Source organism: Tasmannia lanceolata, unplaced genomic scaffold (assembly GCF_043159265.1).
Source record: "Tasmannia lanceolata isolate RefF3 unplaced genomic scaffold, GAP_Taslan_0.1 ptg000002l, whole genome shotgun sequence".
NCBI classification, from domain to species: domain Eukaryota; kingdom Viridiplantae; phylum Streptophyta; class Magnoliopsida; order Canellales; family Winteraceae; genus Tasmannia; species Tasmannia lanceolata.
The window spans coordinates 55,686,583-55,744,835 of record NW_027518679.1 but is presented as its reverse complement, the minus strand read 5'-3'; the positions used below and the strand labels follow the sequence as shown (position 1 = coordinate 55,744,835).

Below are 58,253 nucleotides of genomic sequence, written 5' to 3'. Positions count from 1 at the left end.
GAAAGGAACCACCATTAGAAAATTGAGGATTGTCATAAAATTTGTGGCACGGATCATCAATAGGGCCCACATGGAAAAAGCTCAGATCAACAGATATGATCCATGGGCCTCACAAAATAGTAAGGATATATAACTCTAGGATCATCCTATCAAGATAGGTTCAATGACAATGTGTCCTCAACTAATCAAATCAACGGTCCTGATCAAATCCACTTCTTAATTATGGGCCCAGAAAGTGATTGTTATAAAAGAGGATAATAGCCACCATCCCTTTAGCATTCTCCCAAACTGATAATAAAGAGGCGTAGACTAGACGAGGATAAAAAAAAACCGGTTTTCAGTTGGACTAATCTCAGCCATTCACTAAAAATCGAATGGCTGATTCCAGTCGACGCACTTCAGTCGCGACGGAGATAAAACATCCTGTAGGATTATTCGCACCACTGTCTGTCAACGTGATTCGACTTCAAAAAGCGTTAAAGTTCAAGTTACAAGGGGTGCGTATTATCCTACGGTGGGTGCGAATTTACCATTTGCCATTAAATAACTTGTCTTTGATATAAAAGTGATTTGGGAGAAGCAGTTGAAGAGGAAGGGTAGATGACGAGAGGAAAGCAGAAGATCGAAGCTCAGAGGCGAAATGCGGAGAAAAATCAGAAGGCAAAAGGATCTCAATTCGATGCTAGAGCTGTTGCTCTCAAAACTAGTTGCCCTATCTGCAAGGTTCCCTCTCTCTCTATTCTTCTTCTTTTTGTTGAACACACCAAACCCTAGAAAAAGCACCTCTCATCTTTACTCGTACAGATCTGATCTCTCTTCATTTATCCCTTACTGTTTTTTTGATTGAGAAGAATAGATCTGCAAAATTTCAGTTTAAAACACTAGTTATAGGGCTCTTACTCTTCCTTTTCTTGTTATTCTCTTTTGGCATGGGTTAAACAAATAAAAATTTAAGCTTAGAGAAGATCTTTCTTTTTATCCGGCACATGTATGTTTAAATAGGATTGAAGAATTACTGTGTAACATTTGGTTCGATTCTTGTTAATTACTGGAATTCTTTCTCACATGCATTAAAACTTACGTATCACTTATGAAAGAAATAAGAGTATGGAGCTCTTCTTTCGTTATTCGAAGGACTGATTTGTTTTTTCTCATGCTGTAGTGGATAAATACATTCTGTAGCCAAAATTACGAATTTATAGCCCAATTTGTTTATGTTATCTATGTCACACGCGGTGATGTCTTTCTTAGTTTCTTTATTCATGGTACTTAGGCAGATTCATGAAACCAAATTTCATTTGCAAAACATAGTGGATGATGGAAATGTTTAATGGCGTGGGTAATGATTAGCTTGATGCCACTTTCAAACTGAAAAGAAGAAAAAGCACTGAAACATGTTTACTCAAACTCGATCTCTAAAAGGCAGGGTTATACCTCCTTGTTTCAGCCCACTGGTCCCCAGGTCACACATATCTTCTTCTTCTTCTTCTTTTCCAGCATGGGGCTGCTAAGAATTCTAGACACTGGCTGTTTGAGAAGATGAATAGATGAAATTTGGTTACATGGAATTGCATGATACCAGAGTATATCGAGAATTTTTCTCTTGGATGCACAGATGATGTTCGATATCAGGTCTAGGACTAGGATGAATGTTTTATCATGGATGTTGTTGTTAACTGCATATGCAAGGAATGGAATGCTGGGGGAAGCTCAAGAGATGTTCAATAAGATGCCTTAAAAAAATGTTGTCTCTTGGAATTCGATGATCAATGGATGCATAAACAGTGGACGAATTGGTAAGGCACGAGAATTGTTTGACAAAATGCCCATGCGGAACTTAGTCTTGTGGGAAATGATGATTGGGGGTTATCTTCAACATGAGCTTGTGGTTGAAGCATGGGATTTTTATGATCGAGGACCAAACAATGCTTCTTATCTTCTCAATTTCTTTTTGTCTTGTTATGTTTATTTAGGAAATCTTGAAGATGCAAGCCAATTATTTAATAAAATGCCTCAATGAGATATAGTGTCATGGACTATCATGATAACTTGATATTCACGAGCTCAGCGAATTTTTGGAAAAATGATTTTTTCCCACAATTTTTCTAAATTTCCGAAATTTCGTATTCAAAACGTAATTATTTTTTTTCTCCTGAATTTGGCCGAAACTGAAATTTAAAACCTTGGTCACGCGTGCATTATCAGCATTAATCACCATGAACTCCAAATGTGGCTTGATGTTGGGACCATCTGAGTGCTCATATTTTAATTTTAAGTGTCCTTTAGGTGTCTTTTAAGCCCCTTTAGCTATAGGAGGGGTACCATGATCTATTCCTGCCAATATCACTTGGTTTTTTTAGGTTTCAGGTGCTTAAAATAGGGCCTGTATCTTTATTACGTAAATCTTCCATTACGGGCATTTAAGCCATTTATAATTAATCACTTAAGTGACCACAATGGCCTACATTGAACATAAGAGAGTCCTTATACTTGTGGGACTTGAAGTGAGTTAGTTTCCATGATGGGTTTGAAGAGTCCTAATTTATTTGTAGTAGGATCAAATAAAGTCTATCATGGGAGTCTTCAAGTCATTAGGAGTTGACTACGCTATTTGACACTTATCTTGTTACTATTGGTAGAAAATAGGAGTCCTTAGGTTTTTGAGTCTTAATTCTCATCTAATCATGAATTTCGTGGGGTTTGAAGTATTTTTAAATTGAAGGGCTGTGGTCTTAGCCACCATGATATGATTGAGTAAAATAAGTTTATAGTCTCTAGCTCGGTTGCCAACCATTGCTCTCTCTCTCTCTCTCTCTCTCTCTCTCTCTCTCTCTCTCTCTCTCTCTCTCTAATGGAGCACCTGTCCTCCCTCCCTTTCTTCACTCCTACTGTCTTTCTTTCTCTTCCCAGGTAAGTAATATGAGAACCTCGGTAGGGATGCCGAAGGAGTGGTGAGATTGTCTTTTGCAGGCCCTATTGGTATAGCGGATTCTAATGAGGCAGAGGCGCGCGCTGCTCACAAAGGGATTAAGCTCCTGGTGGGTGAGGATCTTATAATAAAGTAGTGGTAGAAGGGGATTCCTTGAACATTATTCGTTGGTTATCGGGTTCTCATCTCCTCCCGGGAGATTTGCAGCTTTTTTCAATGAGATTTTTGACATTGTTCGCTCCTTGAGTATCTCCTTCTGCCATAAAAGAAGAACGGCTAATGGGGTTGCTGACAGGATGGCTAGAGCCGGGGCTCAAAAAGAGGATTTTGAGATTTTTGACTTTATTCCCTCTTAATATTGTCTTTCCTTTTCTGTTTGTTTTCTTCTTTGTATATCCTTAATGTCTTTCTTGTACTGGACCACCTCGGTCTTTTTTTAATGAAGCAACTAACCATTTATCATTCCAAAATAAAAATAAAAATGTGAACCTTGGATTCACATCACTTGATCACTAATGTTAAGTGTTTGGGAGGATGTTGAAACAGGATACAATTGCGTTGAAAGCCATGATTGTAACCCAATCTTTCCATGGATCTACATTAGAAGCACTCGAACTCTTCCCTTCTATGATTCAAGATGGCCTTCCTTGTCTGTGTGACATTTCTTGGCCTGTTGTCTGCATTTTCATAAAGGTTTGGCAGAGAAAGGATGTGAATTTTTTTATTCTATGGAATTGTATGGGAAGCTGATTCCTAGACTCGAGCATTTTACATTCTGCATGTTCATAAAGGTATGGCAGACAAAAGACGTGAATTTTTTTATTCTATAGAATTGTATTAGAAGCTGATTCCTGAACTCGAGCATTTTACACGAGTGGTTGGTCTCCTTGCATGATCTAGACTACTGAGTGAAGCTTATAATTTTATATATAAAAAAAGACTACCAGACCTCCCTATGAATACGTGGGAAACCTTATAAGTTCATGGAATCTAGAATCGGCGACGTTATTGCAGACAAGGTCCTGGATTTTCAGCAAGCATCAGAACATTAATGAAAGAGCATGGGCCAAGGAAAAAATATGCATGTGGCTGGATTGGGAACAAGCGAAAGTTTCTAGTAGCTCTTTCGAAAATATGTCCTCTCTAGATTTAAAATCTCTTATGCATAAGTTTCTACTCTCTTAGCATTGCATGATCCATGTTAAGTTGAAGTTTTTTACGACAATGATGCATAGAAATTTAGGATGCACTTGGACATGGAGCCAATTGCAGTCTATGTCGAATATGAAGACCATCAAACTCACCCTTTAGGTGGAAAAATTAATCAAGTTAAGCCCAATTTGATTGGAAAAAATCAAAATGGGTTTAATAAGTGGAAGAGAAATCAATGATGAGGTACTTTTGGACAAGGGCCGAATGAACGCTGCCATACTGTGCTGACCCCTTTTTTTGAAAGTCACCATATTGTGCTGACCCTATTGCAGTGGAATCGTAAAAGCAGCCTCCCAAGGAGCATAAGAGTTATAAGTTGAAGAAACTCACCTACGGGGAGAGAAAGGCTAAGCTTGTTGAGCGATTAAATGCTCAATTCGGCTGCAGGCAATGATGGCGATGAAGATGATAAGTGATAGTAGAAAAGGCGTTGAGCAAAAGTTTTTTGGTTCTCGCAGTACATCTTTTATGGGGTTCCATGTTGTTGTTTTCAAGTTTACTTGTGTTGGGAGCAGCTTTCTTTCATAGTAGATAAGTTGTTTTAGGATCTTTACTAAATTGGACACGCTTTCTATTCTAACTTTGATCTTTAAAAAACTATGGTTTAGTAGGAATCTGATAGATTTTATCGACTTGGTTATTATTTCCATTTGTTATGAAATTATTCTTATGCATAAAAAAGGTAATTTTGGACAAGGAAACAATCGATTCAAAGCACCGATGTGTTCAATGGTGATCTTTTTATTGAAAAATAACTTGAAATGTGAACTATAGGATGGAATGGAACACAATTGTCTAGCAGAGTTGTAGAGATTATGCTTTATTCATTGAGTCACTATGTGAGATCGAGTATGAAATTCTTTTACTCGCTTTAAATTGAGTATTTGTCTCCTTCCTTTTCCTGCTACGAATGGAAATCCTGTATTTTACATGTCTATACGATCATGTCTTTGGCCTTTCATAATATTTCAATGTAAAAAGAAGTTTTTTGAATTGTTTCGCCTACAAGCAGCAAGCGAACTGACTAATGGGAGGGGCAACGTCAAGTGATGCCGTTGCACGCCCTATGAGTCAGGCGTGAGAGGGGCCCCTATTAGTAAGGGCCCTCTCACGTAAAGGTTTTGAAGCATACTAATATACTATACTCAGAAGGGCGTGAGAGGGGGCTTCAAAAGAAGCCGTAGCGCGCTAGCCCCTGTGCTGCCCTTATTAAGATAGTACTTTTGAAGCTAGGCTGAAAAGCCGACATATTCGGAAAATGCTGTGGTATTACAAATTGTTTTTTGATACAAAGGGAAAACCACTGAAATGATTTCAACGTTGGACCTAGGATATATAATAGCACCGCCAAACACATTTTCTATGTAGGCAACTACCCTGATACATAACCCTGTTGTAATGTAGGTGCATTACAACAGGGGTATGTATCAGGGAAGTTGCCTACATAGAAATGAAAACCACTGAAATGATTTCAACTTATTCAGAGGTATGCCTTACCTTGTTGCATGCTTCTACTACAAACATCTATGCTAACTCTATTAGAAACATACAACATCCACATGGGTAGGCATATTACATATACTGCAACCCCCTAAATGTCTCTCGTTAATACCCACATACATATTTTCGCATCCACATGCGGACTTATTTGCATGCCCTGTTGGACTTTACCTTGATACATACCCCTGTTGTAATGTAGGTGCATTGATGGACAGTATTACTTTGTTCCCATCATTTGCTGATGTTCGGTTTTCAATGTTACATTGAACTTATTTTCAGGAGAGGTTTGTAGCTGCCATTATTGTGCAATTCTTCTTAAATGTTAATTAACTTAGGTGTATGTGGGTTTTCAGGTGCAACTAGCAAACCAGAATCAGCTTGGCGACCACTATGCCTCGAAACATCCAAAGGAAAAAGCTCCAAGCGACTCGGGTTGATTGATATCTCTCTGTCTCTCTAATGTATTCAGAACTCAAATGTATTGCCGTCAATCTGTATCCAGCTACTGCATTTCTTCGATGCTTTTGCTGCATGACTTCTGCTTATCAGACAGTGGATTATGTTTCACCGAAAATGGGTTTGGTGGATATGTTCTTCTGGGCATGGATGACCAGTCCACATTACTCTCTTCTTGTGTGGAATCTGAGTTATACTGACTTCGATATTTAGGAAGGGAAAGAACAATTGGTTGTCCATCTCAAGGATGAGATATTTGGTCCGCATTTTGCCTTCTAGCAGTGGTGAGGTATATGGACCTCTGAACCAAATGATAGACACTGAATTCTGACAACTATATGCTGTTGAAGCTACATTCACCATTAGGATTTGGAGTCCAGAACACCTGATTTGCATAGGGTTGTTGAGAAGGTCGATTCTTTTCTCAACAATTTCTATTGTGTTCGGCCAATTCTATGTTTGAAGATTTTGGAGCTCACCATAGATTTGGTCCCCAAGAACAGATAGGGGTGCAACTTGGGCGGGCTCAACCCGAACCCGACGGGTTCAACCCGGGTTCGGGTTTTCTCAACCTGGGTTGAGGGCTTGGGCAACCCGACCCGAGTCAAGCAGACATTTTTAATAATTTTTTTTATTTTTTAAGCTTAAAATTTTGGGTTGAACTCGGGTTGGGTCGGGTTCGGGTTGGCAAAAAAGGTTCCTCGGGTCGGGTTCGGGTTGGCCTCAACCCGACCCGACCCAAGTTGCACCCCTAAGAACAGACGGTCAGTTTGAGATACACCATTGATATATTTTTGAAGGATCCGTTCCGTTTGTTAGAGTAGACCAGATCTTGGAGATTAGGTAGTTTGGACTTTGGATAAATTGGCAACTAAGCTCACACCCAATCCAACGTTCAAGATCTGATCTGCTCTAACACCAGTAAAGATGGTCTGCTAGTAGTTATATGCCAAACAGACATCAGAAAATAGCATATACATCTTTGAAACAACGAATCAAATTTTCCATTACAACCAAGTCTGTAAATAGACTGCCCGGAATCAAAATAATAACACCTAGCTAAATAATGTGATCCAAACAGTAGAATTAGAGGAAATTGAATAGAATATCAATTCTAACTCCGTGATCCAAACGCCTATTCCAATTCCTGATTTCTAGTAGGGAAGTGATAGATCCACCTTTTTTATCACCAGAAACACAAGTACGACAGCCCCTCTTTAGTCATTGATACACTGACAGGGGGTGTTCCTGGTGATCAAAAGGGGCCGATATATCATTTCCCTATGAGAATCCGCATGCCACCATATCTATCTATAATACATGCCAAGTTGCTAACCATGTTTCTTTCCATTGTCATTAGTTTTCTTTGCAAAAAAAATCTTCTACTAGAAAACCTTTTACCATGGAAAAATTTGCTGGAAGACCATTTTACACCTTATGTTTTGATCTAGCGTGGTCCACCATCTCTACCCAAACCCACGCATATGGTGGGGCCCACTATTTTGCACCCTTAAGTGGGCCGGCCATCTCTACCCAAATCCATGCATAAGATGAGGCTCGGTGTCTCACCATTTTATACCCTATTTTAATAGGGTATAAAATACCAACTCTGCTCTCAAACTCAGGAATGGGGGTAGGGCCATTATTTTAACTCATGTTTTGATGGGGTGGGTCCCACTATCAATGCATAGGGCTCTATCACCACCCTTAGAGCCTATGCGTAGGGTGGGGTCTTATGCATTAGGGTGGGGGAACCTATGCATTCGGGTGGGGCCCACCATTTTCACATCTCGTGCTTTGATGGAGTGGGGTCCATTATTTTACACCCATGGCATAGGCTGTAAGCTGGGATTGAAGCACCCAAGTCCCACCCCCGGACTGAAAAACAAAGCCTTAACAGTTGAGCGGGAGGCTCAACTCCCGCGAAGAAAGCTACTTCAATAATCATTTATAACTTTGGAAGGGTAGTTTCAGACTTTCAGTGGGGCCTGAAGGTCCCCATACTCAAATCATAAAGCTACAATAGTCAATGGTAAATTCGCACCCCCTGTAGGATAATTCGCACCCCTGTAACGTGAAAAGAGCGTAAATTTGCATTCTCCATTTAAAAGGAGCTGGTGCTAGGTTTAGCGGGCGGAGAGAAGGATGGAAACCGATATATTGGAGGAGCTCCAGAACGTGGAGACGGAGTTGCAAGAAGTTCAAGGTAAAAATGCCCTCGATTTCTCTACTCTCTGCCTTTTATTCGATTCCTCCATTCCAAATTTCACCTGCATCCCACTTTATATAAACCCTAACACACTCTTCATTTGCTCGATTCTCCTTTCAATTTGCTCGAATTTTTTTAGGTTTCTGGTTCTTGATTTTTCTATCTCTCCAATTTCGTTAAATGTAAATCTTATTCTCGAATTGATTTCGTACAAACTGCCCAACTGCTAATGAATTGAATACTGACGAATTTTCAGTAACTTTATGCTACAACTCGAACTATACTACTAAAAAAAGACCAAGATGGTCAAGGAACAATGGTAGGGTAGCAACAAAACAATAAAACTACAAAGATTTACAACAATTTTCACGGAAGAGAATCGAATAATGCCAATGCCTCTTTCGTCACTCCTTCTCTACCAAGACTATCAGCCGCCGACTGGCGAACATTCATAAACTGTAGAGATTGCGGCTTTATCCAATCAAACATTTCATCAAAAAACCTGTCAAATCTCCACGGGTGATTTTGTGATCCATTAGGCCACTTAATGACATTCAGAGAGTCCCCTTCTACAATCACATTGTCTACACTATTCACGGCCAAGAGTTTTAATCCCTGGTGAGCTGGGCGAAACTCGGCCTCCGAAGCATCCGCCTCCCCAATGGGCCCCCCGAAGGCCCATTGGGATTTTCATATTCCATTGGAATTTCCCTCTTTTGAATCGATATTCACATTATATTCCATATTCAAAATTATATATCTTCATAATGGAATTTTCATCCATGGAATTGTATATGTATGCTTACAAAGATGATATCAGTGATCTCAGTGGAATCTTGCATGACATTGGCTTTTTGTTTCATGCTTCAGAACAGATAAAGGTATTGCTTGACCGCCAAGAGGAGTTGTATGAGAAACAATCCGAACTCCAGGCCCTGTTGGAAGGATATAAAGCATCTGGAAGCCCTGCCAATGGCAGTGCTCCCGTTACTGCAGAGAACTGGTCAGGGACATTTGAGTGGGATTCTCGAGCTGATGACATCAGGTTCAATATTTTTGGTATCACAACATATCGTGCGAATCAGCGGGAGGTGAGAGTTCTGTCAGATCTCAACTAATTTAATCATGATTTGAATATATATGCCAAAATTTGATTTTCACTGATCTTTGTTAATTACAATTAATGATACCAAGTGCTTATAAAGCACTTAAAGATAAGAACAAGCTTTAAGGTAAGAATGAAGAGATTAAGAAATAAAGATAGGAACAATCCTAATCTAACCTTACTACTCAACTCCTTACCCCAACAATCCAACATGCCCCCTCAAACGTATGTTGATTGAAAATCATCCGAAGCAATATCGTTTCATGTGTTATAATATGTACAATTTGATATCTTTTACAAATTTACAATGCATCCAATGTGGCGAAAGCAGTCACAATAGTAAATGGAAGTTAACTTTGCATGGTGGTTGTACTTGTCCCACTTTTTCTCTACGTTCATTTGTTTGATTTTAGTACTGGAATTATCCTTGTAGGCAAATGTGGCAGCCCTTTTCACTTTATTTTTTTATTGCGTTGGAATATAAGGGTGCCACCATAATTTGTGCCTATGATATCCCTTGTCTTTACTTAAGGGATTGAATTTATCAACTTCTCTGAGGCTGTAGTGCAGCATCCATATATATCCTGCAACCCAATCAACTTGCAAACTTTACTTGATATATGAAGTCGGTGCCACCATAATTTGTAACAATGATATCCCTTGTATTTACTTTAAGGGATTGAATTTCTTGAATTCTCTGAGGTTGTAGAGCAGCATCCATATATCCAGCAACCCAATCAACTTGCAAACTTTACTCTGATGTATGAAGTCCTTTGTGAAAACCATATGGAGATTTTCTCTGCAGTAAGTATAGCCATATGGCATTAAGAACCCACCAGGTCATCTTGGACCAGCATCTTTTGCTTTTTCATTTTTCTCATTGGTAATTGAGCTGATTATTTGTATAGATATTATGTCTTTTTTTAAAAGTTATTTTCTAGAGCAACTCCTTTGGGCTGATGTTTCTTACACTTTTTCGTTTTTATGATTATGATTACACTACGCTATGATTGGACAGAATTTTAGATTCATAATCCATTCTGTGCCCCTTCTCCTCGCACAGATGTTTGTTTTTCTCCTTAATATCTTCCCATCATCCTTGCAAAACCTTCTATTTGACTGCTAAATTTGTTGTTCTAAATGGAGTTCTTCTGATGAACATAATGTTGAGGTCCTCTCCCCTTAACCAGCAGGGATCTATGTAATTTGACGCAAGAATGTGTTTGAAACCATACTGAATTCATAGTTTCTTAATAAATATTTTTATCTACAAAGAACATTCTATGTAATTTGAAGCAAGAATATGTCTGAAACCATACTGAATTAATAGTTTCTTTATAAACCCAGTTCATCAACTTGCCCGAGTCGACCCAGTTTTACCTTGACCGAGTTCTCATACAAGTCCATGTTTTTTCCTATCAAGTCAATCAAACTCCGTTTACTCGCCCGAGCTAATGAAAAATTGTCCGCATCAATCATTTACTTGCCTGACTCTTTCCCTTTTACCTTGGCCGAGTTCTTGTCTGAGTCCGAGTTTAATTTATACAGTTTTTTCTTTGAACATATTGTTTATTTTAAAATTTTGGCTCTCATGAACATGAGGTGCACTTGTTAAATGAGATTGTGATTGTTATCAGATAATAAATGCAGTCATGAGTGGAAGAGATGTTCTGGTGATAATGGCTGCTGGTGGTGGCAAAAGCCTTTGTTATCAACTTCCTGCAATTCTTCGTGATGGAGTGGCTCTTGTTGTCAGTCCTTTGCTTTCTCTCATTCAGGACCAGGTGCATTTAATTTGTTTCTATTCATTATCTTTCAAATATTATCTTTAATTAATTTCTTCTTTTATTTTCACCATTGACATTGCTTCAGGTGATGGGATTGGCTGCTTTAGGCATCCCTGCATACATGCTGACTTCAACTACGACTAAGGAAAATGAAAATTTTATATACAAGTCCCTTGAAAAAGGTGAAGGAGAGCTTAAGATTTTGTATGTCACACCAGAAAAAATATCAAAGAGCAAGAGATTTATGTCTAAGCTTGAAAAGTGTCATCATGCTGGTCGCCTTACTCTTATTTCGATTGACGTGAGTTGTTGATTTCTGTTATCTTCACAATTGATTTTACAGCTCTGCGAAACACTTCCATGGGTTTTTATCATTGCTGACGACATACTGGTCCACATATTTTAAAGTCCAGAATTGCAACAATTTTGAGGAATTGAATTTTGAATCGGATGTATTGACCATAGTATTTGAGGATTTGGACATAGCTTCCTTTAACATATATGAACCAGACATCTGACAACTTGATGGAAATATAGCAATTAGTATCTTAAGCTTACTTTCACATTCCTGATGTCATATTACTATTTTGTGTGTTTCCTCTATTGCCTTCCTCTTATCACTATACTTTTTAACCACAACATTGAGGATTTCATACTTCTGTGATCTGAGAGAATTATCATGTTATATATTGCGAGCATTTGGAAATTTTGGATGTGATACATCACGTAAGCAAAAAAACCGCCCATAATAATTTAACAACCTCATCATCTATTGACTTGTCTAATAATTCAGTACATAACATATTTCACATGTAATTCACATAAATATTTAGGCGTAATACATAAACCATATTTCACATGCCATTCGTTTAAATATAATTATGTAACAAATACCACTATAGCATACCATTAGTACACTTACGATTTTGGTTTTGGTATGCATTTTGGTGGGGATGAGAATCAAAACATTTTGGTCGGTGGAAATTTAAAACTATGTTCTTTGGTTGACTTCTGGTCCAATTTGCTCCTCTAGCATGGAACAAAGGACCCAAGTAGCTTTCTCTTTTCATGCTATTTGTAATGGTGTGGCTATAAATAGCAAAATTGTAGATCTTTGAAAGAAGTACTAGGAGTTATAGGAATAGATCAACAACATTGTCAGTGACTTCACTGGAGGTGATGTTGCTCCCACGATATGCTTTTTCTTGGAGGTGTGTCTATGTGGCCACTGAGCCATTTTATTTTATTTTCTCTTTTGCTATTGTTATTTGTGGCTGATTCTATTAACTTTTGTTCCAATATAATTTAATGATTATGTAAGTCATGATTATATATATATATATATATTTTAGTTGCTCTTGATGCCATATTGATACAGTTTGTTGCCAGTTCCACAAAGCAGACGTAGTTGCAGTGCTCTTTCTAGTGCCTAATTTCTTTTAGAGCTGCAACAGTAGATGCGGATATATTGAAGCCATTGGGTTGTTTAACATTATTAATTTTAATTAAACCACTGTGCAGGAAGCACATTGCTGTAGTCAATGGGGCCATGACTTTCGTCCGGACTACAAAAACCTTGGTATCTTGAAGACGCAATTTCCAAATGTTCCATTGGTTGCTTTGACTGTAGGTTTATTTTTCAGTAGTTGATTCTGTGAGTATCCATTTTGAGAGATTAACTGCTAATCTTCTCCATCTGTACCTTCAATCCCAGGCAACAGCTACTCAGAAGGTCCAAACAGATCTGATGGAGATGCTTCGTATTCCAAAATGCATTAAATTTGTCAGCACAGTTAACAGACCTAATTTGTTTTATAAGGTATATCTTATTAACCTACTTTTGGATTTATGTTGGAGTTCTAACAGTACTTTTGCAAACATCTTAGGAGTGTAAACTCTTTACATTTCAGGTACGAGAGAAGTCATCTGTTGGTAAGGTGGTTATTGATGAAATTGCAGATTTTATACGAGGATCATATCCAAATAATGAGTCTGGGATAGTTTATTGCTTCTCTAGAAAGGAATGTGAGCAGGTGTGTGCAATCTTTGTTTGAATTTTGAAATTCAATGTTTTCCCTGATTTCTCGATTCAAAAGGCATTGCAATTGCATACTGGATGATCAAAATTTTCTGGAGAATGTAAATCATAATTGCTTCTCATTTTCTGTTTGCTGATTGTAACATCTCTAATGGATTTTGTTGGCTACTAATCTTATGTACTGATTCAAAGTTCAACAATCGTTGTTTCTCTTACTCTTTCATGAAACGTAGGTTGCAAAGGAATTGCGCCAAGGAGGAATTTCAGCGGATTACTATCATGCAGATATGGATCCATACGCTCGTGAGAAAGTTCATATGCGGTAAACCCATAGTCCTGTGCAAATCATGGTTTTAAATTTCGACCGAAATCCGAAATTTCGGATTTCGGTGGAGACCGACACCGAAACCACACAAAACCGAAATGGTCATAATGAATAAAATATTGTTTTTTTTTTTTTGGTACCAGATTTCGACCGAAATTTCGAGGTCCGAAACCGGTACCGAAACCGAAATTTTAAACCTTGGTGCAAATTAGCTGCCACTTGTCAATGGAATGGCTTTCCTGCCTGGTTTTATCTAGAAAGGTTTTTGTCTTGCTTCAATGTTTAGCTTTTGGGGGATTAATGAATAACACATGCTTGGTGCCATGAGTTGTTTTTTTATGCTAGAGATATTTAATATGATGATCATATATTTCCTTGTTTTTCATCTTCATTATTGCTGCAAAAACTCTTGCCCATTTATTTATTTCCTCAGACACGTCTTGATGGTGTGTATCACTGCCTTGGACATCTATTTATTTATGTACTTTTTCCTATTTTGTGACACAGGTGGAGCAATAACAAGTTACAGGTTATTGTGGGTACGGTATGTATGATTTATGTCCTTTTTTTTCTTTGTGTTTATGAGAGTTCATCTTTTCAGAATATTTGGTTACGATGCAGGTGGCATTTGGTATGGGAATCAACAAGCCTGACGGTCAGTATTGCGCGCGCACACACACACACACATATATGAAGAATTTGAAGAATTTCTATTATTCTTGGATTTCTTAGATTCTTTACAAAGAGCCCTAATGTGTGTTTATATAAAACACCCATAGGGATAAACATAGAAAGAGATCATGATAAGAAGGGAAAGAGATGAACATAATCTAATTCACTTGCCTAACCTAACCCAACTACTCAATATAGCCCAATCAAATCAAATCTGAGGAGATTTGATTTTAATCTGATTTTATTCTCTAATAATATGTGCTACAGATTTTTGCTCCATTGCATTTCTTTTGGTGTCAGAACTGGAAAATACGATGGTTAATCTTGACATCTTGCTAAGTTGCTGCACTCTTTACCTTTTGATTGGAAAGGAATGGTCACTGTAGTCTGCCATTCAAAAAAAAAATGAAAAAAAAAGGAATGGTCACTATAGGTGGCCTATCAAAATTATCTTTCAAAAAAAAAGGTGGCCTATCAAAATTACTTGGGTAATGCTTAATCAGAGTGTAACAACTTGGGAGATATGTGGAAGGTTTCTTATTTGAGAAGTAATCAAGTTGGGTTTTTAAAAGATTTGCCTAGAAAGGACATGTGCCTAATCCAATCATGAGGACAATAATATAAGCTTTCTTTTTCATTGTATCATAATCACATTCTGGGAATGGTAGTGTTATTTCAGTGACCACGGCAATTTAATATTGTGTTGCAATCAGGTTGGGTTTCACGAGTATCCATTAATGCGGTGTCTTACAGTTATGTTTTCAGTTGTCAAGAACATTTGATAGTGTTTAGGTTATGTTTGAGAGCTGTTGGATGTTGTAAAGTGCATATTTATTCATTTAAGTTGTGAGTTAGCTTCGAACGGTCAATAGACTCCAGCAGTTTGTAGCTCAGTGAACTTATGAGTAGCTTCAGTGATGTAGTTGGAGTACCCTAGAGCCACTGGGTTTAGTCAAAGCCCGTGATTTTTTTTATGAATTCCTGTATCTCAACATCTAATTCTACAGTACTCCAGATTCCTTCAAATCCAATTCGTAAACACACTGGAAATATGTAAATCTTATCACCTGCACATCCCAACTTCACTCTATTTTTTGTCTTATTCTACTGCCTTTGCTGAGTATCAATTCTGAATTTAGAAAGATGATATTGTCATTCACTTTTCTCTGTTGCTAATGACCAATTGGTTGCTTTATGTATACTCTTCTATGACTGCTGAGATATTAGTTTGACCATTGGCTATTATTATGTTAATCCGTCACTTCTTGTGAAAACCATTTCCCTATTACTGGGCACCATTATTTATTTCTTGATTTTTTGCCCTACCACTCATTGTTGTTGTAATAATTGGGACTTTTGCAATTTCTTGTAGTCAGGTTCGTCATCCATCATAGCTTAAGTAAATCAATGGAGACATACTACCAGGTGATTTTCATAAATGCTTCTTTTATTCTAAGTATTTTCTTTCCTTAACTTCTTCTAATTGCAGGAAAGTGGTCGTGCTGGACGAGATGGGCTTCCTTCAGAATGCCTACTGTATTTTAGGCCTGCTGATGTTCCTCGACAGGTAGAACTTGTGATTCATGGCATTTCAGCCTCTTAGTAGCCATGGTTTATTCTGACACTTCTGGAGATACCAATGCTTATCATCTCACCAGAGTTCCATGGTCTTCTATGAGAATGCTGGCTTGCAAAATCTTTATGATATGGTGCGATATTGTCAGGTAGAGTTACCACTTACAATGTTATGATCCAAATGGACTTATATTCGTTTTCTTTGTAGGTTGACAGTTGACTTACGACATTAAATCAGTTCTCTGATTCTTCAAGAAGTAATATTGATTTGTTTTGCACATGAAAAACATATACTAGGATTTTGAATCGAATTTTGTTATTAAAGAATTTGTTTAAATTCAAAATAAATATTCAATTTTCATAGACCACTACTGTGGAAAGTACAGAATCAAATTGACAATCACACAATAAAAAAAGGTGATAAATCACTAGAGCCTCATAAGATCTTCTGAAGTAGTTTTTTTTTCCGTTGGAGTCTGCTGTTTCCAAATTATTGGGCAATTACACAGATGAATAAGTACAAATGTAAATGCATGTATGTTTGTCTTTATAGGTATGTATGTTGGGTCTGTGATGTGTATAATACATCGTGTGGTACCCATATATTTCTTACCCGTAAGCACTAAAACCACGGTCATAAAATACATTTTACATGAAATTATAAAACTAAAAACTAATTCATACTCTATAACAACGGATATTATTTTTAAAAAAATCATTTTAAATGAGTTGTTGGAAAAAAAAGGTGTGCATATCATGCAGGGACTCATATTGTAGATTTTCTCTTTTATACAAATAGATACAAATAAATGCTAAGAATAAAAAAGAAACATCAGTGACACAAATACTCACAGCATAAGTAATGTTTTTTTAATCCCTTATCGACTTTGCAGTCGAAAAGAATATGCCGTAGAAGTGCTTTTTTCCGGCATTTCAGTGAGCTGCTACAAGACTGCAATGGTAATTCCTTCTGTTATTTTTATATATGTTTTTTATTTTCTTTCCTTTTGTTACACAATTTGCCGTTTTTCTTGTAATGAGCACTTGTCAATCAGACCATGCTGAAGATGTATACTTTGTTTCTCAGGGATGTGTGATAACTGCACATATGGAAGTGAGATCAAGGAAGTAGATGTTACCCGTATGAATATCCTTTTGAATTTTTCGGTAGAAACCTTTTATGTTTTGCATCATGGACTGGTTCTTCTCTTGTTGTGTTATTTTATTCGTAATGGGATAAAGATCGGTACCCCATCAAGCTGGCTTCTGGGCTTTGTAATTGACACAAATCAGGAGACACCTTACCTGAACAGATGGGAGCCACCTGTGTTTTGCATGGGGCCCCCTTGATTTTTCAAATGGAAAAACAGAGAATGACTGCCCTGCTGAGTACTAAGCCCGTCCACTTTTTTCTTTTGCTTCTTTGTTTATATCATCACTACAAGTTGCTCAGCTTACCTAAGCTTTATGGGCAAATATGTATGTATGTATGTATGTGTGTATGCATGCATGTATGCACGCCTTTGTTTGGCCTGTCTTCTAAATCTATGTATTCGTTTCCCTTGCAAAATCTAGGGTACATTTGTCATTCACCGAAACTTGGAACCCTGGCTCAATTGGTCATTTTGTTATACCAGCTTTTAAGTCTTGAACTATGGCTGGAAGTCTACCTTGGCTAACACATTCTGAAAAATCTTGGTTGCTCCTAATTGTTGCTTATTGCTGTTCTCTTCAATTTTTCTTTACATTCTGGACTTAAGAATAAATTTCTTATGCTGGTACATTTTCTTCTTCATACCTTGGTAATGCATGAAAATGATTCCCCATTTTCTTTTGTTAACGTCTTGGAGATGCAAGATTGCATACACTTATTGTTTCATATGTTGGAAATAACATGAAGTATGCGCTATTAAACTTGATGTGAATATTCTGTGCAGAACTTGCTAAAGCTATGGTTTCCATGTTGAAGGAGATGCAAGAGAATGATCAAAGGGCGACGATGTTGCAACTTGTGGACAAGATCAAGGTCAAGAATAAGGAATTAGGTAAGTTAACTGCCGGAAGATATCTTCTCCCCAATTATTTCCAGTACAGATTCCTGGATATTTTGGATATGCATGACCATTTCAATAGTTTCTAAATTCTAATACTTAATTTTTCCCTATCTATACATATCATGTTTACTATGAAAACATGCTAAGATTTCCAAATAGTAATAATGCGAAAAAGTGGAAGTGTAGGTGAAAGTGTTACAAAGTTTCTTCAGTATTATCATAGTAAGACTCAGGAGACCGGTTGTTGCTTGAAGAACTTCTATTTTAGAGTGGATACTACTTATTGAACTATGGAAAATGAATAGGTTTCAGCTTGTATCAATATATTTAATATTTATTATGATGCTTTGCATTACCCCAGTTTCTACTTTATTATTGTGCTCTCACATCCAATTGTATGAGTTGTTGAATCACTTTTACTGCCCCTGCTCCTGGGCATTTCTAAAATCTGATATTTTGTAGCATTACAATCATTCTATCAGGTTCTGACCTTAAAAAGGAAGAAATGGAGCAACTTATTGTTCACCTTATACTAGATCGAGTTTTGGTATGACTTGATGGATCAGTATTTTTTTTTTTATTGCAAAGCTTGCTCAGCTTATGTTTCTTTTAGGGCGATGATATTTTCACATGCGCTCCCCTTATAGCGTGATTTGACGTCAAAAAGCGTTAAAGTTGCACACTGTTCACGTCAAATCACCCTATAAGGGGAGTGTATGCGTAATGCAGGGGCAGTGAAAATATCATCTCCCTTCTTTTTATATTGTCCTCATTTATCTTTTACTTTGGTTCCATGTAGAAAGAGGAATTTCAGCACACGGCTTATGCAACCAATGCTTATATTACACTAGGACCACTCTGGAAGCAAGTATTGCAAGGCAAGCTAGTTTTTTTTCCTATCACAGTATCATAATTGTGGTTGGGAGTTCTTATATAGGATTTTTTCTGTTAATCTAGTATGGTATCATTTTTTTACCGTTGTTTTTTTCTTTTAATCCAGTTTACTTGTCTTAATCTAATATGGTAACAACAAATAGTTTTTTAATACACATCTTGTTGTCATCTTACAGGGAAGAAGTCATTAAAACTTGAAATTTGCACTGGCCAGAAGATTAACACAGCAAATATAAAAGCTGCGAAACGTAGTATGTCATCTGATTTGGAGGTTAAGCTGGACGAGCTACGTAAAGAAATCTCTTCTAGTCATGGTGGAATATTCCCACACGCGGTTCTGTCCACTCAGCAGATCAGCATGTTAAGCATCCAAAAACCTACTTCCATGGAGCAGGTAATGTGGAGTAGTTTCCACTAGTTTTATTTGTTTATTTACTTGTGTAAAGTAAGACTTAAGCTCTTGTTTCTTGTAGTTGGAGAAACTTATTGGGAAGTTGAAGACGGAAAAGTATGGGAGTAGAATTCTTGACCAAATTCAACAGTATATTGAATCTGAACAGCCTGATAACTCAGAAGCCAGCGAAAGCAGAGTTAAGAAGAGATTGAAGACTAAAAAAGATTTGGTTATTGTGGAAAGCAGCGGAGATGAAGTAGAATAGTTCATTTTACTGGATCTAAATTTACTATTGGTGAAAAGTTTAAGTTATTAGGAAAGAATGCAGGTCCTTCCTAATTGTTGAAAAATGTGCTTTTTATTACATTTTGTTATATGTATGATGCAAATCCTTAAAAGTTTCTGCTGTCGACAGGCCGTATTGGATTGCAGGAATTTTTTTGGAAAATTTTGGATAGAATTTTTTCCTGAAGTTTTTATTTTTCAATTGTTTGATTACAAATGTAAAAAGTAGCTTAAAACACAGCAGTTCCAAGTTTTAGTTAGAAGGATCTTATATTTCTTGGGTGGTCTGACATGCGATAGACCAGCTGTTAAATGCCTTTTGCGATGGACCCTAGCAAATCCCCTATATATAAGCTATGACCAAGGTTTAAAATTTCGATTTCGGTACCGGTTTTGGTCTTCCCTAAAACCGAAATTTTGTAACGCTTTTTAAAAAAAAATAAAAAAGTAATTTTCTCGAAATTTCGGACTGAAATTACCGAAATTCGGTAAATGGCAAAATTTCTAATTTCGCCGAATACCGGTTTCGTTCCCCACCAAAAACTGAAATTTCGGTCGAAATTTTAAACCATAGATATGACTATACATTCCCCTTTAAAATGTGCAGAGGGAGAAATGTTTTCCTGCAATCCAAACAGGACAAAAAAGATTGGAGGCAAGCAATGTCTCATTCTTATTGCCTCGCATAATGTCCTGGGCGTCGTGTCTTCTGAATAAGAAATCCAAGTATTTCATAAAAAAAAAAAAAAAATTATTAGATTTGTTAACTGTAATAATTGCATGGAAATTGATAATGGGACAGCAATTCCCCACCATTGGTTACCAAAACGGGTGCTGACAAAGAAGGCCAAGCCTTAAAGACATGTTTAAAGGGAAGTGAAATCAGCACAACAAATTTTTTGATATTTGCACAACCCCGTATTGTCAATGTTACTTCAGTTCCCAAAAAGCTATCACCCGCCAATTTAAAAAAAGAAGGAAAAAAACATGTAACGTTTTTACAATTATTAAAACATGGATGTCCCTCTAGCTCAAAAAATTCGCACCCCAGTAACGTGAATTAACGTCAAAATGTGTTAAAATTTGCCACATACCCACTGACCCTCCTTTACAGTGGTGCGAATTATCCTGCAGGGGCGCGAATTTATCATCGCCCTTCTTTAAAATGAAGTGATTTTTAGGTAGCTCATGTTGGCACTACCATGATTTGATAATGGGACGATCTCACCTTCTCTCTTCTTTTATAATCTGCTGTTGAGAGCTTTTTTGGGAATTGTTGAAGCTAGGGGTGCAAGTTTGGCCCTGTCAGCCCTGACCCGCCCTGAGCCTGAACAAGGTTAGGGCTGGATTTTCCAACCCTGAGGGCGGGTCAGGGTTCATTTTTTTAGACCTTGACTTAGGTCGGGTCATGTTCTGAGTTAATGCTTCGGGTACCCTGCCCGTCCCTAAGTTTTCTATTATAGAATTGAATCATCTGTGCATGTTTCTTTTGCTAATGTTTTCTATTATCTTGGATTGATGTTTCTTTAGATTATTATTATTAATTATTTCTGTTGCCCGTCATGTTGTTGAATTCATATTGTCTTATTTTGTTCCATTTCTCTGTTTATTGATCATTTTGTTCTAAATGATAAGTGGTTGCTTTAATTTTGGCACTCTTAACAGGTATTTGCACTAGGGTCAATTAGGGCCGGCCCGACTTGGCCTTGCCCAGTCAGGGCCAATCAGGGCGGGCCAAGGCCAGCACTGAGCCATGTAGGGCGAGCAATGGGTTGAGGTTTTTCGGCCCTGACTCATGGTCAGGGCGGGTCAGGGCCGAGATAATGGGTTCCAGGGTTGGGCTAGGGTTTTGAAAGCCCGACCCAACCCGACCCTGTTGCAGCCCTAGTTGAAGCCATTGACAGCTACTTAAATAATAAAAGACAAGGTTAGTTCGTCTTCTTAGCAATACATTGGTAGTGCCAGAAGATAAAATTTTTGGGTGGAAATAAAAGAGAAACTGGTTGGACAGAGCTCTCTCTCTCTCTCTCTCTCTCTCTCTGTTGCCATGGGTTTCTCGATTAGTTTAGGAGGAATGACCTTCCAAACCCTAAAACAGGCTGTTCTTCCTCCCTCCATTTTCAGGGCCTCCTTGCGCCTTTCACCAGCTAAAACCCTAACCCTTAATTCCCACCACTTGTTCCTCCCAAGGGCTACTGTCTCTCCATTCCTTTTCAGGGCGCTTTCTACACCCGCCCTTCAATCAGCTGCCCCCCTCACAAACGAAGAACAAAAGGGTACTATCTCTTTCTCTCTCTCGATGTCTTTTTTTATCAAAGTTCTTTACTTTTGATTTTACGTTTCAGTTTGTGGTAAGCCTCAATGGAGAGCTGCCATAGATTTCAAATGGATTCGCGACAACAAAGACGTGGTAGCAGAGAACATTAAGAACCGTAACTCGATTGCCGATTTGGAGCTCGTGCTCCAACTTTACGACAAATTGTGCACTCTTCAGAAGGTGGCTTCCATTGTCTTTTCTTCTTGTTTCAAATTTCCTCTCTCTTTGTCTATACTTTCGGTCATGTCTTTGTTCCTACTGAGATTCTACAGTAATTGCTAAGCTATTTTGTGATTTCCATGTATTACTGCCTTTTTTTTTTTTTTTTTTTTACTTTACTTTATTGAGAAGTGGTTTGATAATTATGGATCTGTTGAGAATTCTGACCTTGTTATAAAAAAGAAGTTCGTGAAATTTTCATTGTTTTTTTTTTTTTAGAATGGTAATTATTTAGAATTATTATGATATGAGACCTTGCATGCTTATGGGACTGAGCCTATAGGTATGCCGTAGCTGCCATGTCACCGGCTTGTACTGCCGGGTTCGGTGCATGACACGAAGAATTTCTGATAACACAAATGGAACTTAGCGGGAGATGAGTACTATCTTATAATTCTGCATCATGTGGATTGATTGTTTGGGAAAGGGGTCCTTTTTTTTCCGCTGTGATTGATTTTAGATTATTCATGTGCTTTTGAAGTTCACCCAAAGATAGATTAACATGTTTTATCTGGAATGGGGTGAAACTTCCAACATATAATGGGTTGGGTATGGGAAATAGTTGTTAAAAAATCAAATCGAAGAAAACATATCTCAGAGATTGTAGATGTACAAGTAGACAGAACACAGAAGAATTGAAGAAAAAAAAGTGAATGACAAAGCAAGCCATGTCTAGTGATTGAATTTGCTACCACATGCTTCTTGCTCAACACGGTATCACTGAGATACATGAATAGTGTTTTTTTCCCATTTGCTTTTATCTTTAACCAGTAATACTTCAAATCAAAAGGAGTGGTAATAGAGATGAACTCTCTAAGGCAATATGTCTATAGGCACCTGAACATTAGTTATTACTTGAAAGGGTGATTTGGGCAGATTCCAAAAACTGTAGCTAATTTTCAGTGACAGATGGCAGGAAGTCGAACGGCTTCGTGGGGAAAGGAATGTGGTTGCTAATAAGATGAAAGGAAAGCTAGAACTGACCGAGCGCCAAGCACTAATAGAACAAGGTATTTCATGGATTCTTACATCTTTCTTACCGCTGTTCCAGTTTAAGGTCCTGATTCAGATATATTTTGTCTGCAGGAAAGAATTTGAAAGAAGAACTTGTGTCTTTAGAAGAAGAACTTGTCCAACTCACAGATAAACTTCAGCAAGAAGCACAGTGTATACCAAATATTACTCATCCAAGTGTTCCAATAGGAGGGGAGGATTGCTCTGCATTGAGAAAGATGGTATTTCAGTTTGTGTGTTTTTTTTTCTTTCCTTATCAAATGTGGTAGTCTGGGTTGATCCTAAATTTTCCCTTTTTCTTTGGGTTGTGTAGGTTGGGAGTCCGCGTGAGTTTAGCTTCCCCGTCAAAGACCACTTGCAACTTGGGAAAGAACTCGATTTGTTTGATTTTGATGCAGCTTCAGAGGTATCCTCTCTGTTTCTTTACGCATTTAAGGGTTTAATGTAGTTCTCATTTCTTTGGTTACACTTCCAATTTGTTTATGTTGTGAGCATTTGAATTAATTCCATTTGTGCGTGTATGTCATGCGGCCTTGTGTATTCAGACCAAAATGTTGCTTAACATTGTGTTGTTTAGTGAATGCTAGGCAAATTCTTCATTGACGATTTGTAAATGGGAGGAAAATTAGTTTTTATCTATGCATTATCTTTTAGGATGGCTATAGAAAGGACATGCATTGTACTTACAGTTGTCTGCCACTAATGGCTCACAAAAGGTATAATTGACTCCTACTATGTTACACATCTGCCTTCTATTGGGTACTCACAACATGTGTAAATGTTGATTATGCAGGTCAGTGGTTCCAAATTCTACTACCTGAAGAATGAGGCAGTTTTACTAGAAATGGGTCTTATCAACTGGACACTTTCAGAAGTTATGAAAAAGGGTTTTACACCTCTAACCACTCCTGAGATTGTAAGGTCATCCGTAGTTGAGAAGTGTGGGTTTCAGCCTCGTGGACAGAATACCCAGGTTCGTAGATTTTGATTACTATCTTGATGTCCCGGTCTTACATGTCCTTTTTTTTTTGAATGGCTACATGTGCATGGTTATTCTTAGTTTGTAGTCAGTGGACATTTAACGTATCCTACAAGCGAATGCGTATGCTTTTTCTAATGGTCCCTCCGACATTGAATCAGATGCAATGGTTAGAGCTAATGAATTGCTTTTGATACCTATTTAAGAAAGTGTTTTGTATAGAAATATGGGATCCTGGCATGGTGTTACCTGTTATACTATACCATTATCTATAGGAGATATCACTCTTTGAAGTCTGTTTCTAGGTAATATTCAATAAGACTTGATTGATTCTTGAAACTTTATTTGTTATAATTTTTTTATAGGTCATGTTTTGTAAGAACTGAGAATCTTTAAACTGTAGGAACTGTATAAGAAGGTTTCCATGGCCTTTTTCTGTTCTGCTCTGTTGTGTGTCAAGTTGCAACTGATCATTGTGAAAATAGGATAGAAATTTTCTTGTGAAAATAGGATAAACATGCCAGTATCTGTATCTACTTTTTTTTTTTGGCAAGTTGTAAACTTGTAATCCTGCCCATGACTGTACCTTTGCATCACAATTAGTGAAACACCTATATATCATGCCACCATATGCTTATACACAATCGTTTGTCACTACAAACCAATCAAATATTTGTTCCTCGATGGGTTATGATCCTTCTTTCACACCTCCCTTTCCTCTCTGAAGTATTTTTTGAGATGTTGGCATATTGTACTTGTCATGAGCTCTTGTGTGAGCAATATAGACCAAGGTACATGGCAGTGAGTATGCCCAAAGTGTACTCAAAGGCCAATGCATCATAGTTTGTGTGGTATAATTGTTGCACTTTTTTAGTGGTATTGCTCGACCTAGAAGAAGGATCCTTTCTTTTTTGTAGTCAGTTTGGTTTGAATGGGTGACAATTGTTTAATGCATTGTTAATTTGTACTGATCAGGTTTATTCTATTGAGGGAAGTGACCAATGCCTCATTGGAACGGCAGAGATTCCTGTGGGGGGCATTCATATGGATTCCATTCTCCCCGATTCTGCATTGCCTTTGAAATATGTTGCATACTCTCATTGTTTCCGTACTGAGGCTGGTGCTGCAGGCACTGCAACAAGGTAAATTAGCTTTATGGTTGTTTAGTCACAAATAAATATCTTGTCTTTTTAACTCTCCGGGTTCACTTTGTTGACTTCGACTCTTAAATGTGGTTTTCTAAACAGGGGCCTGTATCGAGTCCACCAGTTCAGCAAGGTTGAGATGTTCATTTTTTGTCGTCCAGAGGACAGTAACTACTACCATGAGGAGCTTATTGGGATTGAAGAAGAACTTTTCTCATCACTTGGATTTCATTTCAAGTAGTACTTGAGCCTTTTTTTTTGTTTCCCTTTATTGCAGTTTTTGAGGATATTTTTTCTTGATGCTTATGTGTTGTGTATCCAGGACTTTGGATATGGCATCAGGAGACTTGGGTGCACCCGCATATCGCAAATTCGATGTGGAAGCATGGATGCCAGGTCTAGGGCGGTATGGCGAGGTATGTGCTGATGATAAATTAAAAAGAAAAGGTTGTCATCCTCAAAAGTCATTTCGTTAGATTCTTCAACATTTAATGATAGAAAGAGGGTTTCATTCTTATCCATTTTATGAGAGCGCAGCTTTTTCTTGAAAACAATGTGATTAAACCAATATTTTTGCAAAGTATTCACATTATTGTCAAAGGACATATCTACTCGAAATTCCAAAGAGTAGATATGTGTAAGTATTTATAAATATGGTTTCCTAAATTCCACACTGTAAGGTAAGTCTATCTGATGCAGTAGTTGGTTACTTGGTTTATATTGATTTGCTGTTTTGTTGGTATATAAATAGTATCTAGTCTAATTATTAGCACACTATGAAAACTATATTAATTCTATGAGAAAGAGGCAAATGTGCTTGATTTGGATGTGAGAAAGTAATATTTTCTTTATTACTTCTACCTTTATCTTTCAACATGAAAGGTATCACTTCATTTTCCTGACTAATAGAACTTTACTGATTTTAGTTGCCTATCCTTTCTCTCTCCTTTCATTTTGGTTATTTCTTTTTCAACCTTGCAAATTCGCAAGACAGACTCATATTGTCAAGACATGATGTAATATTTTATCCTATGAATTTTTCTTATTTTTTCCTTTCTGCAAAAAGCTTGTATGTTAGTTTAGGTCCACAATTCACTGTTGACTTTGCTCTCCGAAAGGGGCATCTGATGATGACCTGAGAAATCATTATAACCCATTCATGTTCTATTTAAGCTGGAATGAATTCTCTAATCCTGTCTCTATTGTTACAGATATCAAGCGCATCAAACTGTACTGACTATCAAAGCCGGAGGTTGGGCATCCGTTACCGCCCGTCCCCATCTGACCAATCTTCACCCAATCCCAAAAAGAGCAAGGGTAACCTTGCTCCCACACAGTTTGTGCACACGCTCAATGCCACCGCATGTGCTGTTCCCCGCATGATCGTGTGTCTGCTTGAGAATTTCCAGCAAGAAAATGGCACTGTTATTGTTCCTGAACCGTTGAGGCCTTTCATGGGCGGTCTTGATCGCATCTCCCCTAAATCAAAATGATGGAGATGAAAATGGTGATGCTATTATTTATCCTTTTAGAAATTGAATCTAGTAGATTTTAGTATTTCCTAGAAAAGGATAGAAAAGGCAAAAAGATTTTAAGGAGAAACTGCAATTTTGGTTGGAAAAAATAGTTAGAAGGATGGCAAATCATGTATCTGAGTTGATCAAACTCTGATCAGTTGATTTATTTTTAATGGAATAAGGAGGGAATTTTGTTGGGTTAAAATGCATGCCTGCATGCAGTACTTGTAAGTTGTAACCAAATGATGCTGAACTTCTTTGGTTTTGTAAAGAAGAATGGTTGATGTAAGTTGCAAGACTAATCTATATATCTAAATTTTTTTTTTTAAAAATGATGGAAGATTTATGGGACTGATATCGGCACGACCATGTTTTGATAAGGTAGTCGACCCACCTTGTTTCACATCTGAAGACTTTTGGGATGGTTGAACAATGTAAAAACAAGGTGAATTCCCCTCACTACCAGTAGCCTTTATTTATGCGAGAGCTCATTACCAAAACATGGCCGTACGGATGTCGAGCCCGACCAAAAGTTGCACCCCTGGCTAGCTTTTATGGACATTGGAGACCATAAAGTGGGGCTTATTCCTGTATTCATCCCAATATGGTATCCAAGGATCCTAGCTTCATCCTCTGATCGTTGGATCAAATATCAAGGATCAGTGTGCGGACACCGACACCATATAATTTCGAGGCAAATCCTTCCACTCGGTTTTAGCTACCACGTGCTCCTGTCCTTATCTTATCTCTGAGCAGTTGCCTTTTTAATATGCCTGCACAAATCCTCACCATAGATTTGATCCCGTACTTACCCTCTAAATTTTCTTTATTAAGAACCTCAAAACCCTTACTTCCTCATCCAGACCTTCTTCCAACTCCTTCGTTTACTTTCTTGAATTGGGGCAGCAAGCCCCTCTACAATCATCTCAACATCCTCCTCTCTTCCACCACAGGTAATCTTCTTTCGTATGAACCTTTTTGCTTATTAAAACGTGTATTATCATGTTTTTCCTTATATCTATCTACTTTTTAATGGCTTCTTTAGATGTATTTATTTACAATATTTTGATTTTTTTTATTGATGTGTAGAAACGTGTAGTTTTGGGTAGACAAGATGATTGGGCGACTAGATGGGATTACTAATGTGAAAAATAAGTTCAATTTCACAATTGATAGAGGAGTGAGGGAGCTTGAAACAAGGGAGTGTCTTGGTTGGAACAAAAACGAGGATGGCAGAATGATATGATTTGATCATGGAACAGGTGATATAGGAAAGATGACTCTTACTCGGCTTGTTTACAACGAATATGGAGTTATGATTCTAAATTATGACTCTTAAATTTAAGTTGAGTTACAAGGGTCAATTTTTTATTTATTCAAGTAATATTTACTTGTTTTAGATGATGTCTGGATATGATTTTTTATCTATATAGCAGTTGAAAATGATGACCGTGGTTGAAGATGATTGCTGGTTTTAGAGTTACAATGTAAGGAAGGTGAGAAGCCAGAAAAAACAAGAAGCCAGGTCAGAACCAATGAGGACAAACCAATGAGAACAAACTTTTGAAATTGAGCCATATAAAGAGGAAGTTGAGTCAGAAGAAGATGATCTCCTAAAACATTAGAAGCATTAAGTCCACTCATGCGAAAATGTATCAAGATGTGAGATTTTTTTTTTAATGTCGTAATGTTGCAGTATTCTAATATATTGTTTAAAGATATTGTCTAGATTGTGTAGAGCTACAAGATAATGGTAATGAGATTGTAATGAAATATAATATATGATATGTCATTCCATTTGAAACAATGATGTTTTTCAAGTAAAAGCATTTTCTTGGTAAAAATAGTAAGGAATGACTTGAGTTGTAAGGGATTGGTAACAAAAATATCAAGGGTCTGTACTTTATGAAATGCTATATACATCATGTGCTATTAACTCTACTTGAAAAGTGAAATGTGAGATTTATGTTAAATCAAAATGGCAATAGGTGAAGTAGATGGAAGGGAATAAGTAGATATTTTCTTTGGGGGATTTGTTAGCATCCATCGCAGAAGGCATTTTGCGGATTCGCTGTTGCAGGTAGGAGCAGTCACACAGGCTCACTTTTCAGCAGATTTTGTCTTCATTCACGAGGTGGCTTCTCTTACCTGCAACAGCCCATCCGTGAAATACCTTCTGCGATGGACACTAGCAAACCCTTTCTTTGGATAATTTTTTTTAGAATGTAGAACAGTAGAAGTTTGTGTGATTTAACCCAATTTGTTTAATGAACAAATTACTGTAAGTAATATAGGCTATGGCGATGGATTTATTTAACCGTCACACTAAATGACGTGTCAGTGGACCCACACGGTCCTATGGACTATCGGAATCCCAACTTAGACACATTATTAGGATCCACGAACACATTTAAGGATCCGGAATTATTCTTGATCGTGTTCGGATAACTAAGAAAAGCCCATGGACGGTCCTAAATCCAATTTTATGAAAATACCTTCTAATTTTTTAGAACTAAGTAATATTTTAAGGGTAATTTAATAAAAATAAGCCAGATGCATTTTTTTTCGAACAATTCCTTCTTTTAGTATTTTTTGTATTCATCTCTTAACTGTAATCATCTTCTCTTCCTTCTCTAACCATTGACCCTAAGTCCATAACCTATTGCGTTGTGATTGTTGCTGCTCACAACTGACGGTCACACTTTAGCTCGCAATCGCCATCACCCCCACTTTCTTCTGGAAATTTTAACGGTGTAAAATGTTAGTAGGACCTACTAGGATACTTCGATGAATGGTTGTAGACACCCGAAAAATGATTTAGGTGACCATGTTCAGCTGTATACCAAAAATGATTTAGGTTCCACAAAAATGATTTAGCACTTCACCACACCCGAAATCACTGGTGAAGTGCAGTTATGGCTACAACAAGTAGATGAGATTGAGGCAATCACGAAGAGATTAGATGAGGGGATGATGGAGAACAAGAGATGTTTCAAGGAATGGTGTACCAATCTGAGCTCGCGCTATTCTCTAGGTAGAGAAGCAACGAAGAAGATGGTTGATGTTGATGGCCTACTAGCAAGAGGGAATTTCACTCACGTATCAACTCCCCGCCCTTGTCCATGCTTTTACGCAGCAGGAGAATTTGAGGCTTTTGAATCCACGGAATCAGCTAAGAAGCTGGTCATCAAGGACTAAAAGAGGAGACAATCAACATCATTGGGGTATATGGGATGAGAGGTGTTGGCAAAACGACCCTGGTGGAACAAGTGGGAAAGCAAGGTAAGAATGAAAAGCTATGTGATGAGGTTGTAAAGGTCACTTTTTCCCAAAACCAAGACTTGCAAAAGATCCAAGGTGAACTTGCTGAGAAATTAGGCATGAAATTTAAAGAAAATAATGAAGGGCGGGCGGGCGGGCGGGCTGACTGTTGGAGAAATTAAACCAAGAAAAGAAGATGCTCATAATCTTGGATGATTTGTGGGATAGATTGGACTTAACAAAGGTCAGAATCCCCCGCGGAGGTACACAAAAGGGCTACCAAATTATAATGACAATGCGGAGTTAGATGTATGTTCCATGATGAATTGCCAGAAAAAGATCGAAGTCCAAGTCTTATCTGAACAAGATTCATGGAATCTGTTCAAAGAGAAAGCAGAAGTTGTTGAAACTGATGAATTGCAAAGTTTGGCTAGGGAAGTTGCTAAAGAATGCAAGGGCTTGCCTTTAGCAATTGTCACTATTGCAATGGCACTAAAAGGCCAAGGCTCATCAATTTGGGCTAATGCACTGAGAGAATTAAAGCGGTCTTCTACAAGAAACATAGAGGGTGTTGATAAAGAGGTGTACTCTCGTCTCGAGCTCAGTACAACTACATCGAAAGTGAGGAAGCAAAGTTGTGCTTCGTGTTTTGTTGTGTCTTTCCCAAAGATCATAACATTGAAGTGCGTGATGAGATACATGATGGGGGAGAGGGTTTTCAAGGATGTCAATAATTTTGAGGAAGCATGGGATAGAATACATACTTTGGTGGAAAAACTTAAGGATTCTTGTTTGTTGTTAGACGGTGACAACAAAGGTTGTGTAAAAATGCACAATGTTGTAAGAGATGTGGCCATATTGATCGCATCAAGAAAAGAGCATGGGTTTCTAGTTAAAGTGGGACTGGAATTGACATAGTGGCTAGAGAATTTGGATGAATGTAAGAGGCTTTCACTTATGGGAACTTCAATTGGTATGCTCCCTGAGCCGCCGATTTGCCCACGTCTCTTAACCTTATTACTACAACGGAAGAATGGTTTGGAAGAAATTCCAAATAATTTCATTGAAGGAATGAAATTCATTGTCGTCTTGGATCTAAGCAATACCAACATTTCATCATTGCTCCCATCACTACCGTACTTAAAAAAACCTCAAGACACTATGCTTAGATCAATGCCAGTGTTTAGATAACATATCCCTACTTGGAGGTTTGGAGAAACTTGAAGTACTTAGCTTTAGGCAAACTGAGGTCAAAGAATTGCCAATAGAAATAGGTCAATTATCCAATCTGAAGCTTTTGGACTTGACGAGGAGTTGTGCTCTTACAATGGTAGCACCAAATATCATTTCAAGGTTGTCTAAATTAGAAGAAATGTACATGGGAAATAGCTTCAATGAGTGGGAGGTAAGAGGACTAGCAGAAGAGCTGATCTGGAATGCTCTGGTGGCTGAACCAGCAAGGGGATTATGTCCTGCACAGAGGAACACACGGTCAGACGACCAACCCGGAGTGGTAGCTCCGGATAGGCCCTCCGATGCTTAAGTCAGTAATGGGCACAAATATGGAAACCAAAGCTATGAATAATAATTTTTGGGATTCAGACCCCTACCTTAGCCTTTATGAAGGCTATTTATAGTGAGGGTTTAGGTATTAGATTACCTTTTTGCCTTTGGGCAGATGTTAACCTGTGATTGGCTAATACAAGTTTCTAGGGTTTTCTCCAGGGGCGTAATTACTTGCTTACCCCCCCCCCCCCCCCCGGCACCGTCTTTGGTGTGTAACCCCCTTCTTGTTTTGGAGCCACGTGTTGATAGGTGATTGGGGTCACTTATGTTTTAAAAATCTCACTCCATCTTTTTGTTGATGACAAAGGGAGAGGAGTTTTAGGTAAATTGTGCTAAAATGTGGCAATCACCTTGTGTTTTGTCATCATAAAAAAGATGGAGATTGTAAGCCCAATGGTTCCCACCTTTACAATCTTCTATGTTTTGATGATTCCAAACACAAGTTGATTTGTGTTTATCTAATGTGTTTGATGTTCAAGTGCATGTATTGGAAATCAACCTATCAAACACTAAAGTCAATGAAGGATGGATCAAGCCTTGAATTATCTTGAAGAACAAATGAGCCAAAGAGAAGAAAAAGGCTCATGGATACCATGTGAAGCCAAAAGATTCAAGAAGATGATCCGTGGTGACAATGAAGACTTGAAGAGATGAAGACATTGACCCATCAATTCTGATTCCTGATTTCAGCAATCGAAACGTAGCGTGAGAGTACACATTAGCTGACGTAAAAGAGTTGCTATGGGCTGAACACATGACCGAGCCATGCAACAATTGTCGTTAACGACTTAGTTGGAAGGTTCGAAAGTCCATAAAGTGTCTCTTTGACTTGTACTAAACAAGCCAAAAGTCATGCCTTCAAATAAAATAAAAATGCAAAAGGGGTGAAAGAGTTAGGAGTAGAGGAGGATACGCAAAGTTTCCCTGACATTTTGGTATCTCTTTTTCTTATGTTTCTATTCTAATAAGGAAGCAGTCCTCGAAACAGATCTATTCTCATAGTCGTGACAAAAGAAAACAAATGGATTCATTACAATAAAGAAAATTAAAATTTCCAACTTATTGAAGCAAATTTCCAACATTTTGACCTTTTTCCTTGTTGAAATGTGATATTTTATTGATTCTGTCATATTTTTTTTACAAGTTCCAAAGTTGAAAATATCATCAACATAATCTAATTTTACGTTTTTTTGTCATTTTTATATGATAAATATTTGGGAAAAAAAATTTCAACATAATTTAATATTTTTTGTTTGTATCGGTGCCAGGTTTATTTGGATCCATGTGAGGATATTAGAGAGTGTTCTTCAACACATTCGGCGAGCTAGTTTCACACGTTTCTCTATTTTTTACTCGGTTTTACTGTTTTTCCGGAACGAAGTTGAATCGCTCTATGTGATCCCATTTTGCCCATGGGGTAGTCATCCTATAGAAATGATTTTTTGGGGCATGACCTACATATGGCTACATCATTCAAATTTTTTAGCCCCATATGTACTTTTGCTACGGATAACTTTTCTCAAAAATACTCGCACCCATGCATGGGCTTGGGTGGATATAGTGAGACCCACCCCATCAAAACATGAAATGGTGAGCTTCACTGATGCACGGGGTTTAAGTGGAGATGGTGGGATATAGGTGTTAAATGGTATTCTCACCCATTTGCATGGGTTTGGCTGGAGTTGGCGGGCACTCACCATCAAAACATGGTATGAAAGGTAGGGGGGGGGGGGGGGGGGGGGGGGGCGCACGCTCTACCATATAAAAAAACGAGGTGTAAAATGCTGAGCCCCACCCTATGCATGGTATGGGTGGAGATCATAGGGCCCACCCATCAAAACAAGGGGATGCATGGGTTTGAGTGGATTGGTGGCACCGATCTTATCCGAACATGGTGTAAAATGGTCACCCTACACATGGATTTGAGTCGAGAGGGTGGGGCATGCATGGGTGTAAAATGGTGGGCCCGACCGTATGCATGGATTTGGGTAGAGACGGTGGGCCCCGCCAAATTAAAACGAAGAGATGGGCCTCACCTTATCAAAACATGTTTTGTAAAATGATGAGCCCCAGCCATGCTATATTCCACTTATTAGCTGAAAAAATTATCAACCGTTGAAAAGATTCCAGTAAAATATTTCCATGGATAAAAATTTTCCATGATAGAAAAATGATTTCAAAACAGGTTCCGTTTTGTAAATAATTACCGCTTAAAATGACCGATATACCCTTATAGGGGGGGGTACGATTTTCAAATAATGCCATGATTGCAAAAGTGATCGGTGGCCGTTTGAGACCGAAGCTAATTGGATTCTATCCGGCTTGGTGATCCGGCCGCTGGGGGCGGTTCCATAAATTATGCCGAAAATTCACCAAGGTAGAAAGGGCAATTTGGTATTTTTGGTTTAGGCGAAATTAGACCCCAATAATCCTGGTAATTTTTCTTGTCGTAATATACACGTGTTATCACTTCAAACATTATTTTAAAGCAAAACGGTTTACCCTCAAGGCCCGTCTGCACCAAAACAATATCTTAGCCATTCGCAAAACGGTTTATTTTAAATCCAGAGTTCAATGGCTCCAGCTAGGAGATTCCAACTCTAGATTCTTTCACTCCTCCCTCAAGGCCCGTCTGCACCAAGACAATATCTTAGCCATTCGCAAGGAGGACAACTCCCAAACCTCTGATCCTGTAGAAGTAGCAAATGTTTTTGTCCAATATTTCAAGAAAATTCTGAACCATGGCAAAGTTTGTTCTTTAGATACCCCCTCCCCACAGAGAAAACTGAGTGTTGATCAAGCCTCCCACCTTTCCCGACCAAGGAAGAAATCTGTAAAGTAGTTCTCTTTGCCAGCAGAGATACGGCCCCTGGGCCTGATGGTTTCAATGCAGCCTTTTTCCAAGCCTTCTGGTACCTTTTAGAAGATGATTTTACCAGAGCCATTCAAAATTTCTTCAATAAAGGTACTCTACTTTCTTAAATAAACTCAACCTTCATCACCCTCATCCCCAAAAGCATGCCACCTCCGCGGCCAAATATCGTCCAATTTCCCTTTGCAATTTCGTTTATAAAACCATAACTAAAATTCTTGCAGAGCGGTTAAAAGATGTCATGGCCTCCCTTATTCACCCAGCCCAATCTGCTTTTATAAGGGGACGGCAAATCCAAGAAAACATCCTACTCACTCATGACCACCTTCATAACTTTCACTCCCCTTCCTTTCCTAAATCGTTGTGCCTCAAACTTGATCTTTCCAAAGCCTTCGATAACATCAACAGGGAATCTCTTTTGAACTTTATGCTGAAGCAAGGATTTGATCAAAGATGGATCTGTTGGATCTCGGAATGCATAAACAAGCCCTCTTTCTCTGTCATTATTAATGGTACCCCCAAAGGCTATTTCTCTTCTTCAAATGGCCTGAGACAAGGTGACCCCCTCTCCCCCCTTTTATTTTGTATAGCCATGGAAATGTTGTCTATCATTTTCAAAGATTCTCTAGCCTCCAAGGATTTAGCATCCCCTTTCTCAAGAGGAAATGTCTCAATTACTCACCTCATGTATGCGGATGACTTGATGATCTTCTCCAGTGGAAATGCTAACTATGCTAATGAAATTCTCAATTGCCTCCAAAAATTTTCTCAGATCATTGGCCTGGAAGTGAACAAAGAAAAGAGTGAAGTTGTTTTTGCAGGCATTGGTCCAAGTATCAGAAGGGATATCAGCAACTCATTGCAAATCCAGGAAGGTACTCTCCCTATCCGTTATCTGGGCCTCCCACTGACATCAACCAGGTTATCAAGCAATGACTGCTCTCCCCTGATAACTAAAGTGAGGAAAAAATTGCAGCAATGGAGCTGTAAGCATCTGGCTCAAGCAAGTCGAATTGAGCTAGTTAAAACAGTTCTATCCACTTTCCAACTCTACTGGGCATCTACATTCGCTCTTCCTAAAGGCATCCTTCATCTGCTGGATCGAATATTCAGAGACTTTATTTGGGGTGGATCTGAAGGTGCCAGAAGGTTTCACTCTGTCAGTTGGTCCGAATTTTGCAAGCCAAAAGCAAAGAGAGGAGTTGGGATCAGAAAATTTGAAGATATAAACAAAGCTCTTCAGATTAAACTTCTCTGGAATATCCTTCTGAAGAAAACTTCTCTCTGGACAGATTGGATTTATCAGAAATACGTAAAAAATAACAACATCTTGACCATCCAAATGCCTTCCAGACCATCATGGGGCCTGCGATATATTTTAAAAGCTAGAGAATTTACAGAACCCTTCACTTGCTACAAAATTGGTTGCGAACAGGAAATAGACTTATGGAATCAACCTTGGCTGCCTGCCGGTCCTCTTCGCTCCATGTTCTCCAGAAGTAGCACTGACTATTCCCTCAGTTCATTATCGAGACTCTCTGATGTTCATAAGAATGGGTGATGGCATACTATTCTGGATAATCCATCTTTGAGGGAGGAAAAATCAGCTCTTTTAGAGGCAATTCTGAGTCCTAGGGAAAAGAACCTTCCCATTTGGAAGCCAACCACAAATGGGACCTACTCAACCAAGATAGGATGGAATACTTTTCGGGAAAAATTTGAAAAGATACCTTGGGCCAAATCTATCTGGTTTCCTGGTCATCTCCCCAGACATGCACTTACTGCCTGGAAAGCTATGAAAAATAAGTTGCTCACCAAAGACAGAATTAATGCTATTCTCCTGAGGTTGATCCCATTTGTGTTTTGTGTAAAGCCAACTTGGAAACAAGAGATCACTTATTCTTCTGTTGTTGTTATTCCTCCTGGCTATGGAGACAGCTGCTGTGGAGGGCAGGATTCCGCAGAAGAGTATTTCCTTCTTTGATAGCTGAAGAAGAATGGGTACGGTCTCACACCACGGGTGGAGGCCAGGCAGCTACAGTTCTGAAGCTCTGTTTCAACTCCCTGATTCATTGTATCTGGCATGAACGAAATCAGAGAATTTTTTATAATTCTCCGAAGCACAAGAGGCTAATTCTGAATTTTATCCTATCTGAGATTAGCGTAAAGATGAATGGCCTTAAGATCAGGGACAAGATTACAAATGGCAATGTTTTCTTAGCTGCCTGCCCCTATCACTACCAAGTTTTGTTATTGGGTACATCCTCAAGAAAATGAACTCAAACTCAATACGGATGCATCTCTCGACTCTGATGGTGGAGGTTTAGGGGGTATTGTTCGAGATTCAGATGGAATGATGATATCCATGTTCTCAGAAAATGTCAGAATCGAAGAAATTTACGAATTGGAATTGTTGGCCATTAACAATGGAGTCTTCCTATCCATGTCTTTGGGCATCCAGCGGCTTTGGATTGAGTCGGACTCTAAGTTTGCTATAGATATCATACAAGGCTTCTCCTCTACCCCTTGGAAGAAGATCCCCCTGTTAATTCAGATAAGACAGAATTTGGCCACTTTCAGTGCGTGGAGGATCTCTCACATTTGGAGAGAGGGAAATGCGCATGCTGACCTTTTATCCAAAAGAAGTTATCCCTGGAAAGGATATCCCATCCCTATTCCCCTTGCCCACCCATCCTTGCTCCAGGCTATCAAGGATGATAGAGATGGCATCTCGTTTCAAAGGCAGTAACCTGTCCCCTTCTGATCTTTCTTTTGTTTCTCTCCTGTAATTCCTTTTCTATTTTTCGGTTCGATCCACTGGGGAGCCTGTTCCCCTTTGGCTGGCGCTTGCCCCCTTCTTGTTTTTAATTGCTTTTTTCTTTAATGAAATCTGGTAAGGGTCTGCCTAACCCCAGCTTACCCATCAAAAAAAAAAAAAAGGTTTACCCTCTTTGCAGCATCTCTCTTGTAGAAGAGAGATAGATAGGTTTGATTAATTCGTTAGACTACTGGAGGGTATTTCTGTCATTTCAACCCAGTAGTTGGTGTTGGTCCGAGCAGAGGAAGAGGAGGACCGGTTAGCGTTTCCATTTGTAGGTCCCATGCGGCTATCAAAGTGGGTCCCACACGAAAATGCAACTAGACCTGGCAAACAGGTGGGTCGGGTCGGGTCGACCCCCAGGTCATGCAGGTGCAGGTCACGCAGGTTGCGGGTCAAAATGACCTGCATTCCTACGGGTTAGCAACCGGGTGACCCGTACCCAGTGCGGGTGGGTTGGGTTGACCCGCTGGTTACCCGCATGTTTTTATTGGGCTATGATAAATTCACCCCCTTCTATGTACGAATTCACCCCCTAATTTTCAAAATGGACCGTACAACCTACACCATAGGATGATCCAAACCGTCCATTTGATGGGCCACACCATAAATAGATCGTGCCCCAAAAATCATTGCCATAAGACGATCTCAACCGTTCGATCTATAGAAGTTTCCATATTGTCAGTCCCTCTTTAGATCGGAGGGTTAGAATCATCCTATGCTAATGATTTTTTGGGCACAACCTATTTACATTATGGCCCATCAAATGCACGGTTTGGATCATCCTATGGTGTGGTTGTACCTTCCAATCATCCTTTTTGAAAAATAGGGAGTGTATTCATGCATAGAAAATTAGAAATTAGTAATTCTCTGGAAGTTGGGAGTCCTTAAAAAGTGAGATGATGTTAGCATGGTTTAAAATTTCGGTTTCGGTAACCGTTTCGGACCCCACTGAAAACCGAAATTTTGGCGAAATCCGAAATTTGGTAATTTGGTTCGAAATTCAGTACCGAATTTTTGAAATTTCGGCCGAAATTTTGTAACACTTTTTAAAATAAATAAATAATGCCATTTAATCAAAATTTAGGACCGAAATTACCGAAATTTCTGACCGAAATCTGAAAAATGGTGAAAAATGTAATTTCGGAAAATTTAGGTTTCGGTCCCCACCGAAATCCGAAATTTCGGATTCGGTCGAAATTTAAAACCATGGCTGTTAGAAGGGCTGATTTCCAAACACAAGTGTACTATTCCAGCTCAAAAAGTGAGATGCTCTTAGCCCTTGATCTCATTTTCTATTTTAAAATAAAATGTTAAAAAAAATCCAAAAAATCGCAGGTGCCCGTGGGTTGACCCGACCCGACCCGTGTTTTTGCGGGTTGGGTCACCCGTGGTTCTGTTTTGGTGGGTCACTAAAACCCCGACCCATGCCCGCAAATTTGTGGGTTGGGTCGACCTGCTTTCACGGGTCGCGTTTGCCAGGTCTAAATTCAACACGGATTTCATCATCTTTTCACATATTCGGCGGTCGGTTATCTGCCATTTTCTCCTTCAACGACCCTCTCCGTTTCTAATGTAATTTACACGACATTTCTTCTGACTAAAACATAGAAACGTGTATTCTACCTCTATAAGTAGCAATGCTGTGGCCTTCTCTCTACCCAACCTTTCCTCATTTCATTTCATTCAATCCAACAGATCTCTGAGAGAGAAGGGGCGAGCTGTGAACACAGATAGCTATAGCAAGAAGAGAGAGATGGGTTCCTACAAGAGTTTGATTGGGTCTGTTCTTGTTTTAGCTGCTCTGCTTCAGTGTGCCGCAGCGGCCACAACTCATGTGGTCGGAGGAAGTGTAGGATGGACAGTATCTCCAACCTACAGCAGTTGGGCCGCAGATCAGACGTTCATTGTAGGCGATACTCTAGGTAAAGATACTTTAGTTCTTTCCATTTCATCATTAAGAGAAATTAAATGATGCCCGACCGTCAAGTCCCATGAAGGTGAAGGTCGTACTTCAAAAGTACCAACCTTGATATTTGATCCAATAGCAGCCTGCTATAAAGTGGGCTGCCGTTGGATCAAATATCAAGGGTGGTACTGTTTTGACGGTACTTCATGGTCGGGCATCATATAAAAACTCCACCATTATCGTCTCACTTATCTATATATGTGTTCTTGAGCATTGCTATTTTGGTCATGTTTCTTTCAATCTAAGATGGGATAAGACAAATTTTACATCCATTTTTTCACTAAAAAATGGGCGTCAAATTTGTTGTGAGGCAATTTTCCTACCAAAGAAACAGAGCCTTTCTGAAATTTGGGTCTGTTGTAGGAGAAATTATATGATGAAAGGGTGGTACGTATATCCTTTCACCATATAATTCCTCCTGTTGTAGATTCCGTTTAATAAACTTTCAAATGATGTCAATCAATGTTTCATTGCTTAAGTGAGAGTCTGTTCAGATTTATAGACAGACTATGGTGATGCTCTTAATTGTGACAGCTGTATCAGTTCTATCCATGGTTTCTTCACCTATTTAAAGCAAAGAAAGCTATAAGCACTGATTTTGATAGATGAAACCTTGGGGAATTAGGGTCTGTTTGGAGGAGCACAAGAACATTGGGAAAGCTCATCTCTAAGGCTGCAACTTGGGTCAGGTTTTACCCATGCCGCATCCACCTGACCCAAAAATACCCTGAGTCAATTCAGAAATCACGGGTCTTGGGTTGGGCCGGTTTTCAGTTTGAAAAACCAAACCCAATCTTGGGATGGTTTAGTTGCGTTTACAGAAAAACAAAAAAATCGAAACCCAAAACCCAGTCTTATAGGTGTATTAAATTTCTTAAATATCTCCTGAAAACCACATCAAATTATTTTTCAATATATTGGTATAACTGTTTTAATTGAGGTAATAGGGTTGGTAACGTTAAAATGTAGTTTCCTTCTTAAATTTATGCACCTCGTCACTTAAATTTAGAGTGAATATTTGCCGTTGTCTATCATCTTTAAAATTAGTCACTATCCTAAACTAAACAATGATATGGACAGGGGGCGGAGCCACATATAGCATGAGGGTGCCCCCCTCCGCAAGGTTTTTACGGGCGTTCACGAACGTCACTAAAATAAAAACATATTTACGGGCGTTCCTGAACGCTGGTCCTACTATTCTCTATCACCATGTCTTATCCATTGTGGTTTCATTACCCATCCGGAGCAAAGATTTATAAACTCCAATGTTAATCAGTTGAGTATTTTCTAGTTTTAAAATTCATTTTTGGAGCAAAGATTTATAAACTCCGATTTTAATCGTCGAGTATTTTCTACTTTTAGAATTCATTTAGATTTTGATCAGAGTTGATTCTGGCAACACTGAATAAGAGAGATCGGGGTTCTTCGTTTTTGATTGCTAAGAGAACAATCTTCAGTAAAGATCACGATAGAGATTGATTATAAGAAATGAATCTCATGTGAATTTTGTGTCAAATTAGATACTATACACTTTGATTCAATTATTTGGAAGCATCACTGATCTGTGTGAGTGTGTTGCTTACAATTTGCAGTTTTCAATTTTACCACTGGATCACACGATGTAGTTCAAGTGTCAGAGACGGACTACAATGCGTGTAATGGCACAAACCCCATCTCAACTACAACAACAGGCCCGGCTAATATTGTTCTGAGCTCCACCGGCAACCACTACTACATCTGCACAATCCCCGGGCACTGTCAAGCCGGCCAAAAGGTCACCATTAATGTAGTCTCTTCTGATGCTAATTCCCCTTTGTCCTCACCGCCGGAGGCAGGTGGACCACCTTCCTCCCAAAGCTCTGCTTCTTCTCTTGCTGTCGGATTTAGAGTTGCAGGCCTCGTCCTCGTTTCTGCCATCTCTTTCTTCTTTTAGAAACCCCATCAAATCTTTCACAAGATTGATGCTATGATTACTTATTTTCGTGGGTTCTTTTGTTCTTTTGGGTTCTTTTGTTTTAGTACTGAGACATATGGTCGACTCATTGTTGTTTCTCAGTTTGACGATACAATAAAGAATATAGATTATTCTTATGGGTTTTGTTCAGTTGTCTCCCTTGTTTATTTTCTCGAGGAAGGATCGAACCCATAACTTTTGTAGAAAATAGAGATTTCTATTATTATTGGATGCATTACAATTAGGATAAACATAGAAAGAGATTGGAGAAGATTTGGGAACATAATTCTAATCAAGCTAACTTTCCTAAACTAACCACCTACCTAATCAACAATCAGGTCTAATCAAATCAAAGATTTGATATAACAACTGTGACATTTTGGTCCTTTGATGAAGTAGCATCCTGAATTGTTTGACACCTTTTCATTATACTTAAGTATAATAAACTAAGGAGCATGACTAGTCTTCTACACTAAGTATACATAATTGGTAAAGTTAGATAGTGCTACTACTCTTATCAACATTGGCAGTACAACTTGGGTCGGGGTCAGTCTGAACCAGAAGGGTTCAACTCGATGCTTGGTTTGGGCGGAGTTGGGTTGGGGTTGGAAAAAGCCAACCCAATTTAATTTCGGATTGAGGCTTTGGGCAACCTGACCCAACATAGTCCCCTAATTTTGTCATGAATTTCTAACTCTTAGGGTTGTGTGTTTTTTTTTTTGCCTCCCGCTAACTCGAACCTAATACAACTCAACCCGACTTTATTTGGGACAAAAAGAAGTTAGACAGGTTTGATTCGGGTTGGGATATATAGAGGTGGGTTGGGTTAGTGTTGACCCTCAACTCGAGAGGATCGGGCTGCGTCGAGTTAGGTTTGAGGGAATGGTATCTTGGGTTGGGCAAGGATTGGCTTCAACCGGCCCCAACCAGACTCGAGTGCACTCCTAACCAACAGAAAACCTGCAAGCTTGAAGCACACAGGCAAATAGGTACTCCTTCCAAAGGGGATGAGAACATGCAATCATCAAGACCTAGGATCAATTATAAATAACTATATCACAACTAATGCAAGTTCTTCAGGAAAACCAGATTTGAACGAATATTGTACCTTTATGTTCTAAAAATAATGGATCTCACACCCAATAGAACACAAGAGACACTCAATGGGAACACTGATCCTTTGAACAATGGCTGGCTTGCCATTAAGTCATAGAGAAACCTTTGTAATCCAAGGTGCATAATTCAAAACCCTGTGCTTAATAAAATGTTACAGCTAGTGAAATAAGACACCTTGGGTACTAAAAAAGGCACTGAAAGTCTGCAATGCAAGAAGCCAGTTGGCAAAAAGCTAAAGTTCGTTCTCCTGAGATGGATACTTAAGATGATGGTGCCCGTCTACTTTACTATCATAGAACAGAATCTTACACTTGCATAATTTAGGTCCTGTTCGTTTAATATAATGACACCCGATTATGAGTGCTAAACTGATTATTGGACTTAAATTTAAACGTAATTTTGAGTCCAATAATTAGTTTGTCACTCACAATCGGTTGTCATAATCTTAAACAAACAGGGTCTTAGCCATTTCTCAGCTTCCAACAGATTGATTTTGCTTGGTTAGACCAACATGCAATATGCTAGATAACAGTCCATTTGAATGTCCAACCCAATTTCATTTTGGGTGAAATTCGTGAGTAAGCTTGCAATATATAGAAAACAGTAGTTTACACAAATTGCACCCAAAGTAGAATTTAGATTGCAAGTTTACATACAAATTTCACTCAAGATGCAGTTGGGTTGCACACGAAATCAGAAGCCTAGAAATCCAAGAGATATTGCCTCTGATGGCAGACTGGTTACAGGAATTCCTAAATGGCTGAAGATTTCTAAGCCATAGATGACCAGATTACATGAGGAATAAATTAATAAAATAGAGAAAATCTGTCACGGCCTGCTTCCTATTAGATTCTATGGGAACCTGATAGAGCTGAAGATTGACCATTGTAGGAAATTAAAAAATATCCTATCATATGATCTGCTTGAAGGATTACATAGCCTAGGGAAACTCCAAGTACAAGAATGTAAAGAGTTAGAGGAGGTATCTCACTACGAAGAGGGGATAAGAGAAGAGGGTCATGCTATTCCTACATCACCTCTCTCTACATTGAAAGAAATGGAATTAGGAAAACTGCCCAAACACTCGTGTATATGGGAGGGGGCCACTCCACCATCTAGGACGTTCCACAACCTAACCATGTTGATTGTGGCTGAGTGCTCTAGCTTGCGATGTCTATTCTCCCCTGCTCTTGCACAATGCCTTCAACAATTGGAGGATCTTTATGTTCGAAATTGCTTTAGGTCGGAGAAAATAATCTCGGATGAGGAAGTGATGTTGGCGAATACGCAAGACAGAATTTCTCCTCATTGACACCTCCTCTAACCTTCCAAAATCTACGAACAATAACCATCGAATCTGGCCCCAAATTAAAGGATCTCTTCTCGTGGAACATAGCACGAGACCTCCAACAATTGTTATACCTCCATGTACATCAGTGTGAAGCAATAGAGGTGTAATAACTGGAGAGGGAGAGGAGCAGGAATTGGGTGTGATGGATAAAGAGAGTCTGCTCTCTTGATTAGAGACTATAAACTTGATCGCACTCCGAAAGCTTAGAAGTCTCTGCTGCCATCTTAATAGAGGAGGAGGGTCCCATGTATTTCTTGATTTCCCTTCTTTGAAATCTATTCGGGTATTGGATTGCCCGGATTTAAAGAGGTTTCCGGTAAGACCCCACAACGCACCTAAACTTGAAGAGATTGAAGGAGAAGAAGCATGGTTTGAAGGGTTAGAGTGGGAGGACGAAGGCGAAATGTCATGCCTCCAGCCTCTTTTTAAGCCATGGTCACTGGATGATTAGTATGAGGTAAATTTCATTTCATTTCGTATCTAATGTTGTGTTTCCTTTAATTTGTTGTAGAGCTAATAGTGTTCCAATACTACAACATGGATGCCAAAATCCTTACATTTTAGAGAATGAAAAAACTCTGTAATTATGATTATATTTATTATTCTTGTTGTATCATTCTCTCTTAGTTCTTATTGTTCTTTTGCATTATGCATCCAGTTTTCTACACATTAAAGGATGTTTAAAGTAATAAGAAACATCCTTTGGAATTAGGTCCTAGTACTGGTTTGGCTCAATAAGTAAATGCCCTAAGCCAGCCCATTCCAACATCACCAATTTCAATCTAAATATGAGATAGAGCAAGCCATCCCCAGCCAATTTGCATCCTTATAATGCCACATTTTTGAAGCGGAAGTGGATGGGATGATATCCTATATTCTATTAGAACTCAAGTCTCCCTCAGAGTTAAAACTAGAAAATGCAACTGTGACCACAAATAGATGTGAAGCTTGCGAGGTATATTTCAGGGACTGGTTCTTTAGCCGAAGAGAGGCTAGCTGGTTCAGATTGAATCTAAGCAGCCACTAACACTTCAGATCTAAGTCTCACTCGTGAATTTTAAATACATGGATAGTTAAAAGAAGTATTAGTGAAACAGTAAACATGTTTAGTAGCTATAGAGACATAACCATCTGGCTTTACTCGGTGTTGATTGCCAACTTCTTTTGCAAGCCGTGAACTCAAATCGAAGGGAGCGACTTCAATTTCAGCATTTAATGATAGGTGAGTAAATCAATAACAGATCCTAACTATGCCACCGATTTCATCACGGGGCAGCTATTTTGAAACAACATGCACATTATAGAGAATTCTGTCACATTAACCGTGTAGGAGATGCCGGCTCTCTTGGTGGTTGACAACGGCTGCTAAGGGGCTGCTAAGGAAGTGTCTGCCTGCATCTGACTCCGTGTTTCAGTATAAAATGAACTGTACGGCGAACATCTATTATCTAAACCGTCCATTTGATGGGCCACAACATAAATAGGTTATGCCCCGTAATATAATTTCCATAGGATGATCCTAGCCCTCCGATCTAAAGAGAAGCAACATATTATGGAAACCTCTATAGATCAGAGGTCTGCGATCATCCTATGGAAATGATTTTGTGGGTGCACACCATAGGATGATCCAAACCATCCATTTGATGGGCCACAATGTAAATAGGTTGTGCTCCAAAAGTCATTTCCATAGGATGATCACATCCCTCCAATCTATAGAGGTTTCCATAATATGCAGATTCTTTTTTAGATCGGTGGGCTAGGATCACCTTGTGGAAATGATATTTTGCGGCGCAACCTATCTACGTTGTGGCTAGGGGTGCAACTTGGGTTGGGTTGTGGCTAAGGGTGCAACTTGGGTTGGGTTGAAGCCAACTCGACCCGAGGAACCATTTTTTCCAACCCGAACCCGACCCGATTTCCAACCTGACCCGACCTGAGTTTTTAAGCTTAGCCAAAAAAAAAAATCATAAAAAATGTTGGGTTGCCCAAACCCGAACCCGACCCGAACGCAACCTGGGTTGGAAAGCTCAACTCGAACACAAACACGACCTGGCTTTTTTTTTCTTCTGGTTGAACCTGACTCAATTTGCACCCTAGTTGTGGCCTATCAAATGGACGGTTTGGGCCGTCCAGTTCATTTTTAAAATTATGGGTGGGGCATAACTTGTTCAAAGATTTCAACAAAATTAATTGTTGGGCCCACCAAGGGTTCATGTTGCACAGACAGAGAGAGACTCAGTAGTGCTGTACCGGGTGTAGATAGGGGGTATCACTGCCCTTTAGTTTTAGCTTTGGTTTTCTTCTTATGGAGCTTTCTTTTCATTCTTTTCAGTGAGTTTCATTTTTAAATGGGGTTGGGTCACATCAAAATTAAAGGTTGTTCTTCGAACAAATCTTCTGGACCAAGCAACATGTGGCAAATGATCGATCGTTTGTATGGAGGGCCACCACAAGTCTCATCTACAGTCCTACAACTTTGATAAAGTGCAAATAAAATGACAAATTTTATTTAATAAGTGTAATTTGGATTTCTTTTCCTTCCTTTGATTAGATTCACAGCTCTTATTGTTCATTCAACATTTTTTTAAATTCTGTTTATTTAACAGTTTTTTTACTACACTTCTGAAGACATATACCACAATTCTGAAGCCATATTCAAACTTTTTGAAAAATAATGGACTATAAAGGCCTTTCATCATATAAAAACTCTGCAAACTATGCTAAGACACAGGACGTCCAATTCACAATAGATCGTGACCCAAAATAAGTATGATCCGAAACCCTCCAAGAAGGATCCAACTAATAAGGGATCCGAACAGATCTTGAACAAGCCATAGGTGGATCCAATGACACCCCTTATCCTAACCATCAAATTGGGTACACATTTTGAATAAGTACTGATAGCTTATATACAGTATTTGACGTCTATTTGCAATCTCTGGTTGCCCTTTTGGGCTTTGGAGACTTCTAAGTGGGGCCTATTCCATGGAATCAGATCAAAAGGTGGGACCCAAGAGGCTCATAATGGATCTACATTTAGGGGTGGCAACAGGGTGGGGCGGGACTGGATGTTGCATTCCCCGTCCCAGTCCCCGCTTCGGGGGATGGCAGGAAAATCCCCGTCATCGCTTTGCACACTACAATCCCCGCCCCATCCCTGCTATAATTACAATTTCTACTCTCTTTTTTTAATCTAGCCAAAAAATTTTAAAATTAGATTCCAAAGTTCCAAACTAAAATATAGCACTTTATTGAGGTATTTTTGTAATATTAAAGATATATTTATATTTATGTAAATTTTATAGACGGGTATTACGGGGGCGGAGCCATCCCCATCCTCGCTTCGGGTAATTTTTTTTAATCCCCGTCCCAAATTAAATCGGGAAATCCTCACGCCATGGGGCATGGAGCGGATCCCCATTTTCACAGGTTAAACTGCCAACCCTATTTGCATCCCTTAGTGCACAAATGAGCCAAAGAGAAGAACAAGGCTCATGGATACCATGTGAAGCCAAAAGATTCAAGAAGATGATCCATGGTGACAATGAAGACATTGACCCATCAATTCTGATTCCTGATTTCAACAATCGAAACGTAGCGTGAGAGTACAAATTAGCCGACAAAAAAGAGTTGCTCTGGGCTGAACCCATGACCGAGCCGTGCAACATTTGTCAATAACGACTTGGTCGGAAGGTTCGAAAGTCCATAAAGTGTCTCTTTGACTCGTACTAAACAAGCCAAAAGTCATGCCTTAAAATAAAATAAAAATACAACAAAAGAGGTGAAAGAGTTTCGAGTGGAGGGAGGATACGCAAGGTTTCCCTGACATTTTGGTATCTCTTTTTCTATTCTAATAAGGAAGCAGTCCTCGAAACAGATCTATTCTCACAGTCGTGACAAAAGAAAACAAATGGGTTCATTACAATAAAGAAAGAAAATTTCCAACTTATTGAAGCAGTCCTCATAATTGATCTTTTTCCTTGTTGTACTTGAAATGGCACTTTGTGGCACGGTTTTACTGTTTTTCCGGAATGAAGTTGAATCGCTCTATGTGATCCTATTTTGCCCATGGGGTAGTCATTCTGTAGAAATGATTTTTTGGGGCATGACCTACATATGGCTACATCATTCAAATATTTGAGCCCCATATGTACGTTTGCTACGGATAACTTTTCTAAAAAATACTTGCACCCATGCATGGGCTTGGGTGGAGATAGTGAGACCCACGCCATCAAAACATGAAATGGTGAGCTTCACTGATGCACGGGTTTAAGTGGAGATGGTGGGATATAGGTGTTAAATGGTATTCTCACCCACATGCATGGGTTTGGCTGGAGTTGCCGGGCACCGCACCATCAAAACATGGTATAAAATGTGGGGGGGGGGGAACTACCATATAAAAAAACGAGGTGTAAAATGCTGAGCCCCACCCTAGGCATGGTATGTGTGGAGATCATGGGACCCACCCATCAAAACAAGGGGATGCATGGGTTTGAGTGGATTGGTGGCACCGATCTTATCCAAACATGGTGTAAAATGGGCACCCCTACACATGGATTTGAGTCGAGAGGGTGGGGCATGCATGGGTGTAAAATGGTGGGCCGGACAGTATGCATGGATTTGGGTAGAGATGGTGGGCCCCACCAAATTAAAACAAGAGATGGGCCTCACCTTATCAAAACATGTTTTGTAAAATGATGAGCCCCACCCATGCTATAATCCTGGTAATTTTTCTTCTCGTAATATACACGTGTTATCACTTCAAACATTATTTTAAAGCAAAACCGTTTACCCTCTTCGTAGCATCTCTCTTGTAGAAGAGAGAGAGATAGGTTTGATAAATTCGTTAGGGACCGGAGGGTATTTCTGTCATTTCGATCAAGTAGTTGGTGTTGGTCCAAGCGGAGGAGGAGGGGAGGACCGGTGAGCGTTTCCATTTGTAGGTCCCACACGAAAATGCAATACAGATTTCATCATCTTTCCACATATTCGGCGGTCGGTTACGTGTGAAAAGTCGATCTGCCTTTCTCCTTCAACCACGCCTCCGTCTTCTCTTAGCAACGTGTATTTTACCTCTATAAGTAGCAATGCTGTAGCCTTCTCTCTTCTCAACCATTCCTCATTTCATTTCATTCAATCCAACAGATAGAGAGAGAGAGAGAGAGAGAGAGAGAGAGAGAGAGAGAGAGAGAGGCGAGCTGTGAACAATATAGAGGGGGATAGCTATAGCAAGAAGAGACAGATGGGTTCCTACAAGAGTTTGATTGGGTCTGTTCTTGTTTTAGCTGCTCTGCTTCAGTGTGCCGCAGCGGCCACTACTCATGTGGTCGGAGGAAGTGTAGGATGGACAGTATCTCCATCCTACAGCAGTTGGGCCGCAGATCAGACGTTCATTGTAGGCGATACTCTAGGTAAAGATACTTTAGTTCTTTTCCATTCATCATTATGAGAAATTATATGATGCCGACCGTCAAGTCCCGTGAAGGTAAAGGTCGTACTTCAAAAGTACCAACCTTGATATTTGATCCAACAGCAGCCTCGTAAAAAGTGGGCTGCCGTTGGATCAAATAACAAGGGTGGTACCGTTTTGACGGTACTTCACGGTCGGGCATCATATAAAAACTCCATCATTATGGTCTCACTTATCTATATATGTGTTCTTGAGCATTGCTATTTTGGTCATGTTTCTTTCAATCTAAAATGGGCATAAAACAAATTTTACATCCATTTTTTCACTTAAAAATGGGCGTCAAATTTGTTTTAAGGCAATTCTCCTATCAAAGAAACAGAGCCTTTCTGAAATTTGGGTCTGTTATAGGAGGAATTATATGATGAAAGGGTGGTACGTATACCCTTTCACCATATAATTTCTCCTGTTATAGAGTCCGTTTACTAAACTTTCAAATGATGTCAATCACTGTTTCATTGCTTAAGAGTAGGGGTGCAAGTTTGGCCCTGACCCGCCCTGAGCCCGAATAGAGTCAGGGCTGGATCTTCCAACTCTGAGGGCGGGTCAGGGTTCATTTTTTTAGACCCTGACTCAGGTCGGGTCGGGTTCTGGGTTAATGCCTCGGGTACTGTGACCCGGCCCGACCCTAAGTTTTCTATTATAGAATTGAACCATCTGTGCGTGTTTTCTTTTGCTAATGTTTTATATTATCTTGGATTGATTTCTCTTTAGATTATTATTATTAATTGTCTCTAATACAAATTTTACATCTGTATCAGTTCTATCCATGGTTTCTTCACCTATTTAAAGCAAAGAAAGCTATAAGCACTGATTTTGATAGATGAAACCTTGGGGAATTAGGGTCTGTTTGGAGGAGCACAAGAACATTGGGAAAGCTCATCTCTAAGGCTGCAACTTGGTTCAGGTTTTACCCATGCCGCATCCACCTCACCCAAAAATACCCTGAGTCAATTCAGAAATCACGGGTCTTGGGTTGGGCCGGTTTTCAGTTTGAAAAACCAAACCCAATCTTGGGATGGTTTAGTTGCGTTTACAGAAAAACAAAAAAATCGAAACCCAAAACCCAGTCTTATAGGTGTATTAAATTTCTTAAATATCTCCTGAAAACCACATCAAATTATTTTTCAATATATTGGTATAACTGTTTTAATTGAGGTAATAGGGTTGGTAACGTTAAAATGTAGTTTCCTTCTTAAATTTATGCACCTCGTCACTTAAATTTAGAGTGAATATTTGCCGTTGTCTATCATCTTTAAAATTAGTCACTATCCTAAACTAAACAATGATATGGACAGGGGGTGGAGCCACATATAGCATGAGGGTGCCCCCCTCCGTAAGGTTTTTACGGGCGTTCACGAACGTCACTAAAATAAAAACATATTTACGGGCGTTCCTGAACGCTGGTCCTACTAGTCTCTATCACCATGTCTTATCCATTGTGGTTTCATTACCCATCCGGAGCAAAGATTTATAAACTCCAATGTTAATCAGTTGAGTATTTTCTAGTTTTAAAATTCATTTTAGGAGCAAAGATTTATAAACTCCGATTTTAATCGTCGAGTATTTTCTACTTTTAGAATTCATTTAGATTTTGATCAGAGTTGATTCTGGCAACACTGAATAAGAGAGATCGGGGTTCTTCGTTTTTGATTGCTAAGAGAACAATCTTCAGTAAAGATCACGATAGAGATTGATTATAAGAAATGAATCTCATGTGAATTTTGTGTCAAATTAGATACTATACACTTTGATTCAATTATTTGGAAGCATCACTGATCTGTGTGAGTGTGTTGCTTACAATTTGCAGTTTTCAATTTTACCACTGGATCACACGATGTAGTTCAAGTGTCAGAGACGGACTACAATGCGTGTACTGGCACAAACCCCATCTCAACTACAACAACAGGCCCGGCTAATATTGTTCTGAGCTCCACCGGCAACCACTACTACATCTGCACAATCCCCGGGCACTGTCAAGCCGGCCAAAAGGTCACCATTAATGTAGTCTCTTCTGATGCTAATTCCCCTTTGTCCTCACCTCCGGAGGCAGGTGGACCACCTTCCTCCCAAAGCTCTGCTTCTTCTCTTGCTGTCGGATTTAGAGTTGCAGGCCTCGTCCTCGTCTCTGCCATCTCTTTCTTCTTTTAGAAACCCCATCAAATCTTTCACAAGATTGATGCTATGATTACTTATTTTCGTTGACTTCTCCTTTGGGGTTCTTTTGTTTTAGTACTGAGACATATGGTCGATTCACTGTTGTTTCTCAGTTTGACGATACAATAAAGAATATAGATTATTCTTTTGGGTTTTGTTCAGTTGTCTCCCTTGTTTATTTTCTCGAGGAAGGATCGAACCCATAACTTTTGTAGAAAATAGAGATTTCTTTTATTTTTGGATGCATTACAATTAGGATAAGGTGAGTGATAAATCGACTCCCCAAATTGATAAATCGACTCCCCATGTGTCTTTCTCTCTCCTCCAGGTTAGAGAGAGAAAGAGGAGAGAGATAGACACATGGGGAGTCAATCTATCCATTTGGGGAGTCGATTTATCACTGCCCTTAGGATAAACATAGAAAGAGATTTGAGAAGATTTGGGAACATAATTCTAATCAAGCTAACTTTCCTAAACTAACCACCTACCTAATCAACAATCAGGTCTAATCAAATCAAAGATTTGATATACTCTAACAACTTTGATAGACATTTTGGTCCTTTGATGAAGTAGCATCCTGAATTGTTTGACACCTTTTCATTATATTTAAGTATAATAAACTAAGGAGCATGAGTGCATGACTAGTCTTCTACAACCAGTATACATAATTGGTAGATTTAGATAGTGCTACTACTCATATCAACATTGGCAGTACAACTTGGGTCGGGGTCAGTCTGAACCTGAAGGGTTCAACTCGATGCTCGGTTTGGGCTGGCATTTCTCAGGTTGGGCGGAGTTGGGTTGGGGTTTGAAAAAGCCAACCCAATTTAATTTCGGATTGAGTTAGGGTTGAGGCTTTGGGCAAACTGACCAAACATAGTCCCCTAATTTTGTCATGAATTTCTAACTCTTAGGGTTGTGTGCTTTTTTTTTTTGGCCTCGGGCTAAGTCAAACCTAATACAACTCAACCCGACTTTATTGGGACAAAACGAAGTTAGACGGGTTTGATTAGGGTTGAGATATATAGAGGTGGGTTTGGTTAGGGTTGACCCTCAACTCGAGAGGATCGGGTTGCGTCGAGTTAGGTTTGAGGGAATGGTATCTCGGGTTGGGCAAGGATTGGCTTCAACCGACCCCAACCAGACTCGGGTGCACTCCTAACCAACAGAAAACCTGCAAGCTTGAAGCACACAGGCAAATAGGCACTCCTTCCAAAGGGGATGAGAACATGCAATCATCAAGACCTAGGATCATTTATAAATAACTATATCACAACTAATGCAAGTTCTTCAGGAAAAACCAGATTTGAACGAATATTATACCTTTATGTTCTAAAAATAATGAATCTCACACCCAATAGAACACAAGAGACACTCAATGGGAACACTGATCCTTTGAACAATGGCTGGCTTGCCATTAAGTCATAGAGAAACCTTTGTAATCCAAGGTGCATAATTCAAAACCCTGTGCTTAATAAAATGTTACAGCTAGTGAAATAAGACACCTTGGGTACTAAAAAAGGCACTGAAAGTCTGCAATGCAAGAAGCCAGTTGGCAAAAAGCTAAAGTTCGTTCTCCTGAGATGGATACTTAAGATGATGGTGCCCCTCTGCTTTACTATCATAGAACAGAATCTTACACTTGCATAATTTAGGTCCTGTTCGTTTAATATAATGACAACCGATTATGAGTGCTAAACTGATTATTGGACTTAAATTTAAACGTAATTTTGAGTCCAATAATTAGTTTGGCACTCACAATCGGTTGTCATAATCTTAAACAAACAGGGCCTTAGCCATTTCTCAGCTTCCAACAGATTGATTTTGTTTGGTTAGACCAACATGCAATATGCTAGATAACAGTCCATTTGAATGTCCAACCCAATTTCATTTTGGGTGAATTCGTGAGTAAGCTTGTAATATATAGAAAACAGTAGTTTACACAAATTGCACCCAAAGTAGAATTTAGATTGCGAGTTTACATACAAATTTCACTCAAGATGCAGTTGGGTCGCACACGAATGAGAAGCCTAGAAATCCAAGAGATATTGCCTTTGATGGCAGACTGGTTACATAAATTCCTAAATGGCTGAAGATTTCTAAGCCACAGATGACCAGATTACATGAGGAATAAATTAATAAAATAGAGAAAATCTGTCACGGCCCGCTTCCTATTAGATTCTATGGGAACCTGATAGAGCTGATGATTGACCATTGTAGGAAATTAAAAAAATATCCTATCATATGATCTGCTTGAAGGATTGCATAGCCTAGAGAAACTCCAAGTACAAGAATGTGAATAGTTAGAGGAGGTATCTCACTACGAAGAGGGGATAAGAGAAGAGGGTTATGCTATTCCTACATCACCTCTCTCCACATTGAAAGAAATGGAATTAGGAAAACTGCCCAAACTCTCGTGTATATGGGAGGGGGCCATCCACCATCTAGGACGTTCCACAACCTAACCATGTTGATTGTGGCTGAGTGCTCTAGCTTGCGATGTCTATTCTCTCCTGCTCTTGCACAATGCCTTCAACAATTGGAGCATCTTTATGTCCGAAATTGCTTTAGGTTGGAGAAAATAATCTCAGATGAGGAAGTGATGTTGGCGAATACGACAAGACAGAATTTCTCCTCATTGCCACCTCCTCTAACCTTCCAAAATCTACAAACAATAACCATCGAATCCGGCCCCAAATTAAAGGATCTCTTCTCGTGGAACATAGCACGAGACCTCCAACAATTGTTATACCTCCATGTACATCAGTGTGAAGCAATAGAGGTGTAATAACTGGAGAGGGAGAGGAGCAGGAATTGGGTGTGGTGGAGAAAGAGAGTCTGTCTCTCGATTAGAGACTATAAACTTGATCGCACTCCGAAAGCTTAGAAGTCTCTGCTGCCATCTCAATAGAGGAGGAGGGTCCCATGTATTTCTTGATTTCCCTTCTTTGAAATCTATTCGGGTATTGGATTGCCCGGATTTAAAGAGGTTTCCAGTAGGACCCCACAACGCACCTAAACTTGAAGAGATTGAAGGAGAAGAAGCATGGTTTGAAGGATTAGGGTGGGAGGACGAAGGCGAAATGTCATGCCTCCAGCCTCTTTTTAAGCCATGGTCACTGGATGATTAGTATGAGGTAAATTTCATTTCATTTCATTTCGTATCTAATGTTGTGTTTCGTTTAATTTGTTGTAGAGCTAATAGTGTTCCAATACTACAACATGGATGCCACAATCCTTATATTTTAGAGAATGAAAAAACTCTGTAATTATGATTATATTTATTATTCTTGTTGTATCATTGTCTCTTAGTTCTTATTGTTCTTTTGCATTATGCATCCAGTTCTCTACACATTAAAGGATGTTTAAAGTAATAAGAAACATCCTTTGGAATTAGGTCCTAGTACTGGTTTGGCTCAATAAGTAAATGCCCATGAAAATTAAGCCAGCCCATTCCGACATCACCAATTTCAATCTAAATATGAGATAGAGCAAGCCATCCCCAGCCAATTTGCATCCTTATAATGCCACATTTTTGAAGCGGAAGTGGATGGGATGATATCCTATATTCTATTAGAACTCAAGTCTCCCTCAGAGTTAAAACTAGAAAATGCAACTGTGACCACAAATAGATGCGAAGCTTGGGAGGTATATTTCAGGGACTGGTTCTTTTGCCGAAGAGAGGCTAGATGGTTCAGATTGAATCTAAGCAGCCACTAACATCCGACTCCGTGTTTCAGTATAAAATGAACTGTACGGCGCACATCTATGATCTAAACCGTCCATTTGATGGGCAACAACATAAATAGGTTGTGTCCCATAATATGATTTCCATAGGATGATCCTAGCCCTCCGATCTAAAGAGAAGCAACATATTATGGAAACCTCTATAGATCAGAGGGCTGCGATCATCCTATGGAAATGATTTTGTGGGCGCACACCATAGGATGATCCAAACCATCCATTTGATGGGCTACAATGTAAATAGGTTGTGCTCCAAAAGTCATTTCCATAGGATGATCACAACCCTCCAATCTATAGAGGTTTCCATAATATGCAGTTTCTTTTTAGATCGGAGGGCTAAGATCATCTTGTGGAAATGATATTTTGCTGTGCAACCTATCTACGTTGTGGCTAGGGGTGCAACTTGGGTTGGGTTGAAGCCAACTCGACCCAAGGAACCATTTTTTCCAACCCGAACCCAAACACGACCCGACTTTTTTTTTCTGGTTGAACCTGACTCAATTTGCACCCTAGTTGTGGCCTATCAAATGGACGGTTTGAGTTCATTTTTAAAATTATGGGTGGGGCCTAACTTGTTCAAAGATTTCAACAAATTAATTGTTGGGCCCACAAGGGTTCATGTTGCACAGAGAGAGACTTAGTAGTGCTGTACCGGGTGTAGATAGGGGTATCACTGCCCTTTAGTTTTAGCTTTGGTTTTCTTCTTATGGAGCTTTCATTTCATTCTTTTCAGTGAGTTTCATTTTTAAATGAGGTTGGGTCACATCAAAATTAAAGGTTGTTCTTCGAACATGTGGCAAATGATCGATCCGTTTGTATGGAGGGCCAACACAAGTCTCATCTACAGTCCTACAACTTTGATGAAGTGCAAATAAAATGACAAATTTTATTTAATAAGTGTAATTTGGATTTCTTTCCCTTCCTTTGATTAGATTCACACCTCTTATTGTTCATTCAACATTGTTTTAACTTCGGTTTATTTAACAGTTTTTTTACTACACTTCTGAAGCCATACCACCCTCCCATTTGTTTGCCGTACTTTTTGAAAAATAATGGACTATAAAGGCCTTTCATCATATAAAAACTCTGCAAACTATGCTAAGACACAGGACATCCAATTCACAATAGATCGTGACCCAAAATAAGTATGATCCGAAACCCTCCAAGAAGGATCCAACTAATAAGGGATCCGAACAGATCTTGAACAAGCCATAGGTGGATCCAATGACACCCCTTATCCTAACCATCAAATTGGGTACACATTTTGAATATGTACTGATAGCTTATATACAGTATTTGACGTCTATTTGCAATCTCTGGTTGCCCTTTTGGGCATTGGAGACTTCTAAGTGGGGCCTATTCCTTGGAATCAGATCAAAAGGTGGGACCCAACAGGTTCATAATGGATCTACATTTAGGAGTGGCAACGGGGTGGCGCGGGGCCGGATGTTGCATTCCCTGTCCGAGTCCCCGCTTCGGGGGATGGCGGGAAAATCCCCGTCCTCGCTCTGGACACTACAGTCCCCGCCCCATCCCTGCTATAATTAAAATTTCTACTTTTTTTTTTTTAATCTAGCCATACAATTATTAAATTAGATTCCAAAGTTCCAAACTAAAATATAACACTTTATGGAGGTATTTTTGTAATATTAAAGACATATTGATATTTATGTAAATTTCATAGACAGGTATTACGGGGCGGGGCCAGAGCCATCCCCATCCTCGATTGGGGTAATTTTTTTAATCCCCGTCCCAACTTAAATAAGGAAATCCTGACCCCATGGGGCGTGGAGCGGATCCCCATTTTCACGGGTTTAACTGCCAACCCTATTTACATCCTTAGTGCACATCTTTTCCAGCCATAGCGTATATTTTAGGAAAGTTGGTTTGAAGAGGCAAGTTTTTATTTTTGAGGTGGCTGGATGACACCATATCCAAAGAGGTGTCTACTTGCTCTTGTCCTTATCTGAGGAGTTGTCTTTTTAGCAAGGGTGTGCAAATCCTCACTGTAGATTTGATCACGTCACACACCCATATTGACTCTTGAGTTTCTTTATAAGGACCTGAAATCCCTAGTTGTTCATCCAAAGCCTTCTTCCATCGCCTCCCTTTCTTACTATTGAATTGGGGAAACAAGTCCATCTACAATCATCTAATGATCTGAAACCATTCAACTACTGCCATAGGTAATCTTATTTCCTATGAAATGCTGCTGGTCTTGAGTCTTCTATTTATCAGACGTACCTTTTCATTTCTAAAAACGTGTATTAGTATAGGCTGTTTTGTCATGTTTTTCCCTTGATCTACTTTTTATGGCTTCCTTAGATCTATTTATTTATTTATTTATACAAATATGTGTCACTTCTTGAAGGGGTGTGGTGGACTTTTTGTTACAGGGGCAGAGGAAGAGAGCTTGCGTGGATAAAATGAAAATTGACGTATCTCAGACCAGAGATTGATGAGATTTCATGTGAATTGGTTAGAAGAGGGTAAGGCAATTTTTTCTCCCTTTGATTTTAGTCGGACTTGGGTTTCAGTTTGCCATGAAGTTATAGTTTTGAGTGGACGAGATGATTGGTGGACTAGATAAGATTAAGAGTTCCTTAATTGGTGTTCTGAGTTTTGGTTGGAACAAACATAAAGATGGCGTAACGACTATATTGGTGAATGGGGGAATTCATGCAATATATGATTTGATCATTTCAATTGATGGAATGGGTGATATAGGGAAGATGACTCTTACAAAACTTGTTTATGCAGACGTTTCACTAGACACATTATCACATTCATCCAACTACTGCATAGTATGCCCGATAGCCTTTCTATTCAATTTTTCCCAAACCCTATCAGACATTTTAGTCTGCCTGGCCTCACCACCTTTAATAGGTTCGTACTGATCATTACAATAAAAGATACTTCCATTTTACGTTTCTAAATCATCCAATTTGATCCTGCAAGTTTGATCATGGTTCTTGTAGAACTCTCCATTCCAATCCACATAAACAACTATGCTTCCAAACAATAAGCCTCTAATATCACTTGATACCCAACCGATACCACATATCTATGTATTCTTCTGTAGCTCTTTAAATCGGGCCATTTTGCTTTCATACCAATTGATGGGACTGAGGTAGAACTCACCCTTAAAAGCTAATCGTTTAGGGGAGGGTGCCCAAGTCCATATAAGCCCATTCACATCTAATCACGTATCTGATGTGGCATCTTTTGCTTTTGCGTGGAACTCCAACCGTTTACAACGAACATAGATTTGTTCAAGTAATATTCACTTGTTTGGGTATAATTTTTCGTATATATTATAGTTGAAGATGACGGTTGGTCCTTGTTTAAGGGA

At 39.0% G+C, this 58,253-nt stretch overlaps 3 protein-coding genes and 1 long non-coding RNA gene across 11 annotated transcripts; all 4 read left to right on the top strand.

Annotated features, from left to right (window-relative positions):
- The first annotated feature begins 429 nt into the window (after window positions 1-429).
- Window positions 430-6,363, top strand: LOC143879735 (uncharacterized). Its single transcript, XR_013251384.1, has 2 exons — window positions 430-723; window positions 5,995-6,363. It is a non-coding gene; the product is annotated as an uncharacterized LOC143879735 (long non-coding RNA).
- Window positions 6,364-8,153: 1,790 nt separating this feature from the next.
- Window positions 8,154-19,711, top strand: RECQL2 (RECQ helicase L2). Of its 4 annotated transcripts, none has more exons than XM_077382241.1 (20): window positions 8,154-8,303; window positions 9,177-9,397; window positions 11,049-11,195; window positions 11,284-11,499; window positions 12,720-12,824; window positions 12,913-13,017; window positions 13,109-13,231; window positions 13,470-13,558; window positions 14,069-14,105; window positions 14,183-14,216; window positions 15,606-15,658; window positions 15,723-15,800; window positions 15,892-15,957; window positions 16,702-16,768; window positions 16,896-16,949; window positions 17,746-17,853; window positions 18,345-18,409; window positions 18,662-18,740; window positions 18,933-19,150; window positions 19,230-19,711. In XM_077382241.1, exons 1-20 carry the CDS (start codon window positions 8,243-8,245, stop codon window positions 19,413-19,415), a joined length of 2,112 nt encoding a protein of 703 aa, XP_077238356.1. In that variant the 5' UTR covers window positions 8,154-8,242; the 3' UTR covers window positions 19,416-19,711. The 4 variants fall into 4 exon arrangements, with proteins under 4 accessions (XP_077238356.1, XP_077238365.1, XP_077238382.1 ...); XM_077382267.1 differs by having other exon boundaries at window positions 8,155-8,303; window positions 9,182-9,397; window positions 11,062-11,195; XM_077382260.1 differs by having other exon boundaries at window positions 8,156-8,303; window positions 9,182-9,397.
- A 1,685-nt stretch (window positions 19,712-21,396) lies between these two features.
- Window positions 21,397-28,433, top strand: SRS (Seryl-tRNA synthetase). 5 transcript variants are annotated; one of them, XR_013251361.1, is made up of 12 exons: window positions 21,397-21,711; window positions 21,781-21,932; window positions 22,888-22,981; window positions 23,058-23,206; window positions 23,299-23,391; window positions 23,779-23,958; window positions 24,940-25,106; window positions 25,212-25,346; window positions 25,432-25,525; window positions 26,321-27,579; window positions 27,716-27,888; window positions 28,063-28,433. XR_013251361.1 is itself a non-coding variant. In XM_077382219.1 (11 exons), the coding sequence occupies exons 1-10, from the start codon at window positions 21,483-21,485 to the stop codon at window positions 26,600-26,602; spliced, it is 1,575 nt and encodes a 524-aa protein (XP_077238334.1). In that variant the 5' UTR covers window positions 21,397-21,482; the 3' UTR covers window positions 26,603-26,616; window positions 27,716-28,433. The 5 variants fall into 5 exon arrangements, 1 of the variants encoding a protein (XP_077238334.1); XR_013251362.1 differs by having other exon boundaries at window positions 28,060-28,433; XR_013251358.1 differs by having other exon boundaries at window positions 27,716-28,433.
- A 10,307-nt stretch (window positions 28,434-38,740) lies between these two features.
- LOC143845416 (blue copper protein-like) lies at window positions 38,741-51,312 on the top strand. The gene is made up of 4 exons (XM_077353747.1): window positions 38,741-39,068; window positions 40,705-41,042; window positions 48,686-48,944; window positions 50,811-51,312. The coding sequence occupies exons 1-4, from the start codon at window positions 38,900-38,902 to the stop codon at window positions 51,149-51,151; spliced, it is 1,107 nt and encodes a 368-aa protein (XP_077209862.1). The 5' UTR covers window positions 38,741-38,899; the 3' UTR covers window positions 51,152-51,312.
- Window positions 51,313-58,253: the final 6,941 nt, after the last annotated feature.

Excerpts from the sequence above, each read along its gene's own strand:
- RECQL2 (XM_077382241.1), top strand. The coding sequence starts at position 8,243 with ATGGAAACCGATATATTGGAGGAGCTCCAGAACGTGGAGACGGAGTTG. Across the intron at positions 12,825-12,912 it reads TTCCATTGGTTGCTTTGACT|GCAACAGCTACTCAGAAGGT; the intron begins GTAGGTTTATTT and ends CTTCAATCCCAG. Across the intron at positions 19,151-19,229 it reads AACCTACTTCCATGGAGCAG|TTGGAGAAACTTATTGGGAA; the intron begins GTAATGTGGAGT and ends TGTTTCTTGTAG.
- LOC143845416 (XM_077353747.1), top strand. The coding sequence starts at position 38,900 with ATGGGTTCCTACAAGAGTTTGATTGGGTCTGTTCTTGTTTTAGCTGCT. Across the intron at positions 39,069-40,704 it reads CATTGTAGGCGATACTCTAG|TTTTCAATTTTACCACTGGA; the intron begins GTAAAGATACTT and ends TACAATTTGCAG. Across the intron at positions 41,043-48,685 it reads CTGCCATCTCTTTCTTCTTT|GAGAGAGAGAGAGAGAGAGA; the intron begins TAGAAACCCCAT and ends AACAGATAGAGA.
- SRS (XM_077382219.1), top strand. The coding sequence starts at position 21,483 with ATGGGTTTCTCGATTAGTTTAGGAGGAATGACCTTCCAAACCCTAAAA. Across the intron at positions 21,712-21,780 it reads CACAAACGAAGAACAAAAGG|TTTGTGGTAAGCCTCAATGG; the intron begins GTACTATCTCTT and ends TTTACGTTTCAG. Across the intron at positions 25,347-25,431 it reads TCACTTGGATTTCATTTCAA|GACTTTGGATATGGCATCAG; the intron begins GTAGTACTTGAG and ends TTGTGTATCCAG.